Genomic DNA, 72,089 nt, shown 5'->3' with positions numbered 1-72,089 from the left:
GTTGATCTTTTCAAGAATTTGGTTTAACCTTTACAAATAATCACATTTATGCAACGTTTCAAATCAATGAAAAAAATAACATTTCACGATAAATGATTATCAGCCTACTTCGAGTACAATTTGCTGTTCCAAATCAAAAGGATGAAATATTTGAGGATGGACCATCTGATTTCTTGGGATGAAGGTGGTGGATATTTCGGAAAAAAATTGTTTTCCGCCATTTATAAGGAAGTAGCATATGAAATATTTATCTTCCCGGTGGCATGGAAAAATTGTTTCCATGTACCAAGAGATGCTAAACTCTGTCTTCAGTAGTCTCTGGAGCGGTTGCCTACGGCATTTCAGTATGGCCAAGCTCTCATAGTTTGGTTTATGATTAAGTTTGTTTATATGAGTTTGAACATTCATTTTGTCAGAAATTTTGATGTATTTTTTGTACACAGTATAAATGAGTTTCTTTCATTCATCACATGATTGGTACCTGTGAGAATTTTTTAAGCAAACTTTGAACATGATTGAGTTTTAAAACAATAGGAATATTTGCTCGGTTTGCACTTATTTGATTAGTATATTTTATTTGTTTTAAACAAAATGTCGAACTCCGGGAAAAGTAAATGTAATACAGATGGAAAAATCTCATCAAAGTCCACTCAATGGCGTTTAGGGTCATGACCTCTCGTAAGCTTTGAGCTGGCCAATCACATTATAGGAATGGAAACCAGTCAAAAGTCACCAACGAAAACATCAAGATAGCAAAAATAATTTTGATCAAGGCAAATACTACTACTTCTACTTCTACTAGTGATAATAATGATAATACCAATAAATATAGTTATGATGGTATTGCCTAAAGACTTTATGATATAATATCTTAAAAAAGATATTAAATGAAAAGAATTCAGTATTTAAAATCACAGGCTTCTCATTTGTTTCAGAATTTCTAAAGGACATTACGGGAAAGCTCCATTAACTTAGGAATACCCTACTTCCCTACTTAGTTATCAGAGGATCAATTTCACAGACCTGCCTTTCCTACAATGGCACTTTAATGGCACCAGCTGGATAAGATTAACATAACAATGGAACATTCACACCTTGGGGGGGGGGGGTTAAAAGTCTTCTGTTTGTCACCTGAGTTGGTCAGGCAAGGACCCGGGTTTCAGGTACCATGCAAGTTAATGCAGTCTTTCCCTAATGATATGAAGAAAAGGGCTGAGGTCTATTCGAAATCATACTATTGGAAAGTCATACCAATGAAAGATACTTATCTATATGGGAGCCCTACCAGTGTTGCATGAGACAAGAGTGCCACACATTGAATTGCAAAGAGGGACCAGCCGCCTTCTACTGTGAGGGGTGCTGCCCGTCAAGAACTATTCCAATCTGCTTTCACAACCTCAAGGGGTATGATTACTCTTTTATTATAAAAAAAGTTACATGAACTGGATGCCGCCGGCGGGGACCCTTCGGAACGCGCCAGTGGGGATGGCCCAGAGCCCAAAATCATAGCTAAAGTTGCCAATGGAGGAATTATGTGTCTTATGAAAACATTTATCTTTAGTGCCTCAATTGTTGTTGGTGGGGAGTGGCCGAATAAGAAGAGGGAGACAGTGAAACGTTTCTTTTCTATAAAGTTTATGGACAGTGCCCAACTGATGTCTGGATCGCTTGCAAAGTTGGCAAAGACTGTGCCAGAGGATGGATGGGCGGCGGTACCACTTTCGCATCCAGAGATTCAGCGTGCGAAAGGTTTCTTCCCCTATGAGTACTTAGATTCTCCCGAGAGATTTTGAAGAAGGGAGTCTCCCAGAGAGACCGGTGTTATAGCGAACTGATGGAAGAAGGGATTTTGGAGTCCAAATATGGACATGCATTGAAGGTGTGGGACAAAGTGGGATGCCAGACCCTGAAAGATTATATAAAATTCTATTGTGAGACCGATGTCTTCCTTCTTGCGAATATATTCGAAAATTTCCGTTACACATGTTTACAGGCACATAAGCTAGACCCGGCGCACTATATGTCAGTGCTTGGCCTGACATGGGATGCTATGTTAATTTACACGGGCATTAAGTTTAAACTCATACAGGATGCTGAGCAGATGACTTTCATACAGAGGGGGATTCTAGGTGGTATCAGTCAGTGTAATATTCATTACTTACAAACAACGACTCCCAATTTGGCTTATGCCACCGCAGCCGCCACTGGCGCGCATTGGGACCTGGAGGAGCCACTGAACGAAATAAATATCTTGATGGTAACAATCTCTATGGATGGGCAATGAGTCAACCAATGCCAGTGGGGGGACTTCATTGGATGATGAAGGAAGAGTGGCTCGAGTGGTCTGCTCAGGAAGGCAGGGCAGCCTTGGATTGGGGCACCAGTGACAGATTTCCACCCTGCTTTCTAGAAGTAGACCTAGAATACCCGGTCGAATTACATGAAGAACATAGTGATCTACCTCTTGCGCCGCATCACTATGAATTTCCGCGCCAGGGCAGTCGACTGATCATGAGTCTCATGGACAGAGAGAAATATGTCTTACATTACAGGTTACTCAAATTCTCTCTTTGAATGGGGATGCGGCTTAAAAAGATTCATCAGGCGCTTGCCTTCTAGAGGCGCCATGTCTCGCGGAATATATTGACTTTAACACTAAAAATGAGGGCAAAGGGGAAAGACCGACTTTGAAAAGAATTTCTATAAGCTGATGAATAATGCAATGTTCAGCAAGACAATAGAAGATGTTCGAAAGTACAGAGACTTTAAATTTGTGGTGGGTAGTTGTAAAAAATTCAGAAGTAAAATCCAAAGATAAAACATCAAACTCATATAACTAGGGAAGAGAATGGTGATTCCTGCGACAGTGCCCTGCTGGAACTGAAAATGTATGAACACTGATATGTAAAGCCAGTTTTCATTGGCGCGGCAGTACTCAGACTTTCTAAGCTGCTTATATATGACACGCATTACAATTACTTTCGAAAGCGATTCCCTGAAATACGATTAGCCTACATAGATACTGATAGTTTCATATACAGTGTGCCTCTCAACTCTCTTGATATAACTTTCAATGACATAGTTCGGGAAGATGTGGAACGGAATGGTAAGGAATCGATATATGATACTAGTGGGATGGCAGCCCCTGATTTTCCAAATATTAGTAAAAAAGGCGATAGGCAAATTTAAAGATGAATTGAATGGAGAACCTATTCTTGATTTTGTTGGCATTCATTCGAAAGTGTATGCTTTTCGGACTCAAAAAATAAGGGGATAAAAGATGTCTGTGTTCGTAAACATCTAAACTTTGAAGACTATAAGGATCTGTTTGAAACTGGTAGAGAAGCCGGAGGAGGCACATTTTGTACAGTTTGTTCGAAAAGCCGGTGAAATCTGGAGTGAAAGGCGTAGTAAAATCATGATGGCGGCCAATGATATCAAACGTGTACAGTTATATGATCCAGACACGGGCGAATGGCTGGTAGAAACTAGGCCAATAGAGTGGGCCGGCAGCCAAGCAGCTAATGCGCAAGCTTTAAAATAGTATAGACTTTAATCTACTATTCTCAACAGAGACCATTGCATCGCTGATAACATAAACCTGAGCAAATATTTTATCATCGTGAGTGTCGGCGCCCCTGACTGATGTATCTTTTTTTGGATTTCAAGTTGCAAACCATCTTTTGTATTAATTACTCTTAGTCCATTTCCATGAAATTCGATATCTTTAAAGCTAATAGGAATACGATGGTTTCGACCGGGCTCGAACCCACAACGCACGGCACCAAATCACCTAGCGCAGAGGCCAACAGACAAAACTGCTCAGCTAAATCCTCAATCTCAAAGAAGATTGGTTCAATAACCAAGCTTAGGATGTTACAATTCTGACTGCGCCCAGAATCGATTCTTCAAATAATCGACTCTACATCCATATTAATTTCGCATCAATCTTTATCTTCTGCAAAATACTAGCATGTTTCGGACCAGAAATGTCTTGGTATCAGCTTCTGTGCATATATTTTATTTGCAATACCCTCAATAGCGACAGAAACAGATTCAATGTTCAGATTTAAAAAAAAATTCGCTATTCAGTTCTGACTGATTCTGATCTTAAATGAAGAGTAGCAGACGTGGTACATTAACATTTTCATTGATAATCGTGTCCGATTCATTCAATAGGATTGTTCTAAAGTGCTGGACATGTCATAGAGAAAGGTCCTACCATTGTTGTAATACCTGGCTATATCTCTCCCGAGGACATCATCCTTAAGCGTTTCATACTCCATCCGAATGTTTGCCAATTTATAACTGGATGTACCACCGGCTGTACCACTAAGAATTAATTGGCAAGCGTAAGCGTAATTTTCCATTCTATATGATTACCTAACACCGTTGGATAAGTAACCCCATGACCTGTGATAAAGGGATGGGTCAATTGAATAGCATATTTCGTTATATATATGTTAAGAAGTAATTATTGTCAGTGACTGTGACATCTTTATCGTTTGCACCTCTTCTTAATTTTCTTAGGTTCTCATTCTGAATTCCGTAAAGTGTCATGTTTGTTCTCTCCTTTTTATTTTCGTAGAGGTCATGATAACATTCAATAAGTGGTAGTTACTCAAAATCGAGAAGTATCTGCCTCTCAAATTTGAGGACCATGTGCTTGATTAAATTTTTCAAAACATTTTGAACTACTCGGTTATTTCCGTGACCCGTTACTACGAGATCAAAAACCAGGTCGAAAGTATCTGGTACTAAAACTACTCCACTTTCCAACTTTGGACATTGTATGTAAAGTGTCTCCCCTGGCTGTGCCTGACTTGGATTATAAGTAACCACATGGTGGCTCCTTTCTGCCTTCTTTCCTGCAGTTTTTGGCTACTGAAAGTCTGTAACAATGATCGATTGTACTGCATGTTGTTTTCGTGTATTGTGTCTAGTAAGTCAGAAGAAAAAAATTTCACATCTTCACATAAATATTTCCATCTGACTGAAATATAAAGCAGTTACCTGTGTCACGAATAAGTTGAAGAACCAATAATCTTGGAGATGATGAGCCTTCTGATCATCTACGAATCCTTTAATACGGCTATGATTTCTAAACAATTAAAGAAGTTAGTCTTTTGACATTCCTTGATGAAAGCTAATGTGTTATAATATAGGTTATCATCTTTGAGTCTCACACCTGGATTTGCTTGAAGGATATGTCTATTTACCCACCGAAGTTTACACCATTCCAATTCCACAGAGAAACCAAGGAGGTCTTTATTTTTAGAAAGAAACTTTGAAATATTCTTTTCACCGAACATGTTGGAGGGCTGCGCTGCCGTACATTAATACATAATTTAATTTATTATGAATAATGTTACTCCTGTCAAAGATATCCATGACTGTTCTCCAACAAATCCGACAACCGTTCCTGCTGCTTTTTAGTAGAAAACTGACAAGGAACCTATTAAACTGGGTATGGCGGCAGCATTTTTTGTGGCCAGGATTTTTAACCATTTGCAAAACTGTTTTACGATTTCCCTTGCTTTTGTGTATTCTTCGGGTGGGCCTGAGCCTGCTGACACAATGCCATTGTCCAACCCTAAACCACCAGCCAACCGCCCCCCCCCCCCCTCTTTAGTCACAGCCAGGGCAACTGTTGATATTGTCATTCCAAGGGCAGTCTTTAATGCAGCGATTGTAATACCATTCTGTTAATATAACTCTGTCAGCTTCAGCTTGAGTGTAAATTCTGGATCGGAAATTACATCACGAAGAGACCTGGTCGGCTCAAGTCTTTTACGTGCCTCACTGATTCGTTTTCCGTAACTTTAGCTCTTCTTGTTTTGAGTTCAACTCGTAGTTTTTTGGCTTTTTCTTTTCTTCCTTGTCAGTTTCAGGAATGTCCTTTAACTGTTTTCTAACTTTTCTTTCTTGTAGTGTAAGTTTAACTCTTTCATTGTTAAGCTCGTTAAGATGCATATCGCAATTCTTAATTCATCAACAAAAGCTTTATAGTCGGGGTTTAGATTATTCCACTCATCGATTCTATTTCAATAGCATGTATTCTATCTGCATTATCGCCAAAATTTTCTCGTAAATTTGTTACTTCAGTTCTGAGTAGTCCTATGTCTCTGGGTGTCAGCTCCTCTACCAGAACTCTCAATTGTAACACATCTTCAGAATGCAATGTAGAACTTACATGGTCGGGCAATGTGCTAGAGTGGCCCCTCGTGTCCCCTATGTATGTATACTTTACTTATAAATTCATATTCTCCTTTTTCTCCTTTTAATGTCTCACGCGATCTAAATCCACGTCCTTTATCTTTTGACAGCCTGAGGTTTCTATAATGGCTTTCCATCCTCAATCTTAACATTCATATTCATATCATCTAGTACCGACTGATCAGTAATATCATTTTCGTCTAAGAATTGTTCAACCATTTGAACATTGAAATGTAACTTCTACTCTCTGTTTAGTCAAACGATTCACCTGTGGGCTGTCGCTTGAGCTAGCTTGGAAAGGGTCGGCTTCTGCAAGGGTATTATCATTGTCTATAAAGAATGTTTCAGTAATACGGCTAGTTTTCAATCGGGTTTGAATCCACAACAGAATCAATATCAGCATTAGCATCGTTTTCGGAATTAGTAATAGTTCATCGAGTTTTATATACCTTCTGCCATATTGTGTCTCTATATTACTTCAATCATTAAAACAATTGAACATTTCAGTTGTTGAAGGTGTTGAACAATTGGCTGACTATATCGAAAGAACTAGTGCTGCGTATCGGCATGGTTATAAATTGATGGGTCGAATTGATATGGCTCTTAATGTGACTAAGGGATTTCTTGTAAGTTCTGCTATCATAGCGGCCATTCAAGCAGCTCCAGTACTGTTAGCCTTAACTCCTATACCAGGTGCTGTATAGATGTAATACAAGGAAAAATGGGTGTAGCAAAGAGATGGGAGAAATATAAACATTACTATGTTCAATATAAGCAGTCGCTTACACAAACACAAGAAAAAGCCGCATCTGTAAAGAAAGAAGAAGTGAGTGAGAAAGAGAAAGAGGCCGCCTCAGACCTAATTATTCAGAACATATTTCATCAGGCACTAGAAATTCAAAAACAGGAAGGATTTAGTCCCCTCTCGAGCGATACATGAGGCTTTACGGTCTAAATGGTTATGAAAGTTGAGCGGGCAGGAAATTTCTAAAATTACAGCAATGTAATTACTAACTCATCTCTGTGAAACCATGTATACAGTGTCCAGGGGACCTGAACAGGAGGACCGTCACTGCATACGTGAGTGATGTCACAGGCCGCTATTTTGCAAGCCTTTGACGTAAGTATCAGTGTATGCGCACAATCGTTAGTTAGTTGGGGCACCATTTTAACATCGAGTCAGTGGTAGAGAAATATCTATCCCAGTTACCAAATAATTCTTACAACTCTCGTGCTATATGTAGCCATTGTACCAAAATCGAGTGTATACCCGACGGAAAATGCGGATTTTCAGTGTATGTAGGACCTTAAAAGAAGGAACATGCTCCCAGGCAGGTTGGGAAAATCGAAACCGTCTGAATAAAAGAAACGACCATAATGAAAAGGGAGGACTTGGAGATGAGGATCATTCAACTCAGGAGAAAAGAGAACATTTCATACATTTGATGTCCACAATTCTCCACTTGTCTTAATACTGAAATCAGTAAACTTAATCATTTTATTTCGAATTAGCTTGGATGCAATCCTTGTGGGGACAAGGCGTTACAGTCTTGTTGGTACATTTTGTCTCCCATGCAGTGTAGCAGATCCATAGTCTGAATGTGTAGCTCACTTAGCATGTTAAATGATGCTTTTTGAACGACTCTCTGCTTCGGAGAATGCGCCGCCTTTTTCACTTTTTACAAGCCATGGCTATACTCGTCAGGAACTATTGCTGCATATACAATTTTCTATGCAACAATACATGGCTCTTACACGGGTGATATATATATATATATATATATATATATATATATATATATATAATATATATATATATATATATATATATATATATATATATATATATATATATATATATATATATATATATATATATATATATATATATATATATTATTGCCTGAATACATGGGTTTATGTGCCCGAGAGCAGGTGACAATTTGCCCGACGCCAGGAGGGCAAATTGTCTCCTGCTGCAAGGGCACATAAACCCATGTATTCAGGCAATAATCTTTTTAGGCACCATTTTACAAGTGGTATAGCCACAAACTGATGACGTCAAAGATGTGCGTACTTATGGAAATGAGGTCAAAGGTTACGTTCTAAAAGGGGCGATAAATTATTTTGGGGGTAAGAGTTAAGAATGGGGGCTTGGAAACTTAGGGGGAAATGATTGAAAAGAAGGTGCCCAATTTTTTACTATTTTCACTCCTTTCCCTCATTTTGCAGTATCCTATTACTCTACCAATCCATGTCTTCTTCAGCCAGCCTGAAGCAACGGTTGATTAATGACAAGGGAGAGAAGTGTTATTTTTAAGTTACGTTTTTTTACACAACAACTTTAACCCGCGACCGGGGGTCGAACCCAGCACCTGCAGCATGTGAAGCATTACCTATAACCTGTACTCCAAGAGAGAGGGATGCAATGTTTCATATAAACGTAAGGATGATAATGCTAAGCAGGAACTGATGAATTTATTATGTTCACTTGTAATGATTTGAAAGTCTTTTACGCATTTTCCTTCTTTTATTGAATTTATGCCTCTGCATTGATTCTTTATTGCCTGTCTTTATTTTTTTCTCTGCATTGTCGTGTTTGTTGTGCAGATTTGTTATTTTTTGAATATTTTTCATATTATTTGTTGTATTTGCACAGTTAAAGTATTAAATTGTCACTTGTTTAGGATGTTTTATGTGTTGAAAACTTTGTGTTTGACATTTATTATTGAATTTGTCATTTGCTGCCTTTTTTACAATACGAAAGGTGTGTGTTCCGTTTTTGACAGGATACACTTTTATATAAAAGTGGTTCGTCACTCAACATGTATGCAATGCAATATTTCATTGCTATTGTAGATGAAAACATGAACAACAATTCGTTGGATATGCCACGAAAATTACATTATAAAATTCCGCCGATCGACGAAGTGAATTAAGTACAGAAGCAAACGAAATTCGCCGCCAATATAATGATTTAGGGTGCATATATTGTCACTAGCACGAACTTGGTCTGGTTTGTGCATTCCTAGTGTCACACATCAGCGGCAGCAGTGGCCTCCTGAGTTGTCAATGTAGGCGTGATATTAGTTTTTAGACCGTCTCAAAACATTTGGCATAATATGGTGTTATGTGCAGAGTTGCAATTAATCGATGAAGGGGACTGTAAACTTGAAGGACAGAGAATTGAAATGAACAAGCACGCCTTAGCTTTATCGCCGAAACGCCTCCGCCACATGAACTCATAAAGATAAGTTGGAAATAAGTCTGAAGGTGTGAAGCCAATCCAATTTCGCATGGCATGCATCCACATGCCTTCAAAGGTGTTGGTGTGGGCGAAGGTTTGAGGATCCACAAAATGAAGACAATGATTAGCGGTGAAATGAGAGAACTGAGGACACTTGGACAACGAAGAATAAGGCCCCTACCATTCATCGGAATAATATCGGAACCTGTAGGAACAAATCGATAAAGCATTGGCATTCGTACGCCGGTCAACAGAAATTAAAAAGGAAGCACAAATATCGCGACCAATGACTCCAATCACCAAATGTCTGTCACTGTGTCGACTCAAGCTGTATTTGGACTTCCGGAACTTGAATTCAATATAGATTTTTTTTGTTTACATCCGTGTATTCATAAATTTCCATAATACAGCCTGGCTAAAAATCTATTGGAAGGCATATCGCAAAGATAAAGGAAACAAATTTGTGGACAAAAAATTAAACCAATCATAACAGAGTTTGAACTAATGTACAGGTGTGATTTTGGGCTGTAGAAGAAGTAATGCAAATGAAAACATACAAAGATGTTTTGGCCGTCATATTGATTATTATTTGCATTTGAATGAACTCTGAATTCTGTTATGTAACTGTGTGCCGTCTTTGGCAACGGCTATATTGAAAAGGGGTCAATATGGCCATTGCCGCCGGGGTCAGTTTGTACATGACAACAAATTTGATGAATAAAACGTGAGAGGGGACATATTGTACCCGGAATGAGACGGAATTATTGCCGCGATCACATGAACTAACTAACCCTAACCCTAAAAACTCTGTGATGGTCTTCATTTGCTTGATTTTGTGTCGGGTGAAGCACAGTGGGAGCCAGAAATTGGGGTTAGCTGACCAAATTGTCGGAACGGAGCGAGCGAAGCGAGCGGAGTTCCGACAATTTGGTCAGCTAACCCCAATTCCTGGCCCCCACTGTACTTCACCCGATACAAAAACTAAGCAGTCGGAGATTGTGACAGTGATTTGAAGAAAGTGCAAATTTATATTATTTTAACCTTATTAGTTAGTCAGTGCCGCAATTACGGGGTGTCTGTGTTTTGTGTACGGCGATTTTGACGTCATCAGTTTGTGGCTATACCACTTGTAAAATGGTGCCAATTTTTATTACATGCCTCTTCACAGTTAATGCTATTCGACATTTAGTTACAAGCAGGGCATTTTCAAACAAAAATTTTACCATTAACGACCAGCATCAAACAGATTTTAACGAAAGTCAAAATAGCAGTGCGCGCATGGATATTTTACATTTAGCGTTAAGCGTCTACTTTGACATCGAAAACACGAAAGGCTTCACTGGCCCGGGTAACCATGGAAACCGGTCAGTACATCATTCACTGGCCCGCTGACATCCGGATGTTCCTATTCAAATCAATGCACTGATTTGCATTCACCTCGAGGCATGTAATATATATATATATATATATATATATATATATATATATATATATATATATATATATATATATATATATATATATATATATATATATATATAATATATATATATTATATATCTGTAGATTTAATGAAACCACTCTCCCTTTTTGATTTTCAAATCATATGACAGCCTGCCAACTTTGGATTCCAAAAGAGATCAATCGGTCATATGAAACCAAACATTTTTTGATAACCATTTCTGGCTGACGTCAGCTCAGTAGCTGCTGCTGAAGTTTCAGTGAAAGTACTGTTAGATGACACACTTCCCCAAGTCACTTGACCTTAGTGCTTCGCCGAGCAGTAATGCGCACATCAGGAACGACATGTTAGTGTTTTGGACGCTTTTCCGTACGAATTGAAGTTTATCTTGTTTCAATTTTCCAACTTGGCATAGTTGTAGCCTAAGCTATGGGTATATAATACATTTCACGGGCCGTTTTGACATATTCTGACAATTACCAAACAATGTGAATAACGTTGTTTACTTGTCAGTTCAAACGGTCACTGTAGGGTAAAGCAAGTTCCCTTGACAGTCGTAGTCAAAACTCCCGCCACTTTTCTTGGTTTACCAATGAAGCAATGGGAGCAATGTCAAGGTTTTGCACAAATTATGTCGTCATCTGGCACATATAAGCTGACGATAAAGTATCGGGAAATTCCTTGACCTTTAGACTTAGCGAACCGTATCTCAAACGTGACGTCTTGTTGACTTAAGGGTTTTATGTCAGACTACAAAATACATTTCTTTAAGAGAAAAAGGTAAGTGTTAAGAAACTGAGAAAATGACATTGGGATATCACAATAAATTAACACTTTAAGTTTTAAGGGAGCCTTCACCAATTACAGGGGATAGGCCGGGAATTGGGCCCCGGAGTGTCACTTTTGGCGCAAGCAGTCAATATGGCTGTTTGTCACAAGAGAAGTTGCGCAGCATTTGTCAGTCCGGGTAATGTCCATACAGAGGATAGTTTGGAACAGCCAATGGCGTACCGTATATGTAATGAGATTTAGGCAAGAACCAATCATGTATTATATATGTTATGAGGGTTAAAAGTTACGTTCGTTCGCTTTGAAATGTTGTGCTGATATCGCGATCTGACCTGACAAATCTACCGATCCAGTTAGACTGTTGGCTACCCGGAAGTGTCTCAGCTCGAGTCGATTTGCGACGTTTTACGGTGTTAAAGATTGTAAGACTTCCTTCAGGAATAGTTTTCTGAGTTTCTTTACCCTTGACCATGTTCGACAGAGGGTTATCGGACGTTTTTTCGTTCTCTTTTCCAGCTTTTGGTTAACTTCTCGGCAATTGATCCAGCGCGCAGTTTTTTGGCGAAGGGTCAATCGTACCGGGAAATGCATGGTGATCGAAAAAATCGTGCTCTATCGTGCTCCGATGACCGACAAGAACAGTTGACCCATCTTTGCAAAGCTTGAAACATTCTCCATACTACAGATGGCAAGGTTAAATTGAAATTTGACCAAAAATAGGCGATATTTGGCGGCAAATAATTTACTGTAGATTTACAAGGGTCAAATCCTGATTTCTAGGAGCGGTACCTGGCGAGGAAAATCATCCAAAGAAGTAATTTTCAATGTACTAACCACTTGTGTCGGTCACCATCTCGACTGTACTGAACATTGTGCGTAATGTCTACATCTAAAAACTACCGAATGTTAAAAATAAAGGGTGAAATCAAGCCAAAAAGTTCCGAACTCATTGCAATCTACGAGCCTCGGTTTGCATGGTTAATTATTCATGATGTTGGCGACGGCAGGTTCTCTGATTGGTCAATCATAGTATCCTCTATATGGACATTACCCGGACTGGTTATTGTAACTGCATGGGTGGAGAACGGGCCTTGTCGGCATTTTTTCCACATGTGAGTGGTTGTTGAAGTTATATTTCGCTTCAGCCGTTAATGTGAGATAAGTCGGTAAGGCGTATGATGATTGTTTCCAGGCTTTACCAATGAGGGAATGGAGCAATGTCAAGGTTTTGCACAAATTCATGTCGTCATCTGGCACATATAAGCTGACGATAAAGTATCGGGAAATTCCTTGACCATTAGACTTAACAAACCGTATCTCAAACGTGACATCTTGTTGAATTAAGGGTTTTATGTCAGACTAAAAATTACATTTCTTTAAGAGAAAAGGGTAAGTGTTAAGAAACTGACACAATGTCATTTGGGATATCACAGTAAATTCACACTTTAAGTTGTAAGGGAGCCTTCACCAATTACAGGGGGATAGGCCGGGGGAGTCGGGGAGGGTCACGTTGACGCTCGCGGTCAATATGGCTGTTTGTGGGAAGAGAAGTTGCGCAGCATTTTTTGTAACTTGGTGGATAAAGGGGCTTTTACTGCACTTTTTTCACATGTGAGTGGTTGGTGAAGTTATATTTTGCTTCAGCCGTTAATGTTGAGATAAGTCGGTAAGGCGTATGATGATTGTTTTCTGGGTTTACCGAAGAAAGGATGGGAGCAATCTAAAGATTTTGCAAGATTTGCACAAATGCATGTCGTCATGTGGCAAAGCTGACGATAGTGTATCGGAAATTCCTTGACCTGTAGACTTAGCGAACCGTATCTCAGACGTCATATCTTGTTGACTTATGGGTTATATGTCAGACTAAAAAGATATATTTCTTTAAAGAAAAAGGTAAGTGTTGAGAAACTGACAACGTGACATTATGGATATCACAATAAATCCACACGTGTAGTTTGAAGTGAGCCTTCAGCATTTATAGGGTAATCGGCCGGGGAATGGGGGGAAGGTCACTTTTTAGAAAACTATCCAAGGGGGAGCGTCACTTTTATAATCGTCTTGGAGGGTCACTTTTGACAGAAGCTGATTTTACGACCAAACCTTTGATTTCCCAAGTGATATTTCCTCAATAGCAAATCACCGACGAAATACATTGATTCTTAAATACATGCAAATTATCGACAACCTTCACAAACAAAGGGGATGTAGTGGTATCCTACATTAAACACCTTGAACAGTCCAAACTGATAGGAGACAAGATTCAAAAACATATTCGACAGGTGGCATAGTATATGTCAACTATCAAATGTCTATAAATGCACAGATGTTGGTATTTTTACGTTTTATATTGGACAAAATATTGTTCATCGTTCTCTCATAGACTAGTATGTATATAGAATCACATTTTAATGAAATTCCTAAATCAAATTTCTTACACACATCCACTTGTAACACACCCTACTATAGTCAAGTACATTAATATCAATAATCAAGAGTACATGAATACTCAGATTTACGTAACTTGTATTGGAAAAACATATTCATAGTTTCTCATAGACTAAAATGTATGGTGAATTAACAATTCTGTGATAATATTTTTGTGTTGGGGAAAATGTCTATAGCTTGCCTGATAGACTGCAATGTATCATGATTTTATATTCTTGGATGAAACACAATAACGGTCACATCTTGCCGCCAAATAGATGCGCAAAGTATGACCCTCCCGCAAATCCATGACCCTTCAAAATGCTTGCCTAAAATCTACGGCCCTCCCTTCAAAAACACAAGCCCTCCCCTGTGAGTTGTGTCCGTAACTTTAATAACACATTTTATGTAAATTGGCTTAAAAAGTTTCAGTTATTCCTTAGGCAAAACTGCAGTATTTGGGGAGGTTCAAGTTTTAAAATGTCGGAAAAGAGGAGAGGGTCACATTTTAGACACGACGATAGGGGTTACATTTTACAGTAGAGTTGCCAATTGAGTTCCACTGACCCCTTGTAATTAATGAAGGCTTCCTAAGATCTTTGCCATTTAAAAACATCTCTGAAAGGTATTCAATGAAGACAAACACGAACTTAGCGGGGAGGCTCCCTCGAGGACAGCAGGGACAGTAGTGTTAAGGAGAGGGATATAATAATCCAATCCGTTACAAATCTTGGCTGACCTGTTTAATACAACGAGATTTCAATAACGGAACTCGAAAACAGATTATCGTTAATTTTGTGGTAAGCTAAATTCTGTCACATATTGAAATATACCCCTATTGCTATTTTCTATTTTCAACATCAATTCATCGTTTGAAATAGGCAGATTGGTGCTGCTGCGTGGCAGATATTGTAAATATTGCCTGTATAATCAGTCTGCAGGTGCATTTCAACAATCTGACGTATCTTGGGAAATATATCTAGCAAACAAATACAGCAGTATCATTTTCCACATTTTGCTGCCTATATTACAACTGTTTTTAGATATATAAGTACTATAACTCGATATAGCATCTTCTCTTTCTGGGCGCCACCATTTCGAAAACTCTGTTGCTATTGACAATAGCAATGGCGGCACTGTACTGAACAATTAGAAAGCCATTTGGCCCGTAGTGGAACGTGATCCAATCTTTTCTTTTAGCAAAACCCCAGAATATAAATGGAGGGACTAACGTCCTTCACGTCAGCTGTGTCCCATGTTATTTTTTCAGGCAGCGCTACAATGTAAACTAAGTCAACATCTTATCTATGTAATCATTGTAACGAAAGGTCATTACCACGTTTCAAACTCTGCAATCAAAATAAGGAAAATATAGAGCAAAACTACAAAGCATTTGCAAGCAAAAGCGAAGTTTCAGAGACCAGAGAGCGGAAGAAACAAGAGAATGTGTGACAAAGATAGGTGCAGAATGAAAGAGTGCTTTGGAATTTAATATTCAAGCACGTACCTATAGTTAAGGGCTGATAGCAGTAAACACCATAAAGCAAGGCAGTCCGGGGAATTACAGTACACAGATTACAAATGCCTACATGTACGGTAAAAACGCAACAGATACATACGGGGGCGACAACGCACGGAAATGTATATCAGACGACATTCTCGCGAGCCAGAGCAATAATTTTCGCTCCGCTGACCTACGCAAAAATCAATCGCTTGACGGGTAGCGCTGAGTTGTTGCCGTAAAGAGGCGCGTGGTTTACGACGATGATCAGACGAGAGGAAACATCGGACCTAGGCCGTTGAAATTGAAACCGAGGCCACATGCATTTTTATTTGATTAAAAGCACAGACTAAAACAATTTCCATTGCTATGTCGCTGTTTTCACAAGATACTGACCGTTTGATCTTGGAAAGTTGAGTTGCTTTTACGTGCAGCCAACGCATGTCGCACATGCCGATGCGGTGACAGACAGTTGACTATGAATGCCTAGCTCTGCATGGCAGGGCTGTGTTACCGGCATTAAACGGCCTCGCAGACTGATATAGGAAAAACCGCTGGTGGCTCCTCAGAAATACGGTGGGCAGTTTCTCTGCCAAAACAGCCGATTTTGAATCCAAATTTTGCATTGATCTTCGTTTTCGAGCACACCCACCTCGCCTAGGTACACGATGTGCCCAGCCGCGCTTGTAAACTTATGGAAAGGCTACTTTTCTCTCTCTATGCGAGCGAAGCGATCGTACCGCCGCCATTGTTATGTCATTAGCATTCGGGCGAAACAGTATAGCGCCACGTACGGCGAGTATTTAGAGAAAAATAAAATCAAAAAGCAACAAAAAACAAAGCGTAAGAAAGCTAGAATTATTAATAGCTGAACGCAATATGATAGTTGAGCAATGCAAAATAAAAAATAAATAAATAAACACACAAGAAATGCCCGTAAAACCCGTCCGAGCTGAGCGATGACGTCATAAGCGTGTCGCAATGCATTCTGGGTAATTAAGGTAAAATTTGTGTATAACATGTTCTATAATAGTAATACCGGAAATAGAGAAAGAAAGAAAGAAAGAAGAAAGAGAGAAGAAAGAAAGAAAGAAAGAAAGAAAGAAAGAAAGAAAGAAAGAAAGAAAGAAAGAAAGAAAGAAAGAAAGAAAGAAAGAAAGAAGAAAGAAGGAAGGAAGTGAGCAAAAACTAAACAGTTCCAGAGCTGGTCTCTGGAACTAATAAGGTTATGACACGCCTGCACCTTGTCCACCAATCAGAGTGAGCGGTAACTCACTATTCACCAGACCATTGTGACCATAATTTAAAACGATTATTGCCTCTGATCTGTTGACAGGTTATGGCCACTGCACCGTATGGCGTACAACAAATTACAATTAATTGCAATGGTAGCAAAGCCCGATTAACTTTATCATAGCCAGTTTATGAAAGATGAAACTTGCAACCTGCAAAACGGGGCATTAAAAACGTTTTTCTCCGAATCGCTCTAAACAGATAAAATAAACTTGTTTGGTCGATTATGAATCAAACAATGCTGGGCTACGCCTCTCGTGTTACATCGCATATTCAACCAATCAAATGAGACTTAATCAATGTTTTAAGGTCGGAACCTGGATCTCGTGTCATGTGACAGTCTCAAGTCTCGCGGTGTAATTAAGGAATTCGAGCACATACACTAAAATGCATGTTCAGCTCTTTCGGAACCGAAAGAAAAAAAGATAAAGGTAAGCTCTGTTTTACAGATTCAGCCCTGAAATGGTTCTAATTACTGTTACTAATCTCATGTGTCCATGTTGTTCTAAAAATAAAGTGATCCCTACGGATGTGAGGCGTCACGTAACCTACATTCGCTTGTGGCTGGTTGCACGTCGGGGCAGTCTCTGTAGTGACTCAAAAAAGGGAAGTAATGAAACCAAAACAGCAGGGTACACACGTACCGCCGAGTTTTACAAAAGTTTCCACTCAATAACAGGTTCAGTGGATTCAATAAATCAACAGAGATTGCTCCAACTCCATTTCAAAATACATGACTGCTATCCTTTCTACTGATTCATAATTCAGCGCTCATAATTACCTTGGCTACATCTAAAAATAAAGGAGTGACGCAAAAGAATGTGTTTTCAGCGGTATTATTTCCGTAAGAAGCCACTACGAAATGTGTGACTATAGACTTAAGACTGGCGCATATAATATACCTCAAATAAGCAATATACTTCATGAGTCTCTAGTTCAAATATTCTGAATGGCAGCATTTTTACCAAGAATTTGTTTAGTACCAGTAAATGGCTGCTCAAAACTTCATCTTAGAAGACTGGTACCACATTGAAATCAGGACCCGGCGGTCAATATGGCTGTTTGTGATAAGAGAAGTTGCGCAGCATTTATTGTAACTGGGCGGAGAACGGGCTTGTCGGCATTTTTTCACACGTGGGTGGTTGCTGAATTATATTTTGCTTCAGCCGTTAATGTGAGATATGTCGGTAAGGCGTAAGATGTTGTTTTCTTGGTTTACAAATGAGGCAATGGGAGCAATGTCAAGGTTTTGCACGAATTAATGTCGTCATCTGGCACATATAAGCTGACGATAAAGTATCGGAAAATTTCGTGACCTTTAGACTTAGCGAACCGTATCTCAAACGTCATATCTTGTGACTTAAGGGTTTATGTCAGACTACAAAATACATTTCTTTGAAGCCATTTCTGGCGATCCTGGGATCGTCTTTGTTCTGGTCTGTAAGAGGATTATGGAGGTGTGATAGCCTTTTGTTTTTCATTGAAATTATAATCTTGTTGGTAAATTTTCTGATGAGACAATCTGGTGCCAACGAATGCCTTGAAAAAGGTAAGAGTTAAGAAACTGAGAAAATGACATTGGGATATCGCTATAAATTCACACTTTAAGTTTTAAGGGAGCCTTCACCAATTACAGGGGGATAGGCCGGGAATTGGGGCCCCGAGTGTCACTTTTGACGAACGCAGTCAATAAGGCTGTTTGTGACGAGAGAAGTTGCGCAGCATTTATCAGTCCGGGTTATATCCATATAGAGGATAATTGGAAGAGCCAATGGCGTACCGTATATGTAATGAGATTTAGGCAAGAACCAATCACGCACAGTATATGTAACGAGGGTTAAAGGTTACGTTGGTTCGCTATGAAATGGTTTGCTGACATCGCGATCTGACCTGACAGATCCACCGATCGACTGAGACTGTTGGCTACAAGGAAGTGTTTCAGCCCGAGTCGGTTTGCGACGTTCTACTGTGTTGAAAATTGTAAGATTTCTTCAGGAATAGTTTTCTGGGTTTCTTTACCCTTGACCATGTTCGACAAAGAGTTATTGGACGTTTTTCGTTCTCTTTTCCAGCTTTTGGTTAACTTCTCGGCGATTGATCCGGCGCGGGGTTTTTTCTGAGCGAAGGGTCAATCGTACCTGGAAATGCATGGTGATCGGAAAAATCGTGCTCCATCGTGCTCCGATGACCGACAAGAACAGTTGACCCATCCTTGCAAAGCTTGAAACATTCTCCATACTACAGATGGCAAGGTTAAATAAAAATTTGACAAAAAATAGGTGATATTTGGCGACAAATAATTTACTGTAGATTTACAAGGGTCAAATCCTGATTTCTAGGAGCGGTACCTGGCCAGGAAAATCATCCAAAGAAGTAATTTTCGATGTACTAACCACTTGTGTCTGTCACCATCTCGACCGTACTAAAACATTGTGCGTAACGTCTATATCTAAAAACTACCGAGTGCTAAAAATAAAGTTTGAAATCAAGTCGAAAAGTACCGAACTCGTTGCAATCTACGAGTCTAGGATTGCATGGTTAATTATTCATGACGTTGCGACGGTAGGTTCGCTGATTGGTCAATCATAGTATCCTCTATATGGACATAACCCGGACTGTTTATTGTAACTGCATGGGTGGAGAACGGGCCTTGTCGGCATTTTTTCCACATGTGGTTGTTGAAGTTATATTTTGCTTCAGCCGTTAATGTCGTAAGACGTATGACGATTGTTTCAAGGCTTTAACAATGAGGGAATGGGAGCAATGTCAAGGTTTTGCACAAATTATGTCGTCATCTGGCACATATAAGCTGACGATAAAGTATCGGGAAATTCCTTGACCTTTAGACTTAACAAACCGTATCTCAAACGTGACATCTTGTTGAATTAAGGGTTTTATATCAGACTAAAAATACATTTCTTTAAGAGAAAAGGGTAAGTGTTGAGAAACTGACACAATGACATTTGGGATATCACAGTAAATTAAACTTTAAGCTGTAAGGGAGCCTTCACCAATTACAGGGGGATAGGCGGGGGGGGTTGGGGAGGGTCACGTTTGACGCTCGCAGTCAATATGGCTGTTTGTGATAAGAGAAGTTGCGCAGCATTTATTGTAACTTGGTGGAGAAAGGGGCTTTTACGGCACTTTTTTCACATGTGAGTGGTTGGTGAAGTTATATTTTGCTTCAGCCGTTTGATGTGAGATAAGTCGGTAAGGCGTATGATGATTGCTTTCTGGGTTTACCGAAGAGTGGATGGGAGCAATGTCAAGATTTTGCAAGATTTTGCACAAATTCATGTTTTCATCTGGCAAGCTGATGATAAAGTATCGGGAAATTCCTTGACCTTTAGACTTAGCGAACCGTATCTAAAACGTCACATCTTGTTGACTTAAGGGTTTATGTCAGACTGAAAATACATTTCTTTAGAGATAAAAGGTAAGTGTTAGGAAACTGACAAAATGACATTAGCGATATCACAATAAATTCACAAGTGAAGTTTTAAGGGAGCCTTCACCGATTACAGGGCGATAGACCGGGGGAGTTTGGGCCCCTTAGGGTCACGTTTGCGCTCGCGGTCAATATGACTGTTTGTGCGATAAGAGAATTTACGCAGCATTATTGTAACTGGGCGGAGAAAGGGGCTTGTCGGCAATTTTTTCACATGTGAGTGGTTGGTGAAATGATATTTTGCTTCAGCCGTTAATGTGAGATAAGTCGGTAAGGCGTATGATGATTGTTTTCTGGGTTTAACGAAGAGTGGATGGGAGCAATCTCAAGATTTTGCAAGATTTGCACAAATGCATGTCGTCATCTGGCAAAGCTGACGACAGTGTATCGGGAAATTCCTTTACATGTAGACTTAGCAAACCGTATCTCAGACGTCATATCTTGTTGACTTATGGGTTATATGTCAGACTAAAAAGATATATTTCTTTAAAAGAAAAAGGTAAGTGTTGAGAAACTGACAACGTGACATTATGGATATCACAATAAATCCACACGTGTAGTTTGAAGTGAGCCTTCAGCATTTATAGGGTAATCGGCCGGGGAATGGGGGGAGGTCACTTTTTAGAAAACTATCCAAGGGGGAGCGTCACTTTTTATAACGTCTGGGAGGGTCACTTTTGACAGAAGCTGATTTTACGACCAAACCTTTGATTTCCAAGTGATATTCCTCAATAGCAAATCACCGACGAAATACATTGATTTAAATACATGCAAATTATCGACAACCTTCACAAACAAAGGGGATGTAGTGGTATCCTACATTAAACACCTTGAACAGTCCAAACTGATAGGAGACAAGGTTCAAAAACATATTCGACAGGTGGCAAAGTATATGTCAATATCAAATATCTATAAATGCACAGATGATGTTATTTTTACGTTTTATATTGGACAAAATATTGTTCATCGTTCTCTCATAGACTATCATGTATATAGAATCACACTTTAATGAAATTTCTAAATCAAATTTCGTACACACATCCACATTTTAGACACCAGGATAGGGGTCACATTTTACAGTAGAGTTGCGCACGGAGTTCCACTGAACCCCATGTAATTAATGAAGGCTTCCTAAGATCTTTGCCATTTAAAAACATCTGTGAAAGGTATTCAATGAAGGCAAACACGAACTTAGCGGGGAGGCTCCCTCGAGGACAGCAGGGAAAGTAGTGTTAAGGAGAGGGATAAAATAATCCAATCCGTGACAAATCTTGGCGACCTATTTAATACAACGAGATTTCAACTAAGGAACTTGAAAATAGACTATCGTTAATTTTGTGGTAAGCTAAATTCTGTCACATATTGAAATATACCCCTATTGCTATTTTTCTATTTTCAACATCAATTCATCATTTTGAAATAGGCAGATTGGTGCTGCTGCGTGGCAGATAGCGGCCATGCGCCCTGTGCAGTTTAGTTATCAGGCTGATGTAAATTGAAAATAGGAAATGCTGGCTATTTCGTATTTTCAATTTTGGTGCAGACAATGATATGTAGCGCCGCCAACCCAGACACCAAAGGCAGTCTGACGTAATTAAATAATGATTACATTGTAAGAAAAATATATCAAAAATTGTCCAGCGAATTGAACAGAAGGCGGATCAAAATGACATCCCTATATTCTAACAAAAATGTTTGTCAGCTTGTGATGTGCTCGGCTGCTCTCAATCATCTGTGGATTTGTCACTCACAGGTTTCCCCGACATAGAATTTGACGTATTTCAAATAACACGATTGGAACTAATTTGTGATAATTGGATTTTCATATTTTTCAAATTTCTCAAAAGTGTTAGATGCTTTATAGCTGAATGTTGCTATATCGCAAATTAGTCATACAAACAAGTGTGTAATGTGAAAAGAAAAGTAGATGAGATTACATTTGTAGATGAAATCGACATTACTTCCCCATCCAATTATCGAATTAGTTCCAATCGTGTTAAATGTTGAACTTGAATAATGAATCCCGTGTTCTTTGTTAGCCTTCAACCATATCATGATCAGTTTGAAGAAAACATTACTAAACTTCTCTTGATGGTCTAAATTTAAGACCTGAACGTGGGTAATAAGTATTTGTTAAACAGTCGCAATGTTGTAGCATTACCGTATACAGCTAAAAGTCTGAATTTGTAATCTTCTAAGCCGACAATCAAATGTCTCGCAAAATTAAGCTTATACAGTAATTAATTAAAATTACCTAAAAGTGAAAGTCACAAATATTCATGATTGTAAAAGTTCGCAGTAACTGATATGAAAAAACGGGAGTACTCGTAACAAAATAAATATTTAAAAACCTGTGATTTTGTGCACTCCTTTGTACTGCTGTTTCGCACCGCAGCGCTTGCTTACCATCGGTATTTACATGGTAGTGCAATACTGAAGCATTATTATATAGGCTTATGTTTATGAGCACCCGTAACCCTGACTGCTTTTATCAGTAAACAGCTAATATTTCATAACAAAACCGAAAATAGTAGTTTGCAAGCTGTTCTGCTTTACGTCGGAGCGAAGTACTTTCGCTATGAAGATTTCAAAGACGATAGCTACGACAAAGCGTATCCAAAGCAAAAGAAAATCACATTTCTCCATAGAACCCTTTCCCTCGCGATAAAAAGATGTCCGACAGGCTTATTACCACATTTTACATATACTTGTGCATAATGTGACATATTGAAACAAGGAATTACAAAAAGTAAATATCTTGCTCATAACTGTAAGAGCCTCTGCCAAAATAAAACTCAATTGCCAATTTGGATCGTACCTAACAAAATTACAAGCAGGTGATAAAAAAATCCCTGACAAATCATGACTTAGCATTAGCAAATGGGACACAAACTGTTAAAAAAACAAAGTTACCGAAAGGTTCTGCAATAAATGATTGTTTAACAGGGACGACAAAAGCACCTCCTTTTATATTTATTTATTGCCACTTGTCCACTATCTCAGGAAATGGCATGGAATGCCGATCGGGCTCAGGAACAAACAGTCCAACAAAGAGCTCTGATGCATGACGTGCAAACAGTTCGAAATCAGAGTTTATGGTCTCATGATATTCATCTCGCAAAACAGTCAACAGGTACATACATGAGATTTAAAATTCTCTCCGTCTATTTTTGTAATTGTCCAATATAACGATGTTATCACTTATGGCTCCTCGATAGACCTGATATTAAAATTTCTTTTGTGAGATCAAATTCGACGTGTTCCTCCTCTTTTAATACTTGAGGCCTATTTCGAATGAGAGTGATCGGGAACAAGAAAATCATCAGTAGCTATAATATCAAAGACATGTCAAAAGTCATAAATATGTAATTCGGTTAAAGGTTATCGTGACGTCAGGTAACTATATGCACATTAAAATATCCTTGAGGTCAATGATCAGGAGATAGTTAAATGGAATAAATCAAGAGAAGGAGCTTATTTTGCTTCGATGCAGCTTTTAGAATTAACAAGCTGTTTAACAATTGCAACAGTTGAGGCATCATCCGATGAAGGCGCTGCCTCCCATTCAGCAGCAACGATAGTATCACCATCCGTCTCGAACACAGGTGACGTACAAAACGCTACATCTGCAGCTGATGAAGCAACTACATCGGCCTCAAATTACACTGTACATACAAACGTTGCAGCAGACGCAACTCGAATTGCGCTGCAAACAGCAGCACTGTTACAAACATAACTGTAGCACTTGATACAGCAGGAAAACCAATCATTTGGGATCGTCGTCGTCGGGGGCGCAATCGCAGACACTACGAATCATTTGTCATCATCCCCCTCAAGGTTACTGTGTTGATACTCATTTCAGGAGGTCATCTGATTGTGATTGTGCTGTTACTGAAATGTTTATGAAAACTGTATCAGATATAAACTTAATAGACTCTATCTCTCCCGCAATTTACACTAGATTCAGAAGAGGGTCACAACTCTACTTACGTCATGTCGTACAACCAGAAACTTAACACACACCTTTGGTTTGATAGCTGCAGAGTACTTCCAATTACAGTTTGTAGACATATGCATAAGTATGCAAACATTCTGCAAGTGACGAAAAAGCAGCATTATGTTTTAAGTCTCCCCTTTCGGGCCAATATATTCATTCTTTTGTCCCTCCTGAGGTATCTGTGAACGTAGTCTTAATTTATTGGTTTACTTTTATTCCACTAAGCATTAAGGAATTTAGTGCTTTTGTGTAAAAGGGTTACTTTCATAGACTGTATAGTATTACATGACTCGTTGTCTTCACAAACTTCCCCGTTTTGGATCGAGCCAAATAATCACTCGGAGCGGAGTGTTGCGAACATTAAGATCGCTTTAAGTAACAGTCGCCCCATGTCAACAGGTGTCTTGCATACGACGTAACGATCGCACTATTACTGAATGTTGAGTTAGACCATATTCATTCTTATCTTTCCTTTCTGCTTTCTAGGCCTTCTTAAATGACTAGATCTGCTAAAGGATATAACAAGATAAAATCTACTATTTCTGCAAGTTGCTACTTTGAAACCCTCCAAATTTTCATGTCAGCAATATCGCATTGCAGTGCGAGGGCGGTCTTTATTTGGCTTGTTAATTTGTTTACTTGCAAGCTGTAAGTGTGGTTCAGGAATATTCAATAGCGGCGGGTGACCAAGCTTTGTACACAACTTGCAATGCAAGATATTTTTCTAACTTAGTGAACAAAGTTATATTCTAGGATCGTGTCACTCATTAATGGACGGTTTAGAGTTGGGCATCATACCTGCAGTATAGCAGTACCGTCTGAAAGACAAGTTTGTGCCCTGAACTTCTCATAGGAAGAATATCAAACCAATGATTTCAAGTTCGAGTGAATAGCAAGGATGGTGGATTTGGTCAATCATAGCAAATTTTTATTCACTTACTGATTTACAAGTAACGTTGCAACGTAGGAAACGGAAATTTACATGTTCATAAGGGTTTGCAATTCCTATAGTCCGGTCAAAATAGGGTTAGACCCACCACAAATTGCAACAGAATTTTTTTCTTCAGAATGCATTTAATGAGGTACCCAAAACAACAGATTAAAAGTTTACTCGAATCCACCTTGGGGAAATATGTCTAATTTGCATAAATTAAATATGGCGGCCAATCATCCAACAAAATATCATTAGCAAAGACTTAAAATTATTCAAACAACTCATTAGCCCAACAGAATCCAACTGTTACACGATAAAAACATGTACATCTGAAAAAATGACACTTGGAAAATGACTCACGATGTAATTCTCTGTATTGTGTAATAGTTGGATTCTGTGTTTGGATTAATTGTAAGTCTTTGCTAAAGCATGCAGATTTCAGTTTTGTGAGTTTGTGTGTCCATAAAGTTTTTATGAATCTGACATTATTTGCAATAGTGCTAAGTTTCAATTTGTGTGTATTACGACACTTTTTATTTCGGTCATATCATTTTTTCTGGTTTTTTTAGCTTTGTTGTGTTTATTGTATTTTGCTGATATGTGTGATTAGTTCTTGCCTATCATCTAAGGGATCTTATAAAGATGCACCCATCCATAAGAAGGGGGTTAAGTCTAAATTAAAAACTTTGGCGCCAAAAGGGTTAATACGTGGTATATGACAGAAAATGTCTTTTATAGGTATGTTGGCCACCATATTGGATTTATGCAAATTAAAAAATTACCTATGCAAATCATAGCATCTCGAAAATGTTTGTCCATGCCTAAGAAATACAGTTTTAACTAAAAAATCACTGAAATAGCTTGTTTAGTACGTGGTATATGACCGAAAATGTCTTTTGTAGGAATGTTGGCCGCCATATTGGAATTATGCAAATTAACGAGGTGCCTATATGAAACATTATACCTCCAAAATGATACCCTGAGCCAAATAACTAGTGTCAGACTTTGAAACAATTGAAATAGCTTGTTTAATGTGTGATATATAGCCAATTATGATATTTTGTTGGATGATTGGCCGGCATATTTGATTTATGCAAATTAGACATATTTCCCCAATGTGGATTCAAGTAAACTTTAATATGTTGTTTTGGGTACCTCATTAAAACGCATTCTGAAGAAAAAAATTCTATTGCAATTTATGGTGGGTAAGGTGCCAAAATCTCGTAGATTGACTGGACTACTAACATTTTTCGTTGAGATAGAGATACTTATGACGTCATCCATTTCAGCGCTGACAGCAGAGGGACAGAAGGAAGATTTTATATTACGTGAGTCATATCAGCCAGGTAGGTCATATCGATGCTGTGATAGTGTTATCCACAGATACTAGGCAATAGTAATATCTAAAGGATACATTCCATTTTAGCTATTAAACGTGAATTTATACACAGCGTTTATTTTTTCTCATTTCATTGTCATGTAATCGTGAGGAATAGATAAACTATTAAGGTTGGAACGGCGCTCATTAATTTGTTAGGTATGAACAGCCAATGTTAAATGATAAGTTAACAAGACCTATTATGAAGAGAAAGGTCAAAAAAAAACGATCATATAAAATGGATATTATTACAGTATTGCCTTAACAATATGACAGATTTAAAATATCTAGCGGAGAAAAAAATAATGCTTAATATTTATGGTCTATCTGATCTGACAGAGCAAAGGTCTACGTGGCAATATTACATTGGAACGGATTCTGACAGATAGCTATCTTTCTCTCCAAGAATGCAAATATAAAAATTCTTACTTCAGCTATTTTTAAATGTCTTAAAAACTTCTAGGTAATGAGAAATCAATGCAAGTCAATGAAGAACAAGAAATCTGTAAACAAAAAAAACAAACGAACGAACAAACAGGACCATAATAGAATATGGCATAGCGTAAGATGGGGCGATACAGGATCGCTTGTATAACAATGGGAAACATTTTAATATCATATCATATCATATCATATCATATCATATCATATCATATCATATCATATCATATCATATCATATCATATCATATCATATCATATCATATCAGATCAGATCAGATCAGATCAGATCAGATCAGATCAGATCAGATCAGATCTTTGTATAACGCATCCTGTTTCATATTAGACACTATAGTACAATATAAACAAAAGAAAATATTACAACAGAAGAGCCTTTATTATCCATTTTTGAAGATGTAGTTCACATACTCTAGCCAAAAGACAAAGAATCACGAATTCTGTTCTAATATTTGAAAAATTTACGTCAAAAACGACGTAAATTTATTGCCGACATGAGAAAAGACACTACTGCTGATGTAGTCCACTGCTGTCATGAAGAACGAACGAATTTACGCTTGGCTATCCGTCTGTTGCTTTGTCTATTTCTACAACTGAGTTGCTTTTTTGGCAACACCACAAATAGCGGTCATTCTTTTCGACCACTGACTGACACACTATCTTGTTTGATGAAGTAACCTTTGCCGGAACATGTCAATGTACGTTATTAGTGCAAAGATGCTTGAATGTGTCTATTGGCGCGATACCAGTAGGGTAAAGTTTTGCCTACCACAACCTTACAGATATCTAGTCAATAATACTGGTGTCACCTTTGCTCCAAACGCCGAAGTTTTCTTTTATTAAAATGAGAACAAGCTAGAAGCTATCTTTGAGAGATCTCATCTAATGAACTTGTGTAAGCGCCTAATTTTTAATGTTAACTATTGTACCCTGCCTGTACACATAAATTGGACTCGTAGTGCAAAATGGTGGTGAATAAGGTTCAAGCATGGGTCATTCGATCATCGTCTATTGTGATCCTTTTAACGTGTCTTTAGGCATACCTGTGGTCATCAAACTTTTCATAAACTTAACTTTTCACCCCAGTCCCTGTAAGCAGGTTCACACTGGTATTGATAGCATTAGGTTAGGCTAACTGATGGCGGTGAGAGGTTGTGGCTAATTATTCCCTATACAGTTACATGAAAAAATTAAGCGATGGATACTGTAATTAGATTAGAGTTTACTGCATCGCATTATCGAAAGTGAGATATCATAATGCTATATACATCTACGTTTTCCACAAGCAATGTATAATTATTGATAATTGTATGTTCAATCCCATTTCAATCCATATTAGTGTTGTTGCCGACAGTGAAATTGTATTTAACGCAATACTTTGTAAATTAATTACTAAATGTAAGGGATAAACATATTTTGACATTTCCTTGTTATTTAGGTTGTTTTTGTTGTATAAAGAATGTCTTCTCCCGTTAAGTGTTATAATCATCATTACCTTATGTACATGTGAATGGCTTCGGCGATATGGCTCTTCTGTGCCAGGGAGACTATAAGCACTGATATCCCCTTGTACCGCGTTCTGACATACTTGGCGTACTTTTTGCACGTACCAAATCGTCGTTTGCATTTGATCTCATCTAAAACGTGACTTCCAGTATGTGACTTATAAAAAACGACACTATCCAATTCTGACACTCCGAATTTGAAAAACTTGGAATACATGTATCCCATAACCCTTTGCCCAATAGACTTCCATGTTTACCTAAGTTGATATCCATTCGTGTATGCTACTATCATTTTAATCATTCTTTGGATTTGACCTGACTTTCTATATTACAACATGTTAGGTCTTGCTCTTACAAAAGAATACCACTTTTTGTAATTAGCTCTTATTGTGCACAGTCTGTCAGTTCAGGGATATAGATCAATATATTTGTACTCTCATTTGCAGTGAACAGACTATTTTGTGTGGAATTCAAAGATCATATGCACTTCTAACCACTCTAATTTAGTGAAGTACATTCATACCAACAACCAAGCATATATTGATGCAAACATATAACTAATTTTGTATTCATTTGGAAAAATCATTAGCTTTCCCAAGAGACACCCTGTGTAAAATGTCAATATCATATTTGTTGCCCACACATAAAAGTATAACCATCCTAACATAGTCAAGTACGTTCAAATCAATAATGTAGCAGATTTAAATGCACAGAATTAAGCTAATCTTCTAAGGTGGAAATTCTTATTTTGAATGATATTATATAGAAATGTCTTGTAAAAAGTGTTCACTTTCAATCATAGTTCTCTAGTCAAGTATAATTACCTTTGAAGTTAGATATGGAATTCGTCGAGCGTCATACGTGTACTTTAGCCTTATTGGCTCTTGCTTGGAATGCGGGCGAATGCATATATACATCGCATATCACATACAGTGTATATATTACATGGATAATTAGATGAATGTACACACACCAGAAGATATGTAATCTGTGCAATTTATTGTGTACACATTTAGCTATTAAACCTACTAAATTAAAAATTCACATATTGTGGTATAGCTATTATAATTCGTTTTATTGTGAACGTTTCTAAAATCTTTAAACAAATTGAAAATTTCAAATAATGGATCCCAGGCTATATGTGCAAATTAAGGCCTCTCTATCTGCAGATTTGTATAATATTTACCATTTCCTATTTCCTCCTCCACCTACCCCTCATATAACTGAGGGTGCCGTAAATACGCATGATATCACAGGCAAGATCGTGTCTGTGCGGTGCTCATGACGGCAAAATTGATTACATCTCGACAACAACATCACATTCATTAAAAGAAATCGTGATCTTGTCTTTGCATTATTACTTAATCATAATCAATGTTAAGTGGGGTATATTGCTAATTTGCGATTGCCTTATCCGTGCAAACATTGGGTGGAAAACTAAGTGTATTACGAACGAAATATGATGATCCGTTTTGGTTTTTAGCACTTTTGCCAGAGTAAAAGTTATAATGCATTCACAGCGACATGAACCGAGCTTCCTATCCTTGTTCGGCGACAAGTAAAACCATGGTGGTTCTTTTCGCCTTAATTTGTTTATGGCCTTACAATCAAGCTAATAACCTGAAAAACTATGTTCGGGCTATATTATCATTTAATTGCCTATTAATTGCAAAATTAGATTGATTGATTGATTAGATTGATTACTGCGTTCTGAACAGCATATGATAATCTGTTTCGGTTTTAATACCTTTATGTCAGAGTATTCGTTATAATGCAACCACAGCGAGATGAACCGAGCCAGTCCCAGGGACAAAGGCTTCAATCGTACGCCCCTCAGCAATTGCAGCCGACTGTACAGAATGGTGCAAGACCAGGCTTTGCTAATCGAACCATCACTGGGCTGAGTTTTTGTCAACTTCTTCTAGGTGGTATTGCCGTGGCTTTAGGAATAACTGCGATATTTATTGAATGTTCTTTATTCAAAATCGCTTGTGGAATATGGTGTGGCGTCTTCGTAAGTAAGGATTTTTGTATTGATATCAAGTAAAGAAAAAATACCGCTTCACGGCGATTCTTGACGCCACACAATCTTGTAATGCTTGGCTTTCCTATAGATAATTTTGACTCAATTTTAAACTTGCTGAGAATATTAAATTTCCGTCTTGTCGTTAGCAAACAAAATACTCTCCCTTGGAGCAAAGAGAGAATAGATGTACTTCCACTGGCGAATGTCTGTCAATATCGGAACCGTGCTTCTATGAAATAAGAAAACTTTGCATGGTGATTCTATTTCTATTCCTAATTATGAAAGAACTATTCAAAAGTTTAGGAAAACAATATAAGTTATGTTAAAATAGAAATGCTTTTCTGAAAACTTCAATTAAAGAACCAAACAAACAGGTTTACTTACCATTAAGGAAAATAATATAAATATAATTATGTTTAATACTTGTTTCCGATATGCACATGCGTATTATATGACGGTAATTGAGTCATTATAGGCGATGCAAATGCTGTACTTTCCTTTCGTGTACTGAATATTGTCATAGGGCGTGTATTGAATACTCTTATTCACGTAACTTTAAATTGTTTTGCAACATGAATATGTGACCATGGAGCCAATATGGAGATCTGCAATGCGCTGGAAAAAAATTCAGGGAAATTCAATTCAAATAAAGCAAATAAATTATCGAGCTCAATTTTGTATTTCTCTAATTTTAAGGGGAGTGTATGGAGAAGGAAAAGGTTTGGTAATCTTCTTATTAATAATGGCTCATCATTCCCTTAATTTTCCAGTTCTTGATCAGCGGTGTATTTGGACTTTTAGCTGCATTGATAAAGGCTAATGGATTGGTGAGTTATCATAATAATAGAAATGCTTCCCTGAAAACATCAATAAAACAACCAAACAAATAGGTTTACTTACCATTAAGGCAAGTGATTAAATTTTATGAAATCCATCATTACAGTACTTAATTTTCCAATTTACAGCACATTCTTTGTTTCCGGGTCAGCCCCCTTAAAATCTGGTGTTTGTGTCTAGTTTTATGATGTTAATGAAAACGTTGCACCTGTTATCGGCCAGGTGACGGATAGTGGAAAGATGAAAACGAGTACATTCTTTCATAGATTCGGTATTACTCAATCTGTGCGCTCCGTCGAGTCTGCTAACTCTAACTTTTAGAATGTGTGAATTAAACGAAATTCACTCTGGATCAAAATCTATACATGTATATACGAAAACCCTCCTCAAGTTGCTATGGCAATTTAAAACAATACTTTATCAGCTACTTATGTCGTGTATTAATAATGATTTAGCCAAGAAGAAATAATTTTCAACAACTGACATCCGTTTATTCATCATTGCAGATTATAGCGTCAATGCTTCTTTCGGCAGTGTCAGCATCTCTGTTTGCGCCTGTACTTTTGCTCATGAGCGTATTTATGATATACGAGGATCATTACTGGGACTTCCGTGATGTAAGTATTTACACAAACCGACGTGACATGACACACCGACATATATGAGGGGGTAGTGATAACCCTGCTGCACATTAACAAGTCTTGAAAAGTGGCCTCTATATCAGACAACAGTGGAAATTATCCCAAGGCATTTTAATTTTCTCGAGTACTCGACTTTACCCGTGACTTGGAGCTAAGAAATGACGTCTGATAAGTTATATAATGATGCCTTTGCTCTGTATATAATTCATTAACATCGAAATGAAAAATGAAAGAGAGAAAAGGGCTTTACTTCATCACAAGCAAAGTAATGGAGATGGTAAGAATTAAACCAGACTAGAAATCAAATAAAGACAAGTAAAATTATGTCTTATCAGAAGAATCTTAATTCAAATAGTATGGGCATGCCTTTAACGCTTTGCGATTCCAAATGCGCCCGATTTGATATGCCACTGTGACAGAAAGTGGAATCAACATAGCGTTCGATACACGACATCACCGAACATAGGGCAACTTTATTGTAATGCTACTTTCTGTACATCTTTTGTTGTAACACATGGGGACTTTTTGAAAGTTTTCAACGACTACCAATTCTTGTAAATTAATGGCAATTAATTTTGACAGCCATAAGATGCGCGTGTCTGTTGATGGGAAACAATGCAAGTTATAATTCACAGTTTGCGAAGTTACACTATCATATTTCAGCAACGCACTGTCAAGTGAATTCATATCAAAACATTTGTAAACATGAGTACGATAGCGTAATGTGGGAGTTTATTTGTCATGATGTTTCTTATACTTACAAATTCACCTGTACCTGTAGTTGCACTTACTTAAAATATGTTGCTTTCTTTCCAAAGATTTAAGAATTAAAAAATATAAAGTTCTTAGTCCGTTTTTATGGATATCTAATCGAACGTTCACTCTTGTGTTGTGATATCTAATATTGAGTAGTTTTTTCCATGATCATATTCGGTTATTACCTCACATGGCAAATGAAATATTTATGATGATTTCTATACTCTCTCACATTTACATATAGAGGCTGAGCGCAAGACTTGCGGTAGACTCTCTCTTGATGATTGCAGCCGTCGCAGAAAACGTCATTGCTGTAATCTCATCATCTTTCTGTTGTAGAGCTGTCTTCCATAACCAACTTCTTAGCGTAAGTTATTTTTCAATATTAACGGAAACAAAAAATCTCTTGTAACATCACTACACATCCACTTTGTCCAGAAGTTAAGCTGTTTGCTCGCGCTTTCTATTTTATTCAGCATGACCTACTGGTCTCTTGGTGCCTGTTTCAATAAATTAAAACACAAAATATGTTGTTAGAGGGCATCCCTAAATTCCTGGTCCTTGCAAAGACGTTTTTGTCATTGGTATTTGCATGGCATTAATCCTTTACTCGCCCTCTGGAAGTTATATTAACTTGTTCAGTCTATTTTGACATACGGCTAACGAAAGCAGCTTTCAATTTTAATGCGACAGTCCTCAGACCCCCTTTTATGGCATTAATACTCACTACTTGCACAATGCTAGTCTTTCTATGAATGCGCTGTTTTTCTTTCTTACATGAGCCAATGGAAGCCCCTTTTGTCTTTGTGTTTATCATACGTGCACAAGTTTGGTAATAATACCAAACGTCTTCCGGATCCAGTGTATATTTTATTCAACGGTTTTAGTTACTTTTACGTTATAGCTTTTCTGTGCAAACTTTTAGCGACCTTCCTTAAATCCATGCTTTCATTTTGAAATTCGAACGTTATTTAGCCTACATACTTCTTGCAAGTATTGATTTATGATCTTTTATGTACATATATTCAACTGATTTTCTCTGATTTCGGAAAAGATTCCCGGCCATGTAACTATTGCACACCCTCTCCACCACTGTGATTATTTTTTGTGTGTGCAATGTGTAATAGTGAGTGTACGAGCGTGAGTGCTTCATGAACTCTACAATATATGGACGGGTCGCATTCAGAAATTGTAACAACTTAGCCCAGTTATTGAACTACTCTAAAGTGGGAATTAGGCCGTTCTGTCTGTTGATTCTCCGCTAGGTGACTGGATACCGTATGTTGTGAGTTTTCATCCGATTGAAAACACCGTATTGTATTCTTTTGATTGCTAAGCCTACACCAAGTCTAACTAATCGATCCTGGACTGTGTGTAGTTGTTATGCTAATTTTAATAATATTATTCCTTCACAGTTGATGAATGGTACGTTCCCCTATGGTGTTCCCAATGAGACACGGAACATTCAACAGGAAGATCCCATGGAAAGAACGGGGCTAATTAATAATCAATGGGTCGTGTCGTCTAACTTACATCATGAACAGCAAAGAACAGGTGACGCTATATAGAAAAGATTAGAAAGGAACTCACGTTATTTGGACATAGAACTTGATGATTATACAAATGGAACATCTAGATCTTATCTTGAAAGCGCACACAACGATGTACAAAAAAGACGATAAATTTCTCTACAAAATGATCATGGCTGTTGACAATATTTTTTCTTTTTTGTTTTGTGGTTTGTTTGCTCAAAGAGTTTTAACAAATTTAATGCACTTTGCTAACAGGTCATAACGGATCAACACGAGGTACGGTCTGTACCAATGCACCTTGCGCCATTCCCTATTACCAGGAGGTCCCAGGATACCAACAAAGGACAGGCTGTAACTGTTTGTCTCAACATCAACAACAGCAATTATGTCCTTCGTTTGGACAACCACAACATGTACACCAACCACTGTCGCAGCCACAAATCAATCAACAGCAGCATGCTGAACCAAACAGATTACAGAGACCGGACCACTGCACCAGCAATCTCAGGTGCTGCTCACTCCACAGTCCCAGGAGAACCAACAGTATCAAGGAAATGACATCACCAACGTAGAGGGCGCAGGCGTAAATTCTGAAGGCAACGAAGCTGCCTCTGCCGCTCCAGCTGAGTACTGTGTAAACGATGATATGAAATCTCCTTTAGTGGAGAACGAAGCTTAGACACAACATTTCTCGCACTCTGACTCTTGATCAATAAATGTTTCTAAGGTGTTCATAAATTTGGCTGATCTAGACACTGCATATTCTTGGATCAGTGCAATTAACGTGTGATGATCCAGATGACGATCAATTTTGTCATTGAAGTCAACATAGAAAATGAAAACAGAAACGCAAGAACATGTAGTCAGACGCTCATAATGTTAAATTTTAAAGTGGCACTCCCACTTGTAACATTTTTAAAACACTTTTTAATGCCAACGGTCGATATTTGACGTGGCGACTGCGCGCGAATCACGAGGTATCAATAAATACATGCCCTAAAACAAGTAAAAGTTTGAATTCCGGTGGTCCACCTAAATTCAGCTTCCGAACATCGAACGTTCGGCACTGGGGCCACAGTCAACTAAGCTATGGAGTACGAGTCTACGCTGGCAGCTGTAAGTACCACTCGCGTCGGTGATCGGTCATGCCCGGCGGAAGAAAGCCGAGTCTTACTGACTCGGAGAAAACGAAAAAACAAAGTTTGCTGATTCCACCAGAATTCGCACAGGTGACTAGCACAGTTACGTGCGGTTGATACATAGCGGCCGCCGCGTGGTATGCATAGATGCATACCACACGGCGGCCGCTATGTGTTGAACCACGCGTAACCGTGTGGCAAACGACAAAATGTAGTCATCAGAGGCGGCTAATATTTTAAAGGTAAAAACTGATATCTATGTGGTATTGGTTAAAAATATAATACAACTGATGAGAATAACGAAAACGACAAAAGCTAAGGAGAAGTTTTAAACAAAACTAACCCAAAGTAAAGGCATAATGCTGTATATAAAGTCTTTGCAGTGGAAGGTTTATTAATTGTGTCGTTCAAACTTATTATGGACTCCCTAGAATATCGTCAATCAGCACAACAACAAACCGTCGGGCGATTTCGGGTCATAATCAGAACGATCGTTAAACTTCGGGATGTGTAAAATACGGTCAGGAAATGACATGTTTTTATCGATATCCGCGCGCAGTCGCCACGTCAAATATCGACCATTGGCATTAAAAAATGTGTTTTGTGGGAGTGCCACAAGTGACTTAACACATTAAAGCAATAGTCACTTTAAAATTTAGTTTTCATGGTATAACTATGTAGAAGTTCCAAGCTTGATCATAGTATTATTGCTAAACAGTGGCTTTTACATCCATAAATATAGAAATACCGGACGACGCGCTGACCATTCACGTTTATTTATGGGCACGGGCGAGAGGAAAGCCAAAAATTAATGGGCGAGGCTTGCCGAGCCCGTTAATTTTGGCTTTCCTCTCGCCCGCGCCCATTAATAAACGTTTATTGTCAGCGCGGAGTCTGTTATTTCCATCATATTATCAAACCCCCCCCCCACAAAAAAAAACATCAACAAGTACTAAAATTTCCGGTGCGAACGACAACGGGGCCCCATAACCTGTCAGTGAGTAGTGCCCGCGCTGCAAAAATTTTGCAAATCCGAAGATGTTTTGAAAAAAGCGTCTAAACTTGGCCCACAAATGCTCCATTTTATTTTGTGGCTGATTATGATCTTTATACAAATCACAATTTTCTTTTAGCTGTAAAGCTACTATGTTTACAATATTATTTATATTCACGGGCATGAAACAAACCATTATTGTGTATTTTGGGGGCAGTCACGTGGTTCAGCTCGACCAATTAAAACGCGATGGACAGGCCATGGTAATATAATGTGAGGTAATTTACACTTCTTCTAATATTAACTTCGCATAGCGATTTTTGAGTTTTTTAAACAATGAGAATAGTAATGATAGTGTTGTAAGGCACCGTAGAAGACGGGTATCACAAATTAGCAACTCTATCACTTTTGGGGGGGGGGGATTATTTTTTGGCTTTGATAGTAAGTCATGTTTTCACTGGCTTAGTTTTGTTTAACTCGTGCTTTTAATTATTACCTTGACACTGGGGTGGCGGCCATTTCGAATTTCAAATATCGGTAAACGTTGGGTAATTTGCTTCTGTAAAACCAAAAGTTGGACGATGACCCCGATTGTTATTCCTTCCATTGAAAGAGAATGGTTGAAAGTTTGCTTGAAGAAAATTTGAGTAAAAGTTTAAGTCTGTCTTAAACTGTTAAGACTTTAATATTCATATGGGCAATATCATCAGATCAAAAAACACAATTGGGTTCAAACAAAACACGAAATCGATGTGGCTAGAACTGAGCAGATTATTCCCCAACAGCACATTTATCTTCACATTGAATTCACGACTCCTTTTCATGTCGTTGTTGAAGATATGAGACCACTCTTCACCAGTTACTTTCCTCAAATTTATCTTCTCAGTTTTTTACTCGATCATCTCACACTAATATCGTCGATGTCATGGAAAATTTCAATGTTATTAACATTAACCAATGAAGGGATTGTTTCAACATATTGAGTGTATTCTTTCTCCCTCCCCCATTCACATGAGGGAATTGGCCGGCACAAACCATGTAGATAAACTAATCCCCTGAGAGCGGAAAAATTCCGCATTACCGAATTAAGGGCTTATGACTCCCCAGAGAGTAAATAAACTACCGATCAAGTAGAACAAAAGATCGCAATGTTTATGAATATGACATCACCCGTGATATTTGTAGAGCAATCACCGATTGACAGTCAGTTCACACCTCAAGTAAGGTATCTTTTCATATGGAAATGATTTCGAACCTACAGCGTTTGTGCCGGGGAATCTTGGCATGCATAAATATATGTAAATATATATATATGTACATTCAAAATATCATTGTGTGTAGGTATCATCTGTCAACATGTTTCGGTAACAAACGTGGTAAATGGGGTTACACTTCGTTTTCAGGGCTACAACTCTGAACCTTCTTATCAACGGTCTCTGAAATGCCAGAGGAGATACGAGACACTGCTATGCTGACTTCGATACAAGTTGGACTTTCCGCAGTGTTCATGGGCAGTCCGTCCATATGAACTAAGACTGGCTGTGTAGAGTTCTGCCTTTCACAGCAGTATAATTTGTGAGATAAATTTCCACGTGTTCCTCCTCTTTTTATAAAAATACAGCAGTCACGTACTAATTTGTACACTTTCACGCATTCACATGTATGTGAACGTAGTCGTAATTGAATGGTTTACTTATATTCCATCGCTCATAAAGAGATTTGGTGCTTTTATGTAATAAAAGTATTTCTTTCATAGACTGCATGACTCAGTTGCTTCACAAACTCCCCTGTTTTCGATCGAGCCGGGTTATTACTTGGAGCTGAATGTAAGATCATTGAGGTCGTTCTAACTAATAGTCACCCCATGCCAACAAATGTCTTGCACGCGACGTAACGAGCTCACCATTGCTGAATGTTGAGGTAGAACATATTCATTCTGAGCTACCCTTACTGTTTTTCTTGCCTTCTTAATAACAAGATCAACGAAAGGACTATATTATAAGATCGAACGTACTATTTGTGCGAGATGCTACTTTGAAACCCTCCAAATGTTCATGTCAGCAATATCGGAGCGTAGTGCGAGGGCTGTGTTTATTTGCTTGTTAATTTGTTTACTTGCAAGCTTTAAGTGTGGTTCAGTAATATTCAAAAGCGGTCGGTGACCAAGCTTTGTTCACAACTTGCTATGCGAGATATTTTCCTAGGTTTGTGAATAAAGTTATATTCTAGGATCGTGTCACTTATTAATGGACGGTTTAGAGTTGCGCATCATACTTGCAGTAAAGCAGTACGAAAGACAAGTTTGTGCCCTGAACTTCTCATAGGAAGAATATCAAACAAATGATTTCAAGTTCGAGTTAATAGCAAGGAAGGCTGATTTGGTCAATCACAGCATAGTTTTTATTCACTTACTGATTTACTAGTTACGTTCCAACGTAGGAAACGGAAATTGACATGTTCATAAGGGTTCGCAATTCCTAACATTTTTTCGTTGAGATAGAGATATTTCTGACGTCATCCATTTCAGCGCTGACCTAAGAGGGACAGAAGGAACTCCAAGACTTGACATTGCGTGATCATATCAGCCAGGTAGGTCATATCGATGCTGCGATAGCGTTATCCAAGGATACTAGGCAATCATAATATGTAAAAGGTACATTCCACTTTATCTAAACTTGTGCATGAATTCACAAACATTTCATTGTCATGTAATCTTGAGGCATAGATACACTGTTGAGGTTGGAACGGTGCTCATTAATTTGTTTGGTATGAACAGCCAATGTAAATATAAGTTAACAAGACCTGTTATGAAGAGAAAGGTCCCCAAAAACCCGATTACATAAAATGGATATCATTACAGTATTTCCTTAACAATATGATAGATTTAAAATATCTAGCAGAGAAAAAATAATGCTTAATATTTATGGTCTATCTGATCTGACAGAGCAAAGGTCTACGTGGCAATATTACATTGGAACGGATTCTGACAGATAGCTATCTTTCTCTCCAAGAATGCAAATATAAAAATTCTTACTTCAGCTATTTTCCAATGTCTTAAAAAATTCTGATAATGAGAAATCGGTGCAAGTAAGTCAATGAAGAACAAGAAACTGTAACAAACAAAACGAACGAACAACAGGACCATAATAAAATATGGCATAGCGTAAGGTGGGGCAATACAGGATCCCTTGTATAAGGATGGAAAGATTATCATATCATATCATATCATATCATATCATATCATATCATATCATATCATATCATATCATATCATATCATATCATATCATATCATATCATATCATATCATATCATATTATATCGGATCAGATCAGATCAGGTCAGATCAGATCAGATCTTTGTATAACGCATCCTGTTTCATATTATTCACTACAGTACAATATAATACAATAGAAAATATTACAACAGAAGAGCCTTTACTATCCATTTTTGAAGATGTAGTTCACATACTCTAGCCAAAAGACAACGAATCACAAATTCTGTTCTAATATCTTAAAAGTACGTCAAAAAAACGACGTAAATTTATTGCCGACATGAGAAAAGACACTTCTGCTGATATAGTCCACTGCTGTCATGAAGAACGAACGAATTTACGCTTGGCTATCCGTCTGTTGCTTTGTCTATTTGAACGATAGAGTTGCTTTTTTCGGCAACACCACAATAACGGTAATTCTGTTCGATCACTGACTGGCATACTATCTTGTTTTATCTGATGAAGTCACTTTGCCGAACATGTCACTGTACGTTATTGGTCCAAGGGTGTTTCAATGTGTGTGTTGGCGCTACGCCAGTAGGGTAAAGGTTTGCCTACCACAACCTTACAGATATCTAGTCAATAATACTGGTGTCACCTTTGCTCCAAAGGCCGAAGTTTTCTTTCATTTAAATGAGAACAAGCTAGAGGCTATCTTTGATAGATCTCACCTAATGAACTTGTGTAAGCACGTAATTTCTAATGTTTAACTTTTGTACCCTGCCTGTACACATAAATTGGCCTCGTAGTGCAAAGTAGGTGGTGAATAAGGTTCAAGGATGGGTCATTCGATCATCGTCCATTGTGATCCTTTTAACGTGTCTTTAGGCATACCTGTGGTCATCAAACTTTTCATAAACCTTAAATTTTCACCCCAGTTCCCTGTAAGCAGGTTCACACTGGGCATTGATAGCATTGGGTTAGGCTGACTTATGGTGGTGAGAGGTTGTGGCTGATTTATTCCCTATACAGTTTCATGAAAATATTTAGCGATGGATACGGTAATTAGATTAGAGTTTACAGCATCGCATTATCGAAAGTGGGATGTCATAGTGCTATGTACATCAACGTGCTCCACAGACAAGGTGTAATTATTGATAATTGTATGTTCAATCCTATTTCAATCAATATTTAGTGTTGTTACCGACAGTGAAATGGAAATTAACGCAATACTTTGTAAATCAATTACTAAATTTATGGGATAAACATATTTTGACATTTCCTTGTTATTCAGGTTGTTTTTGTTGTATAAAGAATGGCTTCTCCCGTTGAGTGTTCTAATCAACATTACCTTATGTACATGTGAATGGCTTCGGCGATATGGCTCTTCTGTGAGCACTGATATCCCCTTGTACCGCGTTCTGACATACTGGGCGTACTTTATGCACGTAGCAAATCGTCGCTTGCATTTGACCCCATGACCTCATCTAAAATGTAACTTCCCGTATGCGATTGATAAAACATGACACTATCCAATTCTGACACTCCGAATTTGAAATCTTGGAATGCGTGTATCTCATAACCCCTTTGTCCAATAGACGTTCATGTTTACATAAGTTCACATCCATTCGTTTATGCCACTATCATTGTTAATCATTCTTTGAGATTTGACCTAATTTTCCATATTTCAACATGTTAGGTCTTGCTCTTACAAAAGAATACCACTTTTTGTAATTAGCTCTTATTGAGCACAGTCTGTCAGTTCAGGGGTATAGATATATGCTATTTGTACTCTCATTTGAAGTGAACACCGACAAGGAAAAACACGGTGATTCTTTCGCTGTAATTTGTTTATGGTCATACAATCAAGATGATAACCTTAAAACCTATGTTCTTACACAGGGCTATATTATCAATTTAATTGCGTGCAAAAATAAGATTGACCACTGCGTTCTGAACAGCATATGATAATCTGTTTCGGTTTTTAACACCTTTATGTCAGAGTATTCGTTATAATGCAACCACAGCGGGATGAACCAAGCCAGCCGCAGGTACAAGGGCTGCAATCATACACATCTCTAAGTCAGCAATTGCAACGGACAACAAGGAATGGTACAAGACCAGGCTTTGCCAATCGAACCATCACTGGGCTTAGTTTGTGTCAACTTCTTCTAGGTGGTATTGCCGTGGCTTTGGGAATAACAGCAATATTTATTGGATGTTTTGATTCAACAATCGCTTGTGGAATATGGTGTGGCGCATTCGTAAGTGATGCATTTTTATCTTAATGTCATGTAAAGAAAAAATACCGCTTCACGGCGATTCTTGACGCCACACAATCTTGTAATGCTTGGCTTTCCTATAGATAATTTGGACTCAATTTTAAACTTGCTGAGAATATTAAATTTCCGTCTTGTCGTTAGCAAACAAAATACTCTCCCTTGGAGCAAAGAGAGAATAGATGTACTTCCACTGGCGAATGTCTGTCAATATCGGAACCGTGCTTCTATGAAATAAGAAAACTTTGCATGGTGATTCTATTTCTATTCCTAATTATGAAAGAACTATTCAAAAGTTTAGGAAAACAATATAAGTTATGTTAAAAATAGAAATGCTTTTCTGAAAACTTCAATTAAAGAACCAAACAAACAGGTTTACTTACCATTAAGGAAGATAATATAAATATAATTATGTTTAATACTTGTTTCCGATATGCACATGCGTATTATATGACGGTAATTGAGTCATTATAGGCGATGCAAATGCAGCAGCTGTACTTTCCTTTCCTGTATTGAATATTATCATAGGGCGTGTATTGAATACTCTGATTCACGTACCTTTAAATTGTTTTGCAACTCGCATATATGACCATGGAGCAAAGATGGAGATCTGCAATGCGCTGGAAAAATTTTCGGCGAAATTAAATACAAATAAGATAAATAATTTTCGAGCTTAATTTTTGTACTCCTCTAATTTTAAGGGGAACGTAAGGAGTAGGAATAAGTTTGGTAATTTTCTTATTAATAGTGGCTCATCAATCCCTTAATTTTCCAGTTCTTGGTCAGCGGTGTATTTGGACTCTTCGCTGCATTGACAAAGGCTAATGGATTGGTGAGTTATCTTATAATAGATATGCTTCCCTGAAAATATTAATAAAACAACCAAACAAATAGGTTTACTTACCATTAAGGCTAGTTGATTAAATTTTATGAAATCCATCATTACAGTACTTAATTTTCCAATTTACAGCACATTTCTTTGTTTCCGGTCAGCCCCCTTAAAATCTGGTGTTTGGTGTCTAGTTTTATGATGTTAAATGAAACGTTGCACCTGTTATCGGCCAGGTGACGGATAATGGAAAGATGATAATCAATACATTCTTTCATAAATTCGGTTTTGATCAATCTTTGCGGTCAGTCGAGTCCGCTAACTCTAACTTTTAGAATGCGTGAATTAAACGAAATTCACTCTGGATCAAAATCAATACATGTATATACGAAAACCCTCCTCAATTTGCAATGGCAATTTAAAACAATACTTTGTCAGCTACTTATGCCATGTATTAATAATGATTTAGCCAAGAAGAAATAATTTTCAACGACTGACATCCGTTTATTCATAATTGCAGATTATAGCGTCAATGATTCTTTCGACAGTGTCAGCATCTCTGTTTGCGCCTGTACTTTTGCTCATGAGCGTATTTATGATATACGAGGATCATTACTGGTACTTCCCTGATGTAAGTATTTACACAAATCGACGTGACATGACACACCTACATATATGAGGGGGTAGTGATAACCCTGCTGCACATTAACAAGTCTTGAAAAGTGGCCTCTATATGAGACAACAGTGGAAATTATCCCGAGGCATTTTAATTTTCTCTAGTTCTTGACTTTACCTGTAACTTGGAGCTAGAAATGACGTCTGATATTAAAATTATCATAATTGATGCCTTTCTCATTAACATTGTAATGAAAAATGAAAGAGAGACAAAGGCTTTACTTCATCACAAGTAAAGTAATGGAGATGGTGAAAATTAAATCCAGACTAGAAATCAAATAAAGACAAGTAAAAGTATGTCTTATCAGAAGTATCTTAAGTCAAATAGCTCTAGCGAGTCGGCATACCTTTAACGCTTTGCGATTCCAAATGCGCCCGATTTGATATGCCACCGTGACAGTAAGTGGAATCAACATAGCGTTCGATACACGACATCACCGAACACAGGGGCAACTTTATTTGTAATGCTACTTTCTGTACATCTTTTGTTGTAACACGTGGGGACTTTTTGAAAGTTTTCAACGACTACCAATTCTTGTAAATTAATGGCAATTAATTTTGGCAGCCATAAGATGCGCGCGTCTGTCGATGGGAAACAATACAAGTTATAATTTGTTGTACATACAGTTAGTGAATTTACACTATCATATTTCAGCAACGCACTGTCGAGTGTATTCATATCAAAACATTTGTAAACATGAGTAAAGTGGGAGTTTATTTGTCATGACGTTTCCTATACTTAAAAATTCACCTGCACCTGTAGTTACACTAACTTAAAATATGTTGCTTTCTTTCCAAAGATTTAAGAATTAAAATATAAAAGTTCTTAGTCCGTTCTTTATGGATATCTTATCAAACGTTCACTCTTGTATGATATCTAATATTGAGTAGTTTTTTTTTCCTATGATCATATTCGGTTACTACCTCACATGGCAAATGAACTATTACTAATGACTTTTTAATACTCTCTTAAACTACATAGATCGGTCAAGTTGTATTAGACTCTTTCTTGATGATTGTAGCCGTCGCAGAAAACGTCATTGCTGTAATCTCATCAGCTTTCTGTTGTAGAGCTGTCTTTCATAACCAACTTCTTAGCGTAAGTTATTTTTCAATATTAACGAAAATATAGAATCTCTTGTGACATCACTATACATCCACTTTGTACAGACTGAGATTAAGCTGTTTGGTCCTGCATTTCATTTTATTCAGAATGACCTACTGGTCTCTTGGTGCCTGTTTCAATATATCAAAACATTAAATCTGTTGTTAAATGGCATCCCTAAATTCCTGGTCCTTGCACAGATCTTTTTGACGTTGGCTATTTGCATGGCATTAATCCTTTACTCGCCCTCTGAAAGTTATATTAACTTGTTCAGTCTATTTTGACATACGGCTAACGAAAGCAACTTTCAACTTTAATGCGACAGTCCTCAAACCCCCTTTTATGGCATTAATACTCACTACTTGCACAATGCTAGTCTTTCTATGATAGCGCTGTTTTTCTTTCTTACATGAGCCAATGGAAGCCCCGTTTGTCTTTGTGTTATCATACGTGCACAAGTTTGTTTTTTTTCCGAGCGGGTAATACCAAACGTCGTCCGGATCCACTGTATATTTTATTCAAAGTTTTTAGTTACTTTTATGTTATACCTTTTTGTGCAAATTTTACCGAACTTCCTTAAATCCATGTTTTCATCTTGAAATTCAAACGTTATTTGGCCTACATACTTCTCGCAAGTATTGATTTATGATCTTTTATGTACATATATTCAAATGATTTTCTCTGATTTTGATAAAGATTCCTGGTAATGTTAAAACTATTGCACAGCCACTCCACCACGTATTGTGATTATTTTGTCTGTGTGTACGCGGATGTGTGATAGTGAGTGTACGAGCGTGAGTGCTTCATGAACTCTACAACGTGTGGAGCGGTCGTAGTCAGAAAAATGTAACAACTTAGCCCTGTTGTTGAACCACGCTTTTTTTAGAGTGGGGATTTGGCCGAGCGGTTCTGCCTGTTGCTTCTTTGCTAGTTGGCTGGATGCCGTATGTTGTGAGTTTTCGCTCGATTGAAAACGGCCATATTGTAATCTTTAATTGCTTAGCCTAAACCAAGTCTAAGTAATCGATCCTGGACTGTCTCTAGTTGCTATGCTAATTTGAATGATATTATTCCTTTAAAGTTGTTGAATCGTACGTTTCCCTATGGTGTTCCCAATGAGAGACGGAACATTCAACAGGAAGATCCCATGGAAAGAACGGGGATTAATAATCCATGGGTCGTGTCGTCCAACTTCCATCATGAACAGCAAAGAACAGGTGAGGCTATATAGTAAAGATTAGAAAGTAACTCACGTTATTTGGATATAGAACTTGATGATTATACAAATGGAACATCCAGATATTATCTTGAAAGCGCGCACAACGATGTACAAAAACGACGACAAATTTCTCTACAAATATGATCATGACTGTTGACAATATTTTTTCTTTTTTTGTGTTGTGATTTGTTTGCTCAAACAGTTTAGACAAATTTAATGCACTTTGCTAACAGGTTATAACGGATCAACACGAAGTACGGTCTGTACCAATGCACCTTGCGCCATTCCCTATTACCAGGAGGTCCCAGGATACCAACAAAGGACAGGCTATACCTGTTTGCACCGACCCCAGCAGATGTCTCACCATCAACAACAGTCCTTCGTTTGGACAACCGCAACATGTACACCAACCACTGTCGCAGCCACAAATCAATCAACAGCAGCATACATAACCAACAAACAGATTACAGAGACCCGGGCCACTGCAGCAGCAATCGCAAGTGCTGCTCACTCCACAGTCCCAGGTCCAGCAACACCAACAGTACCAAGGAAATGACATCACCAACGTAGAGGGCGCAGGCGTAAATTCTGACGGCAACGAAGCTGCCTCTGCCGCTCCAGCTGAGTACTGTGTCAACGATGATATGACATCTCCTTTAGTGGAGAACGAAGCTTAGACACAATATTTCTCGTGCTCTGAATCTTGATCAATAAATGTTTCTACTGTGTTCATGTGGCTTTAAATATGGCTGATCTAGACACTGCAGATTCTCTGATCAGTGCATCTAACGTGTGATGATCCACATGACAATCAATTTGGTCATTGAAGTCAAAATAGAAAATGAACAGAAAATAGAAACGCAAGAATATGTACTCAGACTCTTATAATGTTACAATTAACATGATTGGAACTAATTTAGGATAATTGGATGGTGAAGTAATGTCGATATAATCTGTAAATGTAAGGTCATCTGAAGTTCTTTTTAAGTAATTAGTTACACTCTTGTTTTTTATGGTAATTTGTAATATTGCGACATTCAGCTATATGGCACGTAACACTTTTGAGAAATTTGAAAAATATGAAAATCCAATTATCCCAAATTAGTTCCAATCGTGTTCAATTTTCAGTGATTTAAAACTTGAAAGCAATAGTCACTTTAAAATTTAGTTTTCATGGTATTGCTTTGCTGAAGTTCCAAGCTTGCTCATAGCGTTATTGCTAAACAGTGGCTTCTATATCCATAAATGTGAGGTAATTAAATTTACACTACTCTAATCTTAAACTTCCCACGGCGATTTTTTGAGTTTTTTAAACAATGAGAAACAGTAACGATAGTGTTGACTTAAGGTAGAAGGTGCATCGGGGACTGACATTATTACTCTCAAACTTTTTCAATTCGGCTTCGATTAACCACTTGTGGGGGATTATTTTTAGGCTTTGATAGTAAGGCGAGTTATCACCGGCTTAGTTTTGTTTAACACAGGATTTTTATATCGTAAGCATAACTCTGGGGTGGCGGCCATTTTGTATTTCACATATCGGTAAATATTGGGTGATTATTTCTGTAAAACCAAAAGTTGGACGGTGACCCTGATTGTTATTCCTTGCATTGAAAGAGAATGGTTGAAAGTTTGCCTGAAGAAAATTTGAGTGAAAGTTTAAGTCTGTGTACTGAAACTGCTAAGACTCTCATATTCTTATGGGTAATATTATCCAATGATAACACTCTAAGGGTTTAAGCAAAGCACTAAATAGATATTGCTTCGACTTAGCAGATCATTCCACAACAGCATTTATATCCTCATGTTAAATTCACCCCTTTTTCATGTCGTTGATGAAGAAGTGGAACCACTCTTCACCAGTTACTTTCCTCAAATTTATTTTCATGGTTGTTTGACACGATTATCTCGCACTAATATCGCCGGTGCTACGGAAAATTTCATGTTGTTAACATTCAACAATAAAGGTATTGTTTTAACAAATGCAGTGTATTTTTGCCATACAAGTAGCTTCAAATATGAGACTTGTACGAAACAAACTTTATAATAACTTTTTAAAGAAAGTGTCAGTACTACACAAATTCGTTATAACTGCGTGACTGTCTGGCATCGTTTGCATATCAGGTCTCGCGCTTTTGGTCACGTGAGGCGATATCAGTTTGAAACTACCCACATTCTCAAATATATTAGCCACGCGTTAATTACCTATGAAGTACCTGTTAGACCGTGAACGGAGGATATGGAATATTGAAATCTCTCCACGGAAGCCTACTCTCAGACGACAACCTATAGATCCTTGAATTTACTGAGTGGAACATGTCATTAGATGTTTAATCTATTTGTTAAGCATTTGCTGTCATGTCAACTCTCAAAGAATATATCGATGCAATCATCATTTGCAACTATGAATATTGTTTGCATAGAAACAGCGTCGAGATTAGAATCAAGTGAACCGTGTTAATTATTGAGCGAGATCTATTTACGGAATAACCAGCTTAAATGATGCAATGGATCGTTTATATAAATGAGATCCAAAAATATGATTGCTAGCTGCCTTTTTAGAATATGTCGCATTTCTTTATCATATGACACTCTCGGCCTTCAATTTGCGGCTTTCAGGCATACCTGTTACAGTTATTAAAATATTTATGAAATCCAAATACCAAACTTTCAGAAGAATGTAAAAAAGAAATTAATATTTGTATCTTTTTCACTTGTTAAAAACTGGTATAGTAAACCTTACATAAGTCACGTGTTTAATGGATTGAGAAATGTGACGACGCTTATCCAATGATCTGACACAGTGTAATGTTTGTTATCTGTAGCATTCAATATATAATGATTATAATCTTTAAAAATGAAACAAAATTTTGTGATTGTAACCTGTGCCAAAGCCAAAATCGTTGTGGTCGAGGGAAACAGGTCGTACATGGTGAACCTATCTGCTCAGCATTAGTGAAAAGGGCTTGTTTTGATACACGGTGAACTGCCAACTCTGACTGGCTTCGGTTACATTTAAGACATTAATCCACCTTAGGGCTTCCCTGTAAGTATAAAACAAGGTAAACTGCCTAAACATTGTTACCCTATGGCATTGTGACTCCACTTTTCCCCAATATTTCACTCAATGTCTGTCCAAATATTTGATATTTTTTTCGCAAGTTATTAAAGTCTTCGCATTGGAAGAGACAAGTCTCATGATTAATTTTTCATTGCACAGAGAGACAGACAGACAGACAGACAGACAGACAGACAGACACAGACAGACTGACACAGAGAGCCAGAGCTAAACCTTGAAAACACTTCACAATCATCCAAATCAACAGACTTTGACGAGATGTTGTTATTTAGTTATTTAGATTTTAACTTCTAAGTTCTTTTTTATACGAGTGTGTTTCGATAACTGGTATCGTTTACTCCGAATAGGAGAAAATACAAGCGAAAAGAAGAATACTGGTTGGTTTGTTATTAAAATTAGTGCACATGCACTCAGTTTTGTTAACATCATAAAGAGGTATCCTGTAGCTGCGATGCGGAAGATATTATGTCAGTGTTACAACAATGTATGTACCTTTACGTAATCTCATTTGAAGAAGCCACCATAGCAAAGTTCAAAACTTTTAAAATTGTCCTACAAATTTGCTTCTATTTTTTGAAAAAAAAAGATGACTTTAAATAATTATTACCTCAATACCCGTCCACCGTGACATACTTATTTGTGTCGTTTTCTTTGAATTGACTCGTCATTGCCCTCAAATGTTTCTAGGCACGTCCACCTGTACGAATATCACGTTGCACAGAGTGCCATGACCTGCTTCGCAAAGCTCGTTAATTATCAACTTTGACAGAATTAGCGACGTTTTCCGTCAAAACACAAAGCTCTCCCTTCTCTCCCTCCCTCCAATCCATCCATAAGTAAATGATACAAAAATATATGCATAATACGTGCATACAAATAATCGTTCTGTGCAAGTGTCATCTGTTAACATGTTTCGGTAACAAACATGGTAAATGAGGTTACAATTCGTTTTCAGGGCTACAACTCTGTACTTCCTTATCAACGGTCTCTGAAATGTCACCGGCGACACCAGACGCGGCTATGCTGACATCGATACAAGTTGGGCTGTCCGCAGTGTTCGTAGGCAGTCCGTCCATTTGAACAGAGGCTACCTGTGTAGAGTTCTGCCGTTTACAGCAGTATAATTTCCACAATTTTCTCTTGATGGCGCGTTTTAGGTCTCTGTTTCCATATGAGTACACAATAGGGTTAATCAAGGCGGACAGGTAAGCAAAAATGCTTAGGTGGAGATGAAGGTGATATGTGCGAGCGATGCCATCTTCATCCAAGTTATCCCAGTGAAATGCTATTTTGCGTATCTCACAGACGATAGCAAAGGGCAGCCAAAATATATAGGTGATTATGACCAACACAAATAAAGTTTTAGTTATTCGAAAGTTTTTGCGTTGGTTGCGATGACTGTTCAATTCATTCTGGCCTGCGGAGACCGTTGTTGCTTCTATTCTCTTCATTTGTCGGTTAGCAGCGGCCAGAGTGATGCAGAAAATCACGGAGACGAAGGTCAAGGTCGGAACAATCACTACGAATATTACAACCATGCTGTATTCGACGGTTGTGATGAGAACCGGTTCGCAATGAATCAATTCAGTTTCGTCGTCGATGTTGTTCCAGCCATAGCTGGCGCAAAACCGTAAAGAACGGCAAAGATCCACTGGATGGCGATGATTATGGCCGTGAAATTTCCAGTGACGATTGATTGGTATCTAAGAGGCCATTTAATCGCCACGCAACGGTCTACTGTCAAACCTTGTGGTGGAAAAAAGAAGTGAAAAACCATTAGAACAGACCGTTTTTTCGCTAGGCATTATGGAACAAGAATTTGATGTGAATATCTGTGAGTCACATAGGCCTCTGTCATTTCTTCAAAAATTTCCTTCGTCACGGTTTTGTAAAAATGTGTGAAGAAATTTTTATAAATGCACCAAATCAGGTGCTGTCTATCAGCTTTAAATGACAGAGAAGTGGCAATTTATCTGTGTTGACGTTGCAAGAATGTTTTCTTTGCTAAGATCAATGAATTTCATTGAGCTTAAGCACCTTGGAGCGGGTTAATAAGCTAAGGTTGTTGAGCCTGATTGGTCATTTCCAGTTGGAATTCGAAATATAGATTAAAGTTGCAAGCAGCGTTGACGGAGCCTGAGTAATTGAGATCATAAGAGAACCAATTTCAATAAAACTAAGTGTCTGTAGCATAGTAACAGGTCGCATGATGTTTTGCTAAAAAAAATACGAGCTTCACCGATTGCTGTTGATGAGATACCTGACACTGGGTCAAAGGTTATTGAAGGTCATCCCAAACTTCGGAAAAAAAGTCGGTATCATACATATCCTCGTCCATTTTGTTTATCTAAAGCAAATCTATGAGTGCTGTTGGATAGCATTGCACTATACATGTTATAACTAATGAGGCAACTGAATAATAATTAATGGGGTGACTTAATGATCATTGTCATACAATTTAGGTGGGAAACTTCTGCCACTTATATATTAATACAAAAGCTGCAACTGTTTTGGATGATACGACGCCTTAGGGTAGATTAAGTAGCACATAAGGTCATTCCAGAATTTAGGGATATATAAAGTAACAAACATGTCCATGTGCAGGAAAACAACTTCTATCGCTAATTGTTAGCCTAGAACACGATTGGAACTAATTTGGGATAATTGAATGGTGAAGTAATGTCCATTTAATCTGAAATGTAACCTCATCTACTTTTCTGTTTACGTTACACACTTGCTTATATGAGTTATTTGTAATATAGCAACATTAAGCTGTAGGGAACCTAACCCTTTTGAGTAATTTGAAAAAATATGAAGATCCAATTATCCCAAATTAATTCCAATCGCGTTCTAGATATAGGTATTCCCATGATTAATGAGGTCAAGTAGTCATTAAAGTGAAAACCTTACAACGTGCCTCATTCAACTTAGCACTAGAATTGTGCCCCTTTAAGTTGCGAGACAAACGAAAGTAGGTCACAGGTCATCCTAAAATTTGGGAATATGCTTTTGTTCTAAGTAGCTGGTTAATAATTTAAGCATGCTGACACTAATCCGTTTGGAAGTTTTCATCTCAATTATTAAGCATTAAATACTTTGGCGCCAAAATATTTGTATGTCTTTTACGTGACTCCTCAGCTGTACATTATCTTGTATACATAGCTTCATTTTGCAAACCGACACACTTGTCCTCATGTTGGATTTTCCATGAAAGACTTTTGAAAATAACTTAGGAATGAAAGCACAGATAACATGAAAGACAGGTTTGGCACAATGCTGGCTTCAATAATTGACATTATTTACAGTATATTCTTTGAAATTGTTGGATATTTTGTCAGTGAAGCTAAGTTTCGAGCTGTTGTCATCGCCACCATCATGAAGACCAAGTATCTTAAGATAACTGTGCATACCGCACTTGTTTTCTTACAATTGCAGCACATATTTAAGCAGATTAAAACCAAGGAAGAGGATGTACATAAAGTTCAATACCGATTGTCAAGGTCATGACGATGCATAGAATGGCGAGCTCACCTACCTAATCTATAATGTGATAATACAGAGCCGCGTAATTGACATCAGACCCATAACATAATGGAAAGGGGTATAACTTACCTATTAGGTTTACGATGGATGCGATGCCCACTGAGTTTGATAAAGACAGGCCGATCATACAGAACACTTTAGACGTCGAAATATGTGGATCAAAAATGCAAATTATATCAAACGGAATGATCACGGCTCCGATGAGCAGATCTGCCACAGACAGACTACAGACGAACCAGTTAGTCGGAACACGCAACGACTTCAACGAAACCACGGTTCCTATAACTATGAAATTAACCGGAACGATAAAAACCGACAAGACGATATAAATAACGCTAGCAACTTTCTCCAGCGTTGAGTTTTCTCTGCCAGCCAGCGATGAGTCGAAATGGGCTTCCATTTTCCGTCATTTTCTTCTTGGAAATGTGTTACCATAAAACCTGCTTCAATGTGTATCCACGTGCAAGCAATCCTTATCCCTTGTTTAATCATTGCCTTCTATATTGATTTGCTTGGTACATGAGGGCTGCCTTCTCCACATCAACATCGGAATGAAGAGAGCTCTTTTCGTGCTAGTTGGCTCAGTAAATAAAACAATCCAGGAACTATATTAACTACTTTGATACAATTCCCGTCAGCTTCAAGATAATACGCACCTCGATAAAGATTCTTGATAAGCTTAAATTTTCTGTCATTTGGATTATTTAAAGGTATGGGACTCGATCCCAGGGATCGAGTTTGTTCTAGTCTGTCAGAGGATTATGAAGGTGTTGTAGCCTTTTGTTTCCATTGAAATTGTAATCTTGTAAGTAAATTTCCTCCTGGCCAGACAATTTGACGCCTGACCCATGCCTTTAAAGCAGTCCCATTGATTCATGATCAAGAATATCGCGAAAAATTTGTGACAAATGATGCAAAATAGACCGATAGCTGAATTTCAAAATCTGCGAGTCAGAAATGTATATAGTGTGCATTCCACCTCAAAATGGAGGTCGAGTTGTATGGTGTCAGTCTCATATATATAGCGCCACCACTGCAGGGACAGTGACAGAAGACCCCAACAGAGATGACCCATCCCTTTTCTATAAGACAAGTCCACATATTGTTTGACAACTATGTTCATAGCCTATATAGTTGTAAAAAATAAGTGACTAAATAACTGTATTTGCTTTGCAACAAATCGGAAATAATTCATATCGGCTTTTCGTATGTCATCACCGTGAGGATTTGCTAATAAGAAACATAAACAGGATTAAGAGATGGACTGTTATTTGAAAAGATTAAAGCTACAAATGAATCTACGATGATTGCAAAAACAGTTCTACTTCTCAAACTGTGTCATTTATAAGTTCACGTCGTCTGTTTCTCTGTGCGATTAACACCTTTGCCATAATAGTATGACATGTGTGATCTTTGTCAAAGGAAATAAAACCTTGTAGATATAATGACATAGTCACATGCATAAATGGTCATGCACAAAACAAGCTGATGATTCACATCAGGTAAATTATCTGTGTTATAGTACAGCGGTACATCGACATGACGAGAAATGAATTGCTATTGATGGATATATTGCATAAACATGTTTCTAGAATTCATTGCATGTGATAAGACATCGAAGCATAAGCAATGATTATGGTGCCTAACGATACAGAAATGTCAATTTCAACAGGAAAGCACGGCTGAGTAATGTTACATTTCTCCAATTGCTAATTCACCACCAGATACCATTGATGTTTGCGTTGCCAAGAGATCTGATCTGATCCGCTGTTCCATAATAGCTAATGACGTCAGTTGATCAGTCTGAGAACAAATTAAAACTTTTCTTCGTATCCTTTTCTACAGGGTGCCCAATGCATCGACCCCAGTTGGAGAAACAAAACGAACAAACAAACAAATGACCTTGCAGTGAAACATAATAAAAGTTTGTATGCGTTTTCTTAGAAATCAAACTGAAGTTTTGCCAAGTTGACACAAACAAGAGCTTGCATAATAATTTTAAACAGAATAAACAAAACTGTGCCACTAAACCTAGAAATTACAAATATTTATTTTGCTGACAGATCTTATGATTTTGTCCAATGTGAGCCCGGTCCTGTTTAATTCACTCTGCGAGAGTTAAATAGGACATGCACAGAAATGGAACGAAAAAAATTTGCAGAGTAAGAGTGCATGTGTTATTTAGTCCGTCATAATTAATGAACAATAGGAGAACCATGTAGAAAAATCGCCACGCCATTTTATCCAAACAAGGAAATGTCTCCGCTTGGACCGTTATGATCGCTGAATCACATTGGTGTGTTTGTGATGTACGTCTCCTTAGCAACCTGAGAGATTGGAGGAGCTTAAATCATCGTATTTAGTGTTCAATTCGCACAATCCTTAGTCGTATTTTAGAATGAAGCCTTGATAAGGTCTTGTAGACGTCATCATAGAAAAAAACACCAAATCCAAAACAAAGGACATATGACAAGTCTGGCACGTAAAGTTCATTGAAATGAATTTATTACGAAATAAATACCACAGAATCTGTGATATGTATCAATATTGATACATTTTAATAGCCACTAATGAGTCTATCGTTTGTGAATTAAAATCATTAATGCACAAGTGGACAGTTTTCTCATCATTGACATATCTTTGGCATCGATGATCAGGAATGCTCAAGTGACAAGTTCCTAGGTCTATGACTAAGTGTCTCCCTTTTTTCTGAGTCTATCTTTTGCTTCTTTGTCTCTAACTGTCTGTCTGCCTGGTTGGTCTGTGTGTCTGTCTGTCTATCTGTGTCTGTCTGTCTATCTGTCTGTCTGTCTGTCCACATTTTCTCCCAACCAGCCACTCCAACACAGCGTCACCTTACCTCCTTGCATATTCTGCAAGCTTTGTTAATCATTTCTTACCAAGAACCTGTCATAATTTTAATAAATACATAAAGCAGAGTATGCTGATGTTTATAACTGTGTCGTCATTCCATCGAGTCAATATCTAGGGTAAAAAGTGTCGTTGTAGATATTCGCCATTCTGCCGAGGGTGGCCAGAAATTGAGAATGCAAACAAATGAGTCAGCAGAGTTAATACAGGGCCAAACCTGCTGTGAAACTAGTTAATGTATGAAAACCATCGAAACTTCAAGCATGCGAGCAACAGATAGATAACCAGTACGTATGATCGTGCCTTTTACGTAAAGATGTACATTTCGTTATAATGAAAGCAGCATAATCATTTTCCTTCAAGAATTGAGAAGACAATCGGGTTTTTATTTTGGATGAGAGAGAAATAAAAAATACCGACATTTGAAATTGAAAACGGCTACCATTTTTTGTTTACTCTGAGAAAGATATTGATTGATTGAGTGATTTTCCTAAAAAGAGAAAATATGGATAGCAGTGAAGATCACAAAAATATCCGTCGTAAGTTGATGTCTTTTAGATAAAACAATCATCCAAACAGACCAACAGCCATTAGACAGTCGTAAGATTCCATACACAAACTTTTATCAACGATTATCATGCAAACGGGCTATTATATGATACAAGGATGGCTGTATTATAAATATTACCACAGGATGGCTAAGGGACTTTATGACGTCACATGTCAAAGGTCAGTCCGGAACCTTTCATTTTCTTGTCATAGAGCTCCTGAAATGCAGCATTTTCAGTGACAGTAAAGTGGCTCTCCCAATCCCCGACGACACCTACAGTTCAAAAGAAACAACCTTTTGTTTTACCACAAGTTCAGTTTAACATCCCCGCCCCAATAGGCAATTCCGAGACGATGCATGGTCAAAATTGATGGCAAATATCTGGTTGTTATAGGCAACAATGCATGGAACTATATGGACGCATTAGTATTTCCTTAGCTTATGGATTTGCAAACAAATGATCAATTTCATAAAATGTCATTACCTTTTCTTATGAATGCACCTCTCCTCAGGTCAAATACAGCAGTGTGTAGAGACATGTTGACGGTTGGGTTTTTCTTCATATTTTCAAACCTACAGTGTTCGAGAATTTTTGTCGTCTCTTCTTCTGATAAGTCCTTCTCCAAAAACGATGATAAAGTCTCCACTGCAGCTCGGGGATTCTTATGAAAAAAAACATATAAAACTGTGGATTCATCATGTAGTATTAAACATCTTTACGTCAGTAACATGTAGAGTTTCACCGTACAGTAAATTTTGGTCGCAGTGGACCTGAAGAACCACACAATTAACGCAGGTTCCAATAACTTTGGTGCTATGAGACGCTATTTAGTTTTTGACATCACGGTATTGTCATGAAACACTGGGAAAGAGAAGAACGGATTCACTCTTTTCGAGGCACTTAGTGACCTATTACAAGTAAAAAAGCTTTGAATTTCGCTGATATTATTCTGCTAAACTACAATTTCATCACAGTGCACTGCAATGCGCGCGCTGAAACTTCGCGTAGAGGACGCGCCGAACACGTTCTTTGTCTGCACCCTCCTATGCAGTGTATGACAGGTCATTCTGAAAAAGCTATACTCCAGACCTATCTATTAAGATGCGACTTAAAGGTGTACGATAAGAATATTTGCAAAATAACGGCATTTATATCCTCGTACACCGTACGACTTGATGATCCTCGACGCTACGTGTTTCGGACAATACCTCTGTTGTCCTAAATTGGTGAGCCTCGATGGAAGTGTGACATCATTGCGACTTAGCGAAAAAGAAGTATGACGCTTTCTAGTTTACAGTATATTTTTTACTGGGGTAAATTAAAATTAAACCATTTCATATTCTGGACACCAAGGTTCTACTTACTCTTTTCATGTCTTCATATTTCAAGAAGCAAATGTTTTTCTCATCTTTGTGCTTCCACCATCCTAACACATGATCGAACCAATCGCCATACGGCACTGAGTAAGAAGACCACTGAGGCGATTAGTTAAGGGCTCATAACTTTGCAGACTTTAGGCTTTATCGACATTATTATGTGAGCCAGTGAAGTAATGTATTGTATCAGTGTGTATGTATGCATACTGACTAGACACACGAAGAGACAGGTGTAAGTATTATGGCCGTATTGAATTAACCGTGCTAAGTTTTATTTCCGTGAATGTTATATCACAGTAGGAACAAAATTTCATTTTTTACATATAGCGAGTTAAGTCGGAGAAGCAGCAGGCAAATAATTAAATAATGAGCTATATACATTGTTAGTGGCCGGTATTTTCGATACTTGCCACTGTTTAAATCTACATGAATTCCCATTTCCAAAGTACAAAAATATGACACTAACGGATTTTATTTTCAGGCTGCAAACGTGCATTGTATATAAACTACTGCGATTGATAACAAACCAAACTTACATTGTTTGTCAACGCACGCTTTGTAGAATTCTGACCAAGACTTGTCGTAGTAACCATGAAACCAATTATTCATATGAAAGTAGTAATATGATACATAGGTATCTTTCGGATTCCTCAGAACATATACAATCTGAAAGATACAACATATAGATAGTGTTTCTCAACGGACTATTGCAAAGTCGCGCCGTACAATAGGCCCATTAAATCCCAATGTTTATACCGATTATGTAATGGCTGCAGAAGTGTTATAAGCAGTGGAAATGACAACCTATATTTTGTTGGTGTCAATTATTGATGAGACAACTTCATCTGCGCCGACCAAGCAGCGTTTCGTGGGCAGGGGCTAAACCAGGCTGACGACATCAAGTCAGATATACCAACTGACCATCTCTTTGGCGCACTCAACAAAGATAAAAAGGCAAGATTTCATAACAGTGCCAGATTTTGGAATCGTGCGCACTATCAAAAAACGTACGACTCCTTCGGCATTGCCTTGCTTAGCACTTACGCTTTCAACACGGTAGTGACATTGGTACCAGTGAGAAAACTGAATTCCAAGTTTATTTGAATATTGAAGACATTCAAAACATTGCACTACCTTACACTTCTTTTTCAGAGGTTTTTCTGGAAAGAAATTACACGGCAAATGGGACTTGATTAGGCGTGGTGACGTCACTGAGTTCAAATACTTCATTCCGTCTGATGCCATGAGAGTCGCTCGATAATTTCTCATTGTTTTCTGCGCACCTTTTGGCAGCAGCCAAAATATCAGTCGATAGATAATCAGAAAGAAGAATTTCATCCTGTAATAAAAGGGAACGAAAATCAGCAAACAACTATGACCATGTTCACTCCGTCCCATCTCCCAGTTGTTTCGGTAAACGTTAATGCGAAATTACAAATCCGCACCTAAGGACATGAAGAAGGATTGAATACGATTTTAAGTGGTATTTTAACACGCAAAATACGCACTCACTTTTGTATAATTGCAAATGCTTTTAAAATACATATAGATTAATTTTGATTTTTTGCACGGTAACGTATCAGTGTCGATCAGTCATATTCTCTGTAAGTGTAGTATGTTAAATTTATGCTATCGTATTTGTTAATTGTTTCAAAAGAGTGATTCAGCAGGGGTTGATCACTGAAGAGTGAAATGAATGTCATCGGTCAACTTTATGGTGAAAACCAGCATACTTAGATTGTCCATTCAACAAGCTTCTATTAACTGTTGGCTAGAAAGACGTGGCGAAAGCATACGTGGTTTCCCTCTTACACATTTAATCCAGTGGATTCACACAAAATACAAAAGGAATTTGATGCCGGTCCACATGGATACACCCTAACCTCGACATTAGGCACATGATGTGGGATTTCAGTTACCTCTGTGCGAATTCCGTGCGCAATTCCAAAACGGGTACCCGTGCCATTTGTTCAAGGCTGAGGTTGTACTCTGTATCAGCATTGTTGAGGATCAGTGATACCATCTCTATAGCCCATGTTGTGCCTGAACGAATCAGAGAGTCTGTTAGTAACCTTCACACAGTTTGCAATATAGAAACAGTACAACTTTTGCTTTTATTTCATCATTTGAATCATGTAAACAAAATACATGTTCTCATAGTTCTTCCTTAACCCTTTGAGAGCTGTGAATTTTTCCCACCAAAATTTTAGTGGAATATTTTACCAATTTTTATGATTTTTTCTGTAATTTTTTGACAATTTTGGACCAAATGGACATCACATTTCATTGACTATAGTTTTTTTTAATTTTGGCAAAAATCTAAAAAAAAAGTTGAATGGTATATATTTTATTAAGGCGAAAAAAAATTGACTTTGGCGCTCAAAGGGTTAACTATGTTGACACACAAATCACGTTATATAATTGCTATTGCGTCGACGTCATACTGGTTGAACAATTGCTCGTAGATAATCAGTCTAGCCAGACACTTCAGCAGCCTACAGACGACAGACGGGTTATCATCAAAATCAGAATCATTTTTCGCGCGCGCTCATAACTATCCTCACTAATGGCAACTCGCAATACCCAGAAAGCTGCCACTTCTGGCTGATCCATCATTAATGAATGAATGGAGTTGAACGTAATTCATTTATTAGAATGAGAGTATAGAGAAGACAGTGTGATTCTAGTTCATACATTAGGGTATTGAGTGTGATAGAGACTCTGGTACAACATTCGAGTACGCTATTGATTACTCAGCCTAAGCAGCCTATGAGCGCTTTGCTATCTGAGGTATGCAATACTTTTGAATAAATTGGTCCTCACCAATCGATTCGCGTAACTTGGGTTTCAGCCACGTCCCATAGGTGTAGGCATAGCTATTGACAATACTGGTACGAGTGCTTTAGCCTCTAAGCAGGTTTCCAACCCTGTGTGATTCAATGAAGGATAGCGACTCAAAAAAATTATACGTTTACCTGATTTTGGATACGTCACAACATATACGTCATCGTCTCTGCATTCAAACTTTTCAATCGCTTCCTTCAGATCCTTCCGAACATACCCTGGGAACGTCACGCCATCGGAGACAAATTTCTGAGGGAGATTTAATATAGACGGTGAATCGTTTCTCTTGTCAGCCATTGTGGAGTACCTTTGCCTTGAAAGTCCGAAGTGGACTCGGAGGTGACCTTTGAACTTAGCTCTCGAGGGTTATACAATACAGCGTCACTGTGACCCATTTTTCGTTTGTACTTTATTTCGTCTAGGGTCGGCCATAAGCAGTGGATAGGCGGTCGACAAATAATGAGATAAAATGTTGCAGAGCAAAACTAGCTACTAGAGACTTTCAACCGTGACTGGCTTTGCTGCGTTATACAACAATATCACGCAAAAGTCGTCGACCATGGAGGCAAACCATACACAATCCCAAAGACACGTGATCAAAGATTTGAAAAAATATTTCCGCATTTTGGCCACACAAGATCTAACGACGTCCCCTAATGACGATGATAAAGATGTCGTCACGGTATATATCAGCAATATACACATGTGAGTATGATTCAGCGTATGTATGGCGCCAAGATGGTACAGACGAAGTAATCGTTTTGTTTTTTTTTGTTGGGGGCAGGGGGTGCTGTGGGAGCGTTGGATGGAGAAAGGACATGACTTGTAATTGACAGGAGGGATAGTTTGCATATCCTATTGAGAGGAAAGGGCTGCTGCAAAGAGCTGCTATTCACCTCGAAAAATAAACACACTTCAAATTGTTTCAACAACGTTAACGTACATGTAATGCTAGAAAAGTTTACTCACTTCAGTAACTAACAGCACTGGTTAAAATTTCTTGAAAAGTCAATATTTAAAATATACCATAGGTTGAGTTCTGAAATATATCAGCATTATTCTTCATTTGTTTATCATTAATTAAAACCACAGGTCAAAGGTTCGTACCCTCAAGGTAACACAACTATCAACACGGAACATCGACCAGAAGACGATTGTAAGATTCAGCGCTGAAGAAACCAAGCACACATAGTTATAAAAATGGATTGCTGTCTGATACAAGTATGTATACAAGATGACCGCAGGGCAGCCAACGAATGTCAGTAAGTCACATGTCAAAGTTCAGTCCTGAACCTATCATTTTCTTGTCATAGAGCTCCTGGAATGCAGCATTTTCAGCGACGGTAAAGTGGTTCTCCCAATCTCCGACGGTACCTATAGTGCAAAAGAAACAACCATCGAGTACGATTTGTTACCATCCAGTTGAAGTTCCTGGACGATAAATCAGTGGTGAAGGTATCTGCCATTTACGATCGATGACTACAATTTGCATTCAGTAAACGGAATTAATTTTAATACGGAGTACTGTCATAATCTTCCAAATTGGCGCACAGAATAGTAATATTTCACGCTCACAATACATTAAGTAAGCGTTCTGGGACGCAAGTGATCAAGCTGACGTTTCTATATTTGGACTCTAACAATGTTGGCGCCACGAAATACCAGCACAGTATCGACGACATGATCTCACTCATTTACACATTTACAAGAATTACCCAGTAACTTATCTTATCATGGGAGTATTCTGCGTACTACCCCCATGTTCTATTGTGTTTCAACCAATCGTAATATTGAGCCGTTGTCATCATTTTAATTTATTCATGGCGTGGGTTTGAAACAAAAGAATTGTAGCAAGCCACGCACGGGCAAGTGATAATTTCTACTTTTGTAATCTTTTCTAATGTCGGTAAATCAAAGTATTTTCTTATTATATTCTTTATGGCGTCGGCATCCGACATAGCCAAGATACTGTATAAATGGACACACTAACCTAGAAACTAGGAGAGGACTTAACTTGGACCACGGTCACTCTCTAGTGGAGTGACCGAAACAAGAGGACCGATAACCACGGTCACTTTCTTGTGGAGTGACCGAGACAGGACATTCACTCAGAAACTTAAAACTTTGACCGAAACGAGAACTTGGACCACGGCCACTCCTCTGTGGAGTGACCAAGACTCAACAGAGGACAAACTAACTTGGTCCGACTGACACACAGGCAGATTCATGTATCGTTGACTGCGCCGTTAGGCGTAGTCATGGTTCCGTATTCAATAAATAAGTTCCAGTTACATCAACACTCGTCGCCAGTTCCAGCTCCTTCCTTTATGTTATGACAGTACTATGGCTATTTACTTTTGACAGCCTTCCGTGTGGCGTTTTGTGCTCATAGATCTACATCTGAAGAGGCTGGGATATTTCCAGTTTACACTGGCTATAATAACTGTAAGCGGACTTATATCGCAGCACTAAAAATTTAAGGTAGAACGCGCCTCGGGGACAGATAGTCGGACTCTCAAATTTCTACAATTCTTTTCTGATCAACCACTTGTGAGGTCTCATTTTAAAGCTCTTGGAGAAAGAAATACTTGTACCGTCTTCGTTTTTCGAAAATACAAAATATAACTTTCCCCTAAAAGAGTTAACACAGGAATGGCGGCCATTTTGAATTTCAAATATCGACAAATTGTTTGGTAATTTATTTCGCTAGTTCCAAACTTTGCACGGTGACCCCTGATTTTTATTCTTGATTCGGTAAAAGAATGGTTGATAGTTTCATTCAGGAAAGTTTCAGCAAAAGTTTAAATCTTTCGCCTTCGAGGCGCATTCTACCTTAAGGCAAATATTTGCAGTGTTGAAGAAATAAGTACGTATACCAGATCGAACTGTATACACGTACAAAAGACCCCGATGATTAAGTTTCCTTTCTATATCTTGTGGTTAGCTAAAATATAATCAAGTTTTCAGAATGTCATTACCTTTTCTTATGAATGCAGCTCTCTTCAGGTCAATCATAAAAGTATTAAAAGACATGTTGACTGTTCGGTTTTTCTTCATACTTTCAAAACTACAGTGTTCGAGAATTTTTGTCGCCGCCTCTTCCGAGAGATCCTTCTCCAAAAACGATGACAAAGTCTCTAGTGCAGCTCGAGGATTCTTCCGAAAAAAACGTAGAAAGTTATGAATATTGCTTGTAAAACTAAATATTTCGATGCATCAGACGGTCATAAAATACAAGTTTGAAAAGAATGCAATTTATTTCTTCATAGCAGCCATTCGCGTTTTATTTAGTGTCACCATATTATCAGTGCTAAAACGAAAACGTCACCTGGGTAAGTGGGAATGACAATAACGGGCGCCCTCTACGGTTGGTAGAGTTTCGGAATTTGACAGTGTATTTGACATCAAGTGATCACAGATTTGATAAGATGATAACGTCGAGACAATTTGGCACGTTCATCAAGTGGCTGAAATACCTAACCAAGACATTAAGTATCATTAATCCTTACATGCACTTTGATAATTCAGAGCACACACGTCAATTTTATAATTTAAGAATTTGTACGCTAAGATTGGATCTCTAGTCTCAAAGTCATCTGGTTTCTTTAAAATTCGCATTATCTCGACATTTTTGAAGGCGAGCCTTGAGGGCGCTTTGTTAAGAGTATAATCAGACACACTCTTTCAAACAAACTGAAGTACAGTCAAGGAACCAGGGGGCATTGTATGCCTAAATAGGATCTAAGCAGTGTAGTTATCAGAGTTGGAGTTCCGTTACTGTGTGTACGCATAATTTACGCCTACTACGATAAAAATCAAAATCCAAAAGCCAGACACAATATAGGTGAACTTTCATTTTGTGAAATACTGCAGGGTGTCAGATTGCTAGTACACTCCCTACGCTTAGTTTAATTCAGCATTTCTTATGCATTTTCTCCATTGAATTATACTGTATCTGTAAGCATCGATCCTAAAGCGATATCAATTCGTCTTTGAGGTTTAATCAGAAGAGCAACGTTAGCTATAAATAACAATGGAGATTGATAACGTGATGACCGGAATTAATCAAAATACAGCAAATACAACCTTGAGGACCACACTTACAGGACATAAAACTCTCTACATACCCTTTTCATGTCTTCATATTTCAAGAAGCATATGTTTTTCTCACCGTTATGTTTCCACCACCCTAAGACGTGATCAAACCAGTCTCCATAGGGCACTGCGGAAGAAGAAAAATAAGAAAATGAGGTTGATATTTAAGGGCTTATGAATCTGCGGACTTTAGGCTTTATATGATTGTGTGTTTCAGTTTACTGGCTTCCTACAGTTAATTTTCACCATGGAATATTTATTATATCAGAGTAGGAGCCAATCTTAAATAGCTAACCCCTGGCTTAGGTAAGCCAAGCAGGAAGGTAATCATTATAAATAAGCATGAATATGTTACATTTGTGACAGGGTGAAAGAACAAAATTAACATATTTTCAAAATATGCAGCTTTTTAGATCCACACGACTTTAGAAATATAACAAATTTTTGAATCTCAGGCGCGAAACGTGCAAAAGTATTTGAGGCTTTATGATCGAAAAAAATCTAAACCTACATTGTTTGTCAACGCACGCTTTGTAGAATTCTGACCAGGGCTTGTCATAGTAACCATGAAACCAATTATTCTTGTGGAAGTAGTAATATGACACATATGTGTCTTTCGGATTCCTCAGAATATATACAATCTGAAAGATACAAAATATAAATATTCTTTCTCAGTGGAATAATGGGTGATAGCAAAGTCATTTTCACTTGGCCAGTCAACCCTTGGCGAGACTTGGCGAGATTGGCGAGACCACTTCGATAGACAAGCGACGTTTTCCGGACTGGGACTTTACCAAGCTGACCCCTCCAAGTCAGATAGACTTTGCCGCACTCAACAACCACAAAAACATGAAGTCTTAGAACTGTGCCATATTTTTGTTTGAATCTCGCTTGCGCAGTTGGTATAAACCAACGTCGACTTGGCAAAGCGCTATACATTAACACGTACAATATTGACTTTGGTTTTTTAGTAGGAAAATTGTGAACCTTTGGTTCCTTTGAATATTGAAAACATTTATACCTTAGACTTCTTTTCAAATGCTTTTCTCGGAAAAAAATTACACGGCAAATGGGACTTGATGAGGCGTCGTGACGTCATCGATTTCAAATACGTCATTCCGTCTGATGCCTCGAAGGCGGCCAGCCAATATTTCATTGTTTCTTGCACACTCCTTGGCATCAACCAAGCTAGCAGTCGATAGATAATCAGAAAGATGAATTTTATCCTATGATTAAAGAGGAAAATAAGTTAAGGCATTCACATTACTATTTCAAATCCGTCCAATCCCTTAGTTGACGTTACGTTGTTTACGGAATGACCACGCGAAATTTAAAAAATCGCACCAGGATACTAATGATTGGAATCAGACAGCTGATATTGTTGTGAGTATAGACGTACTTGATTTTGATTTTGACATGACAAATGCTTTTAAAGTAAAAACGTCATTTTTTTATTTCTGAAAGATGTAACATATTGGAGTCGATAAGTCCCAAAACTTGTGAGTACAGCAGGTTAAAATTCACTCAATTGTATGTATCGCTTGTTTCAGAAGAACCGGAGTGCATTCAGAAGTTGGTGCTGTGGTGTATAGTGATGTATAACGACCGTGAACTCAACGAGCTTCTATTGGCAAGAAGGATGGCAGTGACAGTTAACATAGTCTGGTACAACATAGCTTATCCATTGGCAGTGTTTATTGTGCCTTCGACGCGTCAGTTTGTTTCCGGTACAAGAGAGTGCTAATTAGCATAATTAGATGCTGAAACATAAGCAGTACCTGGCGTCGTTCGAGTTTTGCCGATCAGAAAGATGGCGCAAAAAATTTAAAAAAGTCGATGCCATCCAACATTAATACGCGCTACCCTCGACATTAACCACATAATAAGGCGCATCACTTACCTCAGTGCAAGTTCCAGGCGCATTTCCAAAACTGGTACTCTGGCAAACTGCTCTTTGCTGAGATTGTATTCTGTATCAGCATTGTTGAGGATTAGTGATACCATCTCTATAGCCCACGTTGTGCCTGAACGAATCAGAGAGCCTGTTAGTAACCTTCACACAGTTTGCAATAAAGAAACAATCATGCCACAACTTTTGACAAGCTGTCATTATTTCGTTGCATACAACAAATATATTTTCCCTTATTTATTGTCTTTGTCATTAACCCTGAACTGTGTTGACACACAAATTATGTCATATTGTTGTATTGCATACCCTCATGCGTTTTACTAATTTGACGAATGCTCATAAAACTGGTAATATAGGAATACGTATTACTAATTTGAAGGCTAACGTACATGAAGGTCCATAAATTAGCATAAAAGGATAATGCCAAAGAACTGGGTGTTTATATAACATGGAAAATATTCTTTGTTGAAAAAAGGACTAAAAGATTAGCAGAAAATATAGATCAACTATTTGGAATTATGTATTTCGAAGTGCGCCATTTGAACACTGTGTGTGCACTTAACCATGCAAGATTTATCACGTTACTCATCCACATGACTTCACTGTTAGTTGTTTTGTTCGATAACATCATGAGCAAAGAGTCGCCGATCAAAGCGTTCCGCATTATTCGGAGTAATATCGGCTCCTGTGTTGAATTTGCTGGTGAGTTTTTGTTGAAAAGAATTCATTATATGGTACAATTTCTGATCCCCAATTGTGGACGAAAGTGCAATTCTGATTATTTCGCTGGAACACACGATAAGTTAAGAAGTGGGAAAGTGTGTAGTTAGTGTCACTCTATTTCGTACTTCAGGGTATATATTGTTAGAGTTCTGAGGATTGAGTACGTGCTATCAATTGGGCTGACTATCCAGCCTACGAGAGCCTTTTGGTAGCAGTGTGCATTATTTTGGCCCTCAGCGATCGATTCGACAAATCTTTGTTTCGACCATCGCTCAGCTGCCCACAAAATAATTCAATGCTGTAGCCTTCAATCAGGTTTGCATCCGTTGTACTCTGCTTGTGCTAATTAGTGACCTTGATCTTATGTGGTTAAGGCTAGACAGAGAGTCACACGTTTACCTGATTTTGGATACGTCACAACATACACGTCATCGTCTCTACATTCAAACTTTTCAATCGATTCCTTCAGATCTTTTCGAACATACCCAGGGAACGTTACGCCGTCTGAGACAAATTTCTGGGGTAGATTCAAGATGGGCCGAGGCTGTTTATGTAGTTCGTCGACCATTTTGTCACACCTACGCCTGCGGGAGTTCCACATTCGTAGTGGCCTTTGAACTCAAATCACAACAGTCTTATCGAAGTGCACCAATCACGATCGCGCTGATCCATTACTCAGGGCTTTCATTATTTTTTTTTATCAACAGGCAGAAAACATTTATCAGGTGACCTTCGGTCATCGGCAGGTGGAAGAGCTCGAGAGGGGGATGTGCCCGCCACTCGAAGGGGTTTTAGGGTGTCTCCCCCCCTAGAAAATTTGGAGATTTTATGGCTTTTTTACAGCTATTTTGTGGCTTTCGAGATGATTTTCTATGCATTTTAGGAGCTAAATTTATTCAGCATTTTATCAAGTTTGATAGCTATTTTTGTGTAAAATCCTTAAAACACAAACAGTTAAACAAAAATCCAAGGAGAGCAAGTACCAAACAGCGACAGAGGAAGAGACCGCACACTGGTTTCGAAACGTAGCGTCAAAGGATCACGCTTTCTCAAGAGCCAAACACATACCAACAAACATAAACACAGAGAACGACACAAATAGTATAGGTGATGTGTGGAGCCGCTTTCCTTTATTACATATTATATTATAGCTTTGTCAATACCAGTGAATTTTGTGACGTCATATCCATACATTATTACTGATAATGTATTCCATTATTCAGCATTGCGGCCCCACAGCGAGCAAGTTTTGTTTTGGAAAACGAAAAAAGGACTGCGCATTTAAAAGGAGGGAAAATATCGGATAAACCATGTAATACACAAAACTATAAATCTTGATAATGGTGCACAATATTGATAATAATGTCTTACTGTACGATTTATCACATTTTTTGAGTCCTCACGCATGCATTTGTCGTCTGTCTGGCTGGCGCTCAGCATGCAGTCCCCGTCCGATACGCTGGTTGTACTACCACGTTTGTTTACAACATGGTTCGCTTCGTTGCCGTATAGGTGAAACAGAACTCAGTACGTTTGCAAACTCCTAGACGATACTGGGTTTGACACATGGCATATTATGTATGTCAGTAGCCTTGTAAACGATGCAAGCATGAAAGGCTACTCGAACCAGCCGTAAACGGGCCAACAACGGCAGCTTGCTGTCATCAACCTTGACCGGAAGTGTCTACGGATATACTACGGAGCCATTCAAAGTCTCGGTCCAAGGTCAGCTACTACCAACAATCGATCATGATGACCGTGGACTCGTGATCTAACATCTCGGCCACCTAATTCTGATGCACTGACTGTAATCGGAGACAACTTTCATTCATCGTCTTTTTCTCCATGTCTGTGATTTTACCTTAAGCTTGCCTTGTTCTTGATATCGCGACGGTACCGAAACCCTCCAGTATGTTTGTAAACTGTACCTTTCAAGCACCCGTTTACGTCAAGTTCTGTCGTTCGCCGAAATAAAATAGCTCTTCTCAAGAAGCCATCGAAAATTAAATTTATAGACACAATTATTATTGAAATATAAACATTTGAATAACAATGTTGAACTCTGTTGATATCGTTTGCAATGAATGCTGTACTACTAGCGACATAATAATGATCGTATTGATCAGCTGATACCATGGCATGCAGCTCGCTGATCATACTGATGTCGATGCATGAACATTCCATTTTCTTCTTCTCTGGCATTTCACCGTGTATTTGAATGGCATGATATTTAAAGGTGATGTTTCAAGTTGATATAGACGGTAGGGATGCAGTTACGTTTCATTTCCTTCGAAAATACATCGTTTTTCAATTCAAATTGAACCGTGAAAGTGCTGGTCATTTTTTGTGCTGAACGCATGTTCAGTGCAGTGCACTGTGCAGTGTGGAGTGCATGTAATATGTACAGAGTCAGGGCCGATTATGCTGGACGACGCTCACTGGCTTCTAAATCAGTTTAAATTTCCTTTTTTATTCGTTTTTTACGACTACAAATTCACTGACATTGCCAAACCTATAAAATAATAGCAATAATGCACCCCCTCCCAGCCCATAATGGACTCAAGCAAACTTTGCACTCCATAATGTACTCGGCTTCGCCTCGTACATTATGTCGTGCAATGTTTGCTTTCGTCCATTATGGGCCGGAGGGGGTGCATTATTGCTTAAACAAACACAGCATCAACCATTCCCTAACAATTGTAGAAGGGCTTGACAGATCATGATAATTCAACGTTAACATTATCACATTGTAGGACAAATCATCGAATAAGAAAAAATCTTAGTCAACAACCTAGTGAACAAAGGATTTTTTTATTAGCAATGTAAGCTAACCCAGGATATCGCCATAAAATGACATAGAAGGCAAATACAGTTTCTATTACTGCTTAAGACAGCTTTGTATGCAAATAATAATTATCGATAGCTTGAGGTCTAAATAAAAAAGTACTAACATTATTCTATTAAGTCGCCTTGTTTGCTATATACAACATACAAAGCACATAATATAAATTAGGCTTTGAAAAAATATACAAAAATCGAACGCTTGTGTCGATTTTTGTCTTTAATAAAACATTATCACAGCACCAGGAGTAAAAGTAATCAAAGAGGCAAAGTCCATAGCCCACATATCCATTGAATCTTAGATGTAACTTTTAATTTGTTTGCTCACTAATTTGTTGTGTTTGTGAATTGAAATGTATTGTTCATTTCGCAAAATTATTCCTTTTGTTCAATTGGGTAATGGTGTAATACTGCATGTCATTGTTCATGACAAGATTTTTTGTTCCAACTAGAATTGATTTTTATGTAATGATATTGCACCCGAACATATTTCAGAGTATAATACATATGAAATTATGGTCAAAAGTTACAACTTAAGTCCCTTTTATAGCAAGAAAATATGACAAATATCATTCAAAGTATCATTTAAAGAAGATTGTAATAATGGAACGTTTTCAGAAAACAAAACAAGTTCGATATAATAAAGACAATAAGTACCTGTCCTGGTACAGTAAACATCTCGTAAATACTGAAATCGAAACCATCCTTTCAGTATTGTGAGGTCGATCCATGACTAAGCTTTGAAAATAACGCTGCACGGTATATGAATAGCACCCAGTGTTGTGTGTCTAGGAATTGAATACTTAGGACAAAATATATGACATAACTCACAACTTGGAAGTTTCTTACTTTGACATTCACGTCCACATTGTCTATGCCCAGCTGGTAATTTTGTAACTCTTTATTATCAAACATATTTAATGATGTTTTGCAGAGCTTCAAAAATAACATATTAGACTTGCCATTGTCATTAAGGTGGATCAGACATGCATCGGTGGAATATACCGATCAGTACGATAATCACTTTGACTTTATGCAGGATACCGTTATGGTGGGAGAATAATCGCTACCAATGCAAATAACCTGATAAATTTAGGTTACACATGTATTAGAAAAGGTCATTTAGGCTTTAAATGTAGCGGATAACTTCCCCGGGGATGTTACAATACATCAGGTAAGTTTGCAAATATATTCGAATCGAATCAACATACAACTGACCAGCAGGGTCAACATACAATTTAACATAGTCAAGCGAATATCTATCGTCTTTGCAAATCATTGTAACTGGTTTATCTTGTTAATCGTGATTTCACCAGTTGAAGTTTACAGTGTGCCTTACAGCACTCCCTGATAGTGCATGTTGTGTTGTAAATAAATAACATACAGTAAATGAATTAATTTACAAATCTCATCATAATTGGCGTTTGTCTTCAACTTTATGAAATGGTTAAGATGGAATTTAGAGATACATTGTTACATAAAAAGAAAATTTAAGTCACCACTTGCTTTGCACACGAGAAGACAAGAATACTGACAGATTTGCCTTCCAGACAGAAAACAGTGTCTCCTTGCGAGACTGACCCACACGCATCATTCAAGTCAAAGCTCTTCGACAATAACACGTCTTTCATCAAATTCATGTTTTGCAAAGAAAGTGAATCACAGAGTATTATTTTTAGCTGGCTACATCTGCATTCATCTGCTTTATCGAAACTGTCAATCACGGACTGACAGCTGCTATTCAAATCACAGCCTTCGAATGTCAACATCTGTAGTGACTCTGTACTACATAATTGTATCAACTTTTCTGAAGAGTTATCAGTAGAGGTGATCTTTCCACCTACAATGGTAACTTTTGTCAGGCAGTGCAATGCTATAACACAGTCAAGGATATTTTCTATTATTAACGTGCATGAATAAAAGGTCTGAAATGCAGTCGACAAAATTACAGGGAGTTCAATACAAAGAGACTTTAGTTCAGAGATTATCTGCAAACCATCAACAATTTTCATGTACACGTTAGTAAAGGCATTGCTATCATCTTGTACGGCACGGCTTATCTCAGAATCATCATAGCTTAAGTCACAATCAGAATCACCATAGCTTAAATCACAATCTAACTCACGATTCATTTTGAATTCCACTTCGATGTCTTTAGACTGAGTGTTCACTTTCTCGGCATACGTGCCTTGTATGGCCAGCTTTCTACCAACAATTTTACTCCATGTATGATGACCCCATCGCTGATTAGCTCTTTAATATACTCTGATATTTCGGTGTCATCACAATGCCTAGCTGATGATATAACTATCGTTTGAGCAGATTGACATTGCATCATTGCATCGACAACTGATTTTTTA

At 38.0% G+C, this 72,089-nt stretch overlaps 5 protein-coding genes across 5 annotated transcripts in view; 2 read left to right on the top strand and 3 right to left on the bottom strand.

Moving 5' to 3' along the window:
- Window positions 1-30,423: 30,423 nt before the first annotated feature.
- On the top strand, window positions 30,424-35,295 carry LOC139128296 (uncharacterized). Its single transcript, XM_070694095.1, has 6 exons — window positions 30,424-30,666; window positions 31,449-31,505; window positions 32,022-32,132; window positions 33,157-33,279; window positions 34,328-34,466; window positions 34,700-35,295. Exons 1-6 carry the CDS (start codon window positions 30,424-30,426, stop codon window positions 35,014-35,016), a joined length of 990 nt encoding a protein of 329 aa, XP_070550196.1. The 3' UTR covers window positions 35,017-35,295.
- Window positions 35,296-40,999: 5,704 nt separating this feature from the next.
- On the top strand, window positions 41,000-46,453 carry LOC139128295 (uncharacterized). The gene is made up of 6 exons (XM_070694094.1): window positions 41,000-42,054; window positions 42,845-42,901; window positions 43,419-43,529; window positions 44,556-44,672; window positions 45,760-45,895; window positions 46,131-46,453. The coding sequence occupies exons 1-6, from the start codon at window positions 41,806-41,808 to the stop codon at window positions 46,451-46,453; spliced, it is 993 nt and encodes a 330-aa protein (XP_070550195.1). The 5' UTR covers window positions 41,000-41,805.
- Window positions 46,454-55,049: 8,596 nt separating this feature from the next.
- LOC139128302 (sulfotransferase 1B1-like) lies at window positions 55,050-60,727 on the bottom strand. The gene is made up of 7 exons (XM_070694102.1): window positions 60,293-60,727; window positions 59,237-59,360; window positions 58,452-58,656; window positions 57,854-57,983; window positions 57,306-57,400; window positions 56,425-56,602; window positions 55,050-56,213 (listed from the first exon to the last, which is right to left on the bottom strand). The coding sequence occupies exons 1-7, from the start codon at window positions 60,456-60,458 to the stop codon at window positions 56,107-56,109; spliced, it is 1,005 nt and encodes a 334-aa protein (XP_070550203.1). The 5' UTR covers window positions 60,459-60,727; the 3' UTR covers window positions 55,050-56,106.
- Window positions 60,728-61,043: 316 nt separating this feature from the next.
- LOC139128304 (sulfotransferase 1B1-like) lies at window positions 61,044-67,499 on the bottom strand. Its single transcript, XM_070694103.1, has 7 exons — window positions 67,288-67,499; window positions 66,157-66,280; window positions 65,278-65,482; window positions 64,768-64,897; window positions 64,289-64,383; window positions 63,140-63,317; window positions 61,044-61,535 (listed from the first exon to the last, which is right to left on the bottom strand). Exons 1-7 carry the CDS (start codon window positions 67,487-67,489, stop codon window positions 61,429-61,431), a joined length of 1,041 nt encoding a protein of 346 aa, XP_070550204.1. The 5' UTR covers window positions 67,490-67,499; the 3' UTR covers window positions 61,044-61,428.
- A 3,612-nt stretch (window positions 67,500-71,111) lies between these two features.
- LOC139128287 (protein NLRC5-like) overlaps window positions 71,112-72,089 on the bottom strand; it is an 8,136-nt gene continuing 7,158 nt past the window's right edge. The window contains exon 3 of the mRNA XM_070694089.1: window positions 71,112-72,089. This exon is cut by the window's right edge and continues 4,178 nt beyond it. The gene's annotated coding sequence lies outside the window, so the exon portion shown is untranslated.

The sequence above is a fragment of the Ptychodera flava genome, unplaced genomic scaffold (genome assembly GCF_041260155.1).
Source record: "Ptychodera flava strain L36383 unplaced genomic scaffold, AS_Pfla_20210202 Scaffold_48__1_contigs__length_985763_pilon, whole genome shotgun sequence".
NCBI lineage: Eukaryota > Metazoa > Hemichordata > Enteropneusta > Ptychoderidae > Ptychodera > Ptychodera flava.
This window is presented reverse-complemented; position numbering and strand designations above follow the sequence as displayed.

Bases quoted from the DNA above. Each gene is read 5' to 3' on its own strand.
- LOC139128296 (XM_070694095.1), top strand. From the start codon at position 30,424: ATGCAACCACAGCGAGATGAACCGAGCCAGTCCCAGGGACAAAGGCTT. The intron at 31,506-32,021 runs GTGAGTTATCAT...TCATCATTGCAG, and splicing joins TGATAAAGGCTAATGGATTG to ATTATAGCGTCAATGCTTCT. The intron at 34,467-34,699 runs GTGACGCTATAT...CTTTGCTAACAG, and splicing joins TCATGAACAGCAAAGAACAG to GTCATAACGGATCAACACGA.
- LOC139128295 (XM_070694094.1), top strand. From the start codon at position 41,806: ATGCAACCACAGCGGGATGAACCAAGCCAGCCGCAGGTACAAGGGCTG. The intron at 42,055-42,844 runs GTAAGTGATGCA...TTAATTTTCCAG, and splicing joins GAATATGGTGTGGCGCATTC to TTCTTGGTCAGCGGTGTATT. The intron at 44,673-45,759 runs GTAAGTTATTTT...ATTCCTTTAAAG, and splicing joins TTCATAACCAACTTCTTAGC to TTGTTGAATCGTACGTTTCC.
- LOC139128302 (XM_070694102.1), bottom strand. From the start codon at position 60,458: ATGGCTGACAAGAGAAACGATTCACCGTCTATATTAAATCTCCCTCAG. The intron at 58,657-59,236 runs GTAACTGAAATC...CTTTTATTACAG, and splicing joins CGCACGGAATTCGCACAGAG to GATGAAATTCTTCTTTCTGA. The intron at 56,214-56,424 runs GTAATGACATTT...TTTGAACTGTAG, and splicing joins AGGTGCATTCATAAGAAAAG to GTGTCGTCGGGGATTGGGAG.
- LOC139128304 (XM_070694103.1), bottom strand. From the start codon at position 67,489: ATGTGGAACTCCCGCAGGCGTAGGTGTGACAAAATGGTCGACGAACTA. The intron at 64,898-65,277 runs GTATAAATGTTT...TGTATCTTTCAG, and splicing joins CATTTGAAAAGAAGTCTAAG to ATTGTATATATTCTGAGGAA. The intron at 63,318-64,288 runs GTATGTAGAGAG...TTTTTTCGGAAG, and splicing joins AATATGAAGACATGAAAAGG to AATCCTCGAGCTGCACTAGA.